Genomic DNA, 72,089 nt, shown 5'->3' with positions numbered 1-72,089 from the left:
AGTGGAACTCACACTTTTCGGCTTTGACAAAGAGGCGGTTCTCCAACAGCCGCTGGAGAACTAGGCGGACATGCTGGTGGTGTTCCTCCAAGGACCTGGAGAAGATGAGGATGTCGTCCAGGTACACCACCACAAAGACGTTTAGCATGTCTCTTAGCACGTCGTTCACGAGGGCTTGGAAGACAGCCGGGGCATTGGAAAGGCCAAAGGGCACCACGAGGTACTCGAAATGGCCGAGATGGGTGTTGAAGGCCGTCTTCCATTCGTCGCCCTCCCTGATCCGGACTAGGTGGTAGGCGTTGCGGAGATCCAGCTTAGTGAACACCCGGGCATGAGTAAGTGGCTCAAAAGTGGAACTAATCAGGGGAAGTGGATACCTATTCTTCACCGTGATGTCATTAAGACCACGATAGTCGATACAAGGCCTCAGGCCGCCATCCTTCTTAGCCACAAAAAAGAAGCCTGCCCCAAGGGGAGAAGACGATGGTCTTATTATGCCTGAGAGCAGGGACTCTGCAATATAATTGCGCATCGCCTCCTTCTCCGGAAGGGAGATGTTGTAGAGACGCCCCTTAGGATGGGACGCCCCAGGAAGGAGGTCGATGGCACAATCATAAGGCCGGTGAGGGGGAAGTGAAAGGGCTTTATCCTTACTAAACACCGGGGCCAGGTCAAGATAGACAGCGGGAACACCAGTGACATCAGGGGGAGAGGACATGGGCCTGGGACCACTGGGAGGAGACAGGGCGGAGCGCAGACAGGCCGCATGGCATGCTGTGCTCCAACCCAGGATCCGGCCAGAGGCCCAAGAGATGTGAGGTTCATGCCTCTCCAACCAAGGTCTACCTAACACCAGAGGCGCAGTGGGGGCGTGCAGAACAAAAAAGCGTATGGACTCAGAGTGATTACCCGAAAGAGTGAGCGTGAGAGGTTCAGTGGAAAAGGAAATAGTACCCAAGGAGTGCCCGTCGATAGCCCGGGGAGACAGAGTGCGATCTAAGGGAACTAAAGGGATGCCCGCCTGGCGAGCTAGGGAAATGTCCATAAGGCTCTCGTCCGCACCAGAGTCAATGAGGGCACTAACAGACAGTGTCTCTTTGTTCCAAGCCAGGGTAGCGGGGAAAAGACGATTGGGACTCTTGGGCTGAGGAAAGGTAGCTTTGCTCACCAGTATAGCCTCTACCGGCGAGTTGGGCATAGGGCGAAGAGAGGGGCTTTGTTGGGCTCGGTCCGCACGGCGTTCCTGAAGCCGAGTGTCCATCTTGAGGGACAAGGAAATGAGCTCATTAAGGGTCTTCGGACAGTCACGGACAATGAGGTCTTTAACAGCATCACTCAGGCCCCTGCGATAGACACCAAGGAGGGCGTGGTCGTTCCAATTACTCTCAGCAGCAAGGATCCGGAACTCCAGCGTATACTGAGCCACTGAACGCGACCCCTGGTGGATAATCAGCAAGCGGCTGGCAGTGTTCTGCCCGTCTGCAGGGTGACCAAACACAGCCCGAAACTCACTCTTGAACTGTGAGTAGTTGGTGGCAAAAGATGGGTTGTTCTCTACCACTGCTATAGCCCAGCTGAGGGCCATGTCGACTAGGAGGGACATAATGAGAGCAATCCTGGACCCATCTGAGGAATATCTGGAGGGCTGATGGGTAAAGAGTAATTCGCATTGTGCCAAGAAGCCCCTGCTTTGCTCGAAATTACCATTAAACGGCCTAGGGGTGACCAACCCAGGCTCAGACCGAGGCTGCTGTGGGGCGGGGAGGCCGAGGTTAGCAGGTACGTTGGAAGAACTGGAACCAGAGTCGAGAACGGGAGTTTGATTTTCTCTGACAGAGCCTTGAGCAGTAAGGGCATCCAGGGACTGTTGTATGCCAGTCAAGGCTCCTGTAATGGCATTCACTTGGCTAGAAAGCGTTGCAACATTTCCAACAGTGGTTTGAGACGTATTCTCAAGAATTGAAATTTGGGTTTGGACAGTGGGGAAAACCGTACTCAATTCCTGCGGCAAACTAAAAAAATCTTCCATCTGGTTCTCTGCCTCTGGGAACCCGGCTTGGCTCATTTTGGCTTGAATATTCTGTTAGGCTGGACCGGTGCTGAGAAGCCAAACGTGCCGGGGACCCAAAAGCAAAGACACAGAGACAGGAATAGGCGTAAAAGGAACTTTATTAAATAATAAACGTTACGGTGGGAGGTAAAGTCCTGGGGAGGTGAGAGGGTTTTTGGAATCCAGGGAGTGAGGAAGTGGAGCGCTGGTGGAGAGGGCGGAGGAGTGTGGATGGAGCTGGGAGACACTGGGTTTGAGGAGGAGGGAGCCTGGTACAAAAAGAGAACAAAGTTAGCATCAAACATACACAGTAGCTTTCTAGAGAACATTCAGGAACACTAGTAACAGCCAGCAGCACTAACCACAGTAGTTAATATTCAAGCATCGGGCGTCGGTTCTCAGCAGCTTATATTGGCCAGCTCCTGATGATGGTGATGTGGAGCAGCTGGGCTGATTGGGACCAGCCACACCTGAGCTGGCTGCTGGCTGAGGGAGACGCCCAGCCCTTGCCCTAATATGACGTGCAGGGGAGGGACCAGGAACGTGTGGCACAACAACAGGCTCTCTATGTCAGTGAGCCTGTGTTGTGGATTTCCATGGTCATTGTAGATGTTACAGTAGCCTACCATTACACAACTCATTAGGCATTACATTTATTTATTTCACATTTATAGGGAGCTAAATGCTTTAAGTAGATTGGAATGGAACAATATGTGCAATACCCTGTGCTCAATTTATGTTTGTTTTATTTTGTAGAATCCTGTATGAGGTCCATCATTTAGTGTTAATGTAAAAATATATGTTAGAGAACCTTATAAGCATAAAGGTGGACACTACAGTACTCAGGTGGACACTACAGTACTCATATTACAAGTACATTTCGCAGATCATTATACCCATCTGCTGCAGCCTATTTTTATGCTAATGCAGTGCCATTTTATGGTTTATTTTGGCTTTTTAAGTGAATAAATAAACATCATTTTGCATATAGCAAGCATATTTTTTCCACTCCCATGTTAATAGGGGTATACAATAATTGCAAAATATACCTCCAAGGTACGTTAGAACAGATACAAAATTGGAGACTGATAGGAGAGCTTGTGAGCAGAGATGACAGAGCCAAGTGATTTGGTCTAGAGATAGAAAAGGAGAGGGCCAGGTACAGACCCAAATTCCTTATGTCTTTTTTATGAATCTATAATTACTTTTGGTTGTTTAAAATAATCTTTTCAATTATAATTATTCTCTCTCTCATGATATAATGCACAAGATTGGACAGATTTAATAAATTAATATTCTTCCAAATAATTTCTCTCTCTCTCTCTCTTCAGAGTCTGTGAGGTTGGTGAATGGGACTGGTTTGTGCTCAGGCAGAGTGGAGGTGAAGTCTAATGAGTCGTGGGTCTCAGTGTGTGATGGTGACTTTGACCTGCAGGATGCAGAGGTGGTCTGTAGGGAGCTTGGCTGTGGGGCTACTTCAGTCCTCCAGGGGGCGCTATATGGGGAAGTGAGCACTTTTGGTCCAAACACAATGTGGACCAAAGAGTTCCAGTGTGAAGGCAATGAGTCTGTTCTCCTGGACTGTGGAACCTCAAACTCAACTAGAAACAGCTCTTCACCTAACAAGACCGTTGGACTCACCTGCTCGTGGTCAGGTAAGGAGAAGCTACTCTTGGAATCATTTTTATTATAATAAAAGTACTATTACTCTTTAAATTGAATGTTTACTCTTTTGACTCTTTACAGTGGTTGATGATGTCAGGTTGATAGGAGGAACCAGTAACTGTACTGGTATACTGGAGATGAAACACCAGGGAGAGTGGAGACCAGTGGATGGTGGGTTTCACTGGAACCTGAAGTCATCATCTGTAGTGTGTAGACAGTTGGACTGTGGCTCTGCTGTTTCAACAGAAAGGAGTTCTGGTTTTACACATGAACCTGTATGGAGGATTACACCTTACTGTGTTGGGTCTGAGTCTTCACTGAGTGACTGTGTCATAATGGAGACTTCTCATACCACACGGAAAGGTTTGATTACAGGCAAGCCCACAGTGATCTGTTCAGGTAACACAATGATAGCAGTCTTTACAGTCTCTCATTTCATCTGTTATTGGCTATTGGGGAAAATCTGATGATGATAATTATGTTGATGATGAATAGCTGTATGAATAGTTGTTTCTTTGTTCCTCTATTCTTCATTTATTTATGCTGTGTGTTTTGATTTATTGATTATATATTTCCATTGTGTATTTATTTTAGAAATGGTATATTGTTATTTTTCTTTCTATCTATGCGTTTAGGGTTTCAGTAAATGACTTTTGATTAATTGATTCAATACTTTATTAAGAGTTTGCAAAAAGTACAAAGGTAAAGTTATACAATAATCTTAAAAGGACAACACAAAAAACCCTGAGGGCTTGTTTCCATTGTGGTCCTAAAATTGCCTCTGATGTGTTAAGATTTAATTTGCATCCATTATGCATTTTCTCTTGTGGATTGATAAAATAATCTTATAATATCTCTCTCTCTCTCTCTCTCTCTCTCTCTCTCTCTCTCTCTCTCTCTCTCTCTCTCTCTCTCTCTCTCTCTCTCTCTCTCTCTCTCGCTTCAGCGTCTTTGTCTGTGAGGTTGCTGAATGGGACTAGTGTGTGTTCAGGCAGAGTGGAAGTGAAGTCTAATGAGTCGTGGGTCTCAGTGTGTGAAGGTGACTTTGACCACCAGGATGCAGAGGTGGTCTGTAGGGAGCTTGGTTGTGGGGCTCCTTCAGTCATCCAGAGGGCACTCTATGGAGAAGTGAAGGCTCCAATGTGGACCGAAGAGTTCAGGTGTGAAGGTAATGAGTCTGCTCTCCTGGACTGTGATACCTCAAACTCAACTAGAAACACCTGCTCACCTGACAAGACTGTTGGACTAACCTGCTCAGGTAAAAGACAAACTATACTTTTTTATTTGGATCATCATTTTATAATGACAGTAATAGTTTTTTTATTTACGTCTACTTTCTTGTCTCTACAGAGTCTGATTATGTCAGGTTGGTGGGAGGAACCAGTCACTGTACTGGTTTACTGGAGATGAAACACCAGGGAGAGTGGAGACCAGTGGATGGTTGGTCTGACTGGAACCTGCAGTCATCATCTGTAGTGTGTAGACAGCTGGACTGTGGCTCTGCTGTTTCAACAGAAAGGAGTTCTGGTGTTACACATAAACCTGTGTGGAGGATTATATCTGCCTGTGTTGGGTCTGAGTCTTCACTGAGGGACTGTGGAAGAAAGATGTCTGCTACTTCCTTGTACATACTGGAGGTGATCTGTTCAGGTAACAAACTACTACTTCAACTACAGTAATATTTACAGTGTCTGGCAAAACCACAGGAAACACTGGCCCTGATCAAATGAGCCATGGGAGCCATTACTTGCTGTGTGTCAAAAAAACACTTCTGGTTTATTATTAAGCTACATGTTATGTAGGGCACTATGCCCTACTATTATATTTAATGTGTAATACACTGTAACACTTGCCCACAACACATGATATCTCTGGTCTTGATTTAAATATTTTATGTCTTTGTCATCAGCCAAATTGTATGACTTAAAATGTATATCTCTCTCTCTCTCTCTCTCTCTCTCTCTCTCTCTCTCTCTCTCTCTCTCTCTCTCTCTCTCTCTCTCTCTCTCTCTCTCTCTCTCTCTCCCCCCAGAGTCTGTGAGGTTGGTGAATGGGACCAGTATGTGTTCAGGTAGAGTGGAGGTGAAGTCTAATGAGTCGTGGGTCTCAGTGTATGAAGGTGACTTTGACCAGCAGGATGCAGAGGTGGTCTGTAGGCAGCTTGGCTGTGGGAATACTTCAGTCCTCCAGGGGGTGCTCTATGGAGAAGTGAACACTTCAATGTGGACCGAAGAGTTCCAGTGTGAAGGCAATGAGTCTGTTGTCCTGGACTGTGGAACCTCAAACTCAACTAGAAACATTAGCTCATCTGGCAAGACTGTTGAACTCAATTGCTCAGGTAAAAGACAAGCTAAAACTTTGGTTTGGATAGTTTTTTTCATAATATATATATATATATATATATATATATATATATATATATATATATATATATATATATATATATTTTTTTTTTACTGTTTACTGTCTTCTCTCTGTACAGAGTCTGGTGATGTCAGGTTGGTGCGAGGAACCAGTAAGTGTATTGGTATACTGGAGATGAAACACCAGGGAGAGTGGAGACCAGTGGATGGTTGGTCTGACTGGAACCTGAAGTCATCATCTGTTGTGTGTAGACAGCTGGACTGTGGCTCTGCTGTTTCAAGAGAAAGGAGTTCTGGTTCTACACATGAATCTGTATGGTGGATTTCCTCTTCCTGTGTTGGGTCTGAGTCTTCACTGAGGGAGTGTGGAACAAAGATGTCTGGTAATTCCACTGCCAGACTGGAGGTTATCTGTTCAGGTAAAACAAGGACTTCAACAATGGCATGTTTACATTATCTGATCCGTCCGTCCGTGCAATGCAATCTGGTCGCCAGATAAATTGTTCGCACTGTACATTTCCGGAAATAGCAAAACACGTTTAAACTAGTTAAAACATAGCTCACTTCACATAAACTGTTTGAAGGTCTTAAGAATTACCAAGTACATGTCTGTGTTATTTGCAAATTCACTTCAGTTTTAGGATAAATTAGAAATTTGGAAGAACTTATTTCCTAAAGGTTCTGGGTTCGTTCCCTAGCACCACAACTCAGCATATGAGTAGCATGGCTTGGGAGATGATGGTAGTTGTTGCTGTAAATACTTGGAGCAAAAGGTAGATGTTGTTGTACGTGCTGATGGTAGGCATTGTGCTCCACCTCATCAATTCATCTCCCAGAGAATTTTTTTTCGCTTTTAAGTTCTCTGCTGATACATATTCTACAATTTGGCTGAAATTGGTAATACAATAGATTTTACTGTATTGCCTATTTCATTACAATTACCTCTGTCTTGTTACAGATCTGCTGTTTAAGCCAATCATCACCTCCATAAACTGGGCTTCTGAGAGCCAGCAGCAGGGGCTTCACGTGATGGAGGGTTCCAGCCTCAGCCTCAGCTGTTCCATCAAGCCACAGTACCAAGGAGGCTTCTTCCACCTCACCTTCACTGGATCCAACACAACACACACCTACACCCAGCCAGCTGTCAATGACTCTGCCGACTTCCTGTTTCCTGCAGTAGACATCACTGTATACAACATAACACACAATATCACTGTATACAACACAACACACAATCTCACTGTATACAACACAACACACAACCTTACTGTATACAACACAACACACAATCTCACTGTATACAACACAACACACAACCTTACTGTATACAACACAACACACAACCTTACTGTATACAACACAACACACAACCTTACTGTATACAACACAACACACAACCTTACTGTATACAACACAACACACAACCTTACTGTATCCAACACAACACACAACATCACTGGATCCGACACAACACACAACCTTACTGTATACAACACAACACACAACCTTACTGTATCCAACACAACACACAACATCACTGGATCCGGCACAACACAAAATCACACGCAGACAGCTGTCAATCAATCTGCCACCTTCCTGTTTCCTTCAGCAAACCACACCCACCATGGGAATTACAGCTGTGTTTATCACATCTACGTTTTTTCTCATCACTTCTCCTCTAAGAGCGAGGTCCTCTCCCTTACTGTCACAGGTAATCTGGATTGTGGTCTTTTCAAGTCACAATATGAAACTCAATCAAGCAAATTAATTATGACATAAATTCAGGAAACTCCATGAAATATAACTTTTTAATTAGAGATGTTCTTTAAAACATTCACTGCCACGTATTAATTAATTAATTCTTCTTTAAATAACGTAGATCTGCGTCAATGGCAGGGAATGTGTTAAGTGATGTTTGATGTTCTCACATATTTAACATATTTATCTCACAGCTTCTCATCTGACATCTAACATCCTCAAATGTTACAGATAAGCCAATCATCACCTTTGTACCCTCCATAAACGGGGGTTCTGAGAGCCAGCAGCAGGGGTTTCAGGTGATGGAGGGTTCCAGCTTCACCATCAGCTGCTCCATCCAGCCACAGTACCCAGGAGGCATCTTCCAACTCACCTTCACTGGATCCAACACAACACACAACATCACTGGATACAACACAACACAAAACCACACCCAGACAGCTGTCAATCACTCTGCCACCTTCCTGTTTACTACAGCAAACCACACCCACCAGGGAAATTACAGCTGTGTTTATCACATCTACGTTTTTTCTCATCACTTCTCCTCTAAGAGCGAGGTCCTCTCTCTCACTGTCACAGGTAACAATTATGGTCTTTTCAAGTCACAATATGACACTCAATCAAGCATACTTAAACATGACATGAATTCAGAAATATTAAGCAAATTCCATGTAATATACCTTTTTAATTAGAGCTGTTCTTTACATTATGTTTGATGTTCTCATATTAACATTTCTCTCACAGCTTCTCATCTGACATCTAACATCCTCAAATGTACAGCCACAGTGCTGCTGCTTTTGATCCTGATAACTGGTGGCCTCTATCGTCTCTGGAAGGTAATTATACTAATTAGGCTTGGTTGAATGCTCGATTCTGATTGGTCAATCATCGGTCATTATTTCTGGATAATGACCGATGAGCTCAATAACGGACCGCTGTGTAATCAGAGATTCAGAACACCTGCTCATATCAACCTCCGCTGCTTGGTTTTATGCTTTATCCAACATGACAGCAATGTAAACAAACAAACAATGTAATTTACAACTAAACGTTGCTCTCAAGAATGTTTTTGAAAACATTTGAAGTGAGAAATAGACGATGCAATGACCGAAAAGTCATTCTATTTGATCCTCTACACTTCCTTGTTTATCGTGGCGCAACAACGGGGGAATACCAAAACACTCGCCCCAAAACCCAGTCGCCCTGGGGCAAATACGACGGTATTACAGCCAAATCCAGCGGTATATAGAATGGGGGTGAGTGTGTTTTGGGGTGAGTCTTCCCGTTACCTTATGGAATACTGTCATTTGTTTTCCGAGGCGAACTTGTCCGCCCAGCCCAATACTTATGGAATGCTTTCATTACCGTAAGCAAGGAAATACTTCGTTTTGTTGTTACTAAGTAGCCGTGTAATAAGCGGGATAATTTATGGGGAGGTAGTCATTATTGAAATTTAAAGCCCTTCAGGGTGATAATGCAACTCGGCTCTGCCTCGGTGCATTATCACCCTGTCAGGCTTTAAATTTCAATAATGACTACCTCCCCATACATTATCCCTTGCTTATTCAACATAAGACTGCAATGTAATTTTGCTGTTTTTATTTATCAAAGAGAGCCACGTCTAATCCAGTTAATTAAAGCTGGTCACTGCTGTCATCCAGGTCATCAGAAGGCGTCGTGCAGGAGCGCAGAACATTGACCTGGTTTACTATAATGTAATACAGGAACACGTTGAGATAGTTTATTATAATGTTGCTCGTTCTGATGCTGAAGCTGGACCCAGTGAAGAGACAGAATACCACCAGTATGAGGAGGTGGATCAACAAGGAGGCGCTGAAGCTGGACCCAGTGAAGAGACAGAATACCACCTGTATGAGGAGGTGGATGTACAAGGAGGTGCTGAAGCGGCAGGACGAGGCAGGAGACCACCTGTTTATGAGGTGGATCTCTAAAGGACCTGCTCAGTGTGACAAGTGTCAAAAGACCCTTCGCACTACTTGTCTCTCAACGTTCTGAATTTTGAGCATTGATACTGTCTGCGTTGTCACAGAACGTGAACAAGTGGATGCAGTCTCACTGATCTTCCCAACCAATCAGAGAATGCAACATTTTATTAAGCATCTGAAACATTTTCCTTTTTTTCAGAGGTACGTGGCCAAGGTCATTTACGACACATTCTTTGTTGTTTGTTTGTTCATGTCACATCCATCACATAACTGTCCATCACCTCAGTCTAAAGGTCAATGTACTAGAAACATCAACAGAGGTTTGGAAGAGGCTGAAGAAGTCTTCAGTGAAAACATTCATGAGGATACAAGTCAGAACAATGACACCTACAGAGAACAAGAGACCACAGATCATCACTGATCTGTGTTTGAAGATCAGATCAGATTAGACCATGTCTGTGTCCAACATCATTATGTTTCATCAAGTTATTAGAACTATAAGTAATTAGTATTATTTAAGTTCATTTTTATTTGTATACAAATGAAAACTATTTTCTTCATTGATTTAAAGTTAATAAACACAGTGAATTGTTGTATTTACGTTACTTTTTATAGTAAAGCTGCACTATGTAACTTTCCTCTTCTACCCCGGATTTGAACACGGTTTCCTGCGCAAGTGCTGATATTTTTTACCATTGAGCTAATAGAGCCTGCCTGCTTGCTCAGGGGATAAATTGAATCTTGACCATCAGGTCAAAATCTGTGTCAATTATTTGGGGGCCCACTTGTAATATCCTCACGGCCCACCAGTGGGCCCAGGCCCACAGGTTGGGACTCACTGCAATAAATAGAGCTATTGATCCTAGTGTGTCCACCCTCATTACTGTGTATCAATTCATTATAACTATCAGTAATAAGTGATCAATAGATGGATGTATCAATCCTACTGTAAACAATCCAGGCCTATGCAGCACATGTGTCATATTTAATGAGTCATTCAGGTCATAGATTGTCACAGTGAATCATTAGAGTCTGAGATAGAGAACTATTGATCTCTGTATGGATCTGGTTGGGTTGTAATGCTTGTTTCTCTTATTGGCACAATAGAATTAGGAGTTTTGTTAAAATATATGGTTGAATATAGATGTTAAATATGTTGAATATAGAATGTTGCTATTCCCTTCTTACTTGTATATGCTTATGCTAATTCTGTTGAGCACCAAGTCTGAGGATCTGCTAATAATAAGGTAGCATTATCATTTTATTGTCAACTACAGTCATAATTTTGCCTGACTTTTTACAAATCAGTGGCATTTTTTGTTGTTGTTGTCCATATTATTTTAAACAAGCTTGTTATTAGCAGTAAACCTTAGTGTATATAGCAATATAGATGTGTTTTTTTAGATGATGTATTATCTCTTAGTTTAGTGTATATAACTTTTTCTTCTTATTTCCATGTTATTACTTATTATCTCTCTTGTTCTATGCACTATATACTATGGATGAGCCTATAGGATCACATGGACCTGAATGCCTCTTAACGACTGTAATGCTCACTTTTGATTTGACATTTAACAGCAGTGGTAACCACTCACATGCATACTTTAATTATGTTATGTTATGTTTGATTTTTAATCTTTGTTATCTTGTGAAAAAAATAACCTCAATTAAGAATAAACTATTGAGTAAAATGAAGTGTTTCCATCTCCTACATGTGTTGTGTGTAGTACAGGGAGATGTCATTGATTACCCTGAACTAGGGGTGTCACGATACGCCTAATCCACGATTCGATTCGGCTTTCGATTTTAAGCTCACGATTCAATTCGATACTCGAATTAAAATTTAAGGCTATCATCTCTTGATTTGTAAAGAAAAATACTTGCTTCTCAATAAATTCATTTCATTTTTTAATAAGAATTATACATTACAAATGAAAATCTAGAATAATACAATGTTTAACATATTAATAATATAAACTTTTTTTATCAACTGTCATGGACATTTTCAGATCCTTCTTTAAACACGCCAGAAGAGAGGAAGAAAAATAAAACAGAACACTTTGACCACAAATGGCAGAAATCAATCAAAATCCACCCCCCAAGATTTTAAATAATGCCAAAAATGGACCATACAAGAATAGATTCATTACAGCTCAGAATGAGTACACAACACAACTATAGAATATTTATTACAATACAACTGTTAATGTCACAGCATGTCTCATGAGAAGATCAGAACCCCACAAAATGTATTCTACCTTACAACTCAAACTCAGACCAAAATATGTTGTACAATTATATGACATCACCAAAAGGGGTGGGTTTGAGATAGGGTGGTGGGTGATATCATATCTACTGATGAGACATGCTGTGACACTAACACATCATTGTACAGCATATTTATAGTTTGAGTTGTAACATAGAATCATCCAATTGTGTGAGGGTGTGGGGGGGTGTTGAGTTATACCAAATTGTGTACTCATTCTGAGCTGTAATGAATCTATTCTAGAATTGTCCATTTTGGGCATTATTTGAAATTTGGGGGACGGGGAAGCATTTTGAGTATTTATGTATGAAAGCAGAATGTACCATGCGTAATGTTTAATTGTGCCAATCATTCAATTTGAAGTGGTGTGGGGGGGTCACTTTCTGTTTTCTCAGTTAATAATACAGTAGAAGCATAATGAAGAATATTTAATTCATTAGAGCGAGCGGCTGTGTGTGTGTGTGTGTGTGGGGGGGGGGGGGCACACTGACAGACAGATCACGCTGGCTCCACGCAGCCTGCAATACTCCTCCCTTTAGTTTTGCCCCATAAACTTAACGAAACTTAACTTAAAAAGTAAATAAAGGAACAGTGAAAAGTTAATTAAGGAAACATTGTTTACTCTGTCACTACAACATGGAACAGATGCTTCTTAAAAAGCCAGTCAAAGATGGGTAACAGCACACACACCTGTCACCCCACAAGTACTGTCGATTCGCCAACCTCGACCACAAGTGAGAAACTCAAGACGGTAAAACAGCCGTGTAGAAAACTCTGCTAATACCAGCAGCAGTTTTTACAATATGAATTCATTCACCTGCTGTTATGAACTGGATCAGCACCAATGTATACTGTGCTCTGAGATTCTCACACACAAAAGCTTAACACAAATTAAAATAAAGAGCTATTTCCAAACCAAACGTCCACATCACACTGATACACCAGTTGATGATTTATTATTTTTTCCTTTCTTATTTGTATGTAAAGAGGCAGAACTGCAGGGACAACATGGCTGGGCTACTCAACCCGGGAGAGGGGAGGTGCTTATTTTCCTCTTGGATGCACACGTTCCCCGCTTGCAGACGTTTTCTTCAATAACATAGCATAAAACAAACACACATCACAGCCAATCAGAGTGAAGGATGAACTCTGTGTTGCCATATCCACCGTCAAGACAAAGCATGTCCAAGCATCTGATTAGCATAACGTGTCATTTAAACAGAGTTCTATTGTACCTGAGCTGAAGACCAAGCTGAACATCAGGATCACTATTGGATCCATATCGGTCTGGAGCTGCCTGGACGTCTGCAGGGCTGTGCTGCTGTGATCCACACTTTAGTCTTCACTGAACAAGTCTTAATGTCTCCTAGTATTCACTGAACAAGTCTTAATGTCTCCTAGTATTCACTGAACAAGTCTTAATGTCTCCTAGTATTCACTGAACTAGTCTTAATGTCTCCTAGTCTTCACTGAATAAGCCTTAATGTCTCCTATATTTACTGAACAAGTCTTAATGTCTCCTAGTCTTCACTGAATAAGCCTTAATGTCTCTTATTCTTAAATGAACAAGTCTTAATCTTAATGTCTTCTAGTCTTCACTGAACAAGACTTAATGTCTCCTATATTTACTGAACAAGTCTTAATGTCTCCTATAGTCTTCACTGAACAAGTCTTAATGTCTCCTAATGTCTCCTATAGTCTTCACTGAACAAGTCTTAGGGCGGTTTCTCACTGGATCCGTTTTCATTGAAAACGTTTCCCAATTCGAATGCTGGCCTCAGTGGCCTGCATTCACATTGGGCATAGATCCTATCGCACCACAGAACACATGCATATACACCCCCGATCCTACAGGTGGCGGCATGCACATAGTGTTTCCCCTGTGGACACAGACGTCATCAATATGCGACAATGTTTGTGCTGGACTCGCACAAATATGCATTTAAATATGTTGAAAGCAAGGGGGCGGAGTTGCGGTGAGAACAAGAATAAGAATAACACTACTCATCATGAAAACATCATGTGCAATATAAAATATTAATATTATCCAGTGATATGAAAACATTAGCTAATGTTTTTATATCACTGGATAATATTAATATTTTATTTCAAGGTGCCTTGACAAAATTAAAACACCATTACATTATTATGAATAGTATTAACCACATGAACCCCAGCATGGGGGGAACATAAGCCAAAAATAGCCAATCTACAAGCTCACAACGCGCGACGCGTTGTGAGCTTGTAGATCTGCTATTTTTGACAGAGAGATTTGGTGTTGACAGATAAAAGCGTCCAAGAAAAGTAGGTCCGTTTTTACTGAGAATAGAGGGTTTAAGTAGGCTACATAATAATAAAACAATAACTTTATTTATATAGCACTTTTCAAAACATGAGTTACAAAGTGCTGCTGAACAACCTATTTTACCTTATTTTATGCTACAATTGGAGAAAAGGTCAAATAAAAGATACACGTTTTTTTTTAAGCATAAGGGAATAGCCTACCATAGTTAACAAGTAAGTTAATTCTGACAAGCAATAAAGAAAACACATTTAAACAAACTAAAATGAGACCAAAATAACTTTGGTCTCGTTGCCCACATCAACAAACAAACAAATACAGACATACATGTGAATTACATCAATAATTATGAATGACAGATTCATATGGTAGAAGAGTGCAATTTATGACAATAAAGCACGAGATGTTTCGTTTTTGTAGCCCACGTTAAGGTCCTTGCACACTGGTGCGTCTTTTCGTTGCGTTTTTTTTACAACAATGAAAAAAATTGAAAAAACAATGAAAAAAAAAAAAACGCAACGAAAAGACGCACCAGTGTGCAAGGACCTTTAGTGTGTGAAACTGTAGAATTAATAAAAAGAAACTTCTCATTTATTTTGGATAGTAATTATTCTGCTATTCTTCATTATGCTCATTATAATATTATATTATATCTTATCTTCATATAACTGGTCCTCATAATGCTCATTATAATGTATTTTGGATAGTAATTTAATGTATTATTCTGCTATTCTTTATTATGCTCACATAAGCTATTTAGAAGGGATAAACTAAACTGTGCATTCAGGAGAAATTGCATCATGAGTGAAACGGCTATAGTCCTTGGGAAACTATAAACCTACGTAGGCCTACATCTAAATGAGTTACCATATTTACTTACAAATTTCAAATTACAAAGCCTTATAAGCTATATATTTCTGGGATGCATAGTAGCTGAAACTCCACAAGATACCCACAAGATATACTATATGCGCTGCTCGCGCACCTGAAATGCGCGATGGAGACCCGCCAATGTTTCATGACTGATAGACATGAAAGAAGGCCCTTCACAGCTAATAGAGAATTTTTAATTTTAAGAATCGGTTCAGAATTGAATGAGTAAAATTGTTAGAAAGGCTCCCATAATATAAGTTGATTATTATTTCAATTGTTATGTTCCACCTTAAGAGTAATATGCACCAGCCCACCTTAACACACTCTAATGTGTGAGGGGGCCGTGATTTTGCCATAACTTCTTTCATTTTTTAAAAATATATATTTTTAATGTTTATTTTATTTGAAAGTGGAGTATCCCTTTAAGTGCGCAATGCATTCTGGGGCGTTTTCATTCATTCAGTAGCACCGGCTAGAAGAGCAGTGTTTTTGTTGGCTGTTTTTGTCGAGTTTATATACCGTCACCTATTCCAAATAGCGGGCCACTTCCGTCTAATGGTACGCTTGCTTTCACATTGCAGCTACCGTACCCGAAAACGCATGATTCGGATCCGAAACTGCCTCCGGAGGTGGTTTCGGGAACGGAACGGTGATCCGTTTCGCGGGTCGATTCGCTACATTCACACTAGCCAAGCAGTCTGGAATGCGCACCCGGGACCTGAGTGTGAAAGCGCCCTTAATGTCTCCTAGTATTCACTGAACAAGTCTTAATGTCTCCTAGTATTCACTGAACAAGCCTTAATATCTCCTAGTATTCACTGAACAAGTCTTAATGTCTCCTAGTATTCACTGAACAAGTCTTAATGTCTCCTAGTATTCACTGAACAAGCCTTAATGTCTCCTAGTATTCACTGAACAAGTCTTAATGTCTCCTAGTATTCACTGAACAAGTCTTAATGTCTCCTAGTATTCACTGAACAAGCCTTAATGTCTCCTAGTATTCACTGAACAAGTCTTAATGTCTCCTAGTATTCACTGAACAAGTCTTAATGTCTCCTAGTATTCACTGAACAAGCCTTAATGTCTCCTAGTATTCACTGAACAAGCCTTAATGTCTCCTAGTATTCACTGAACAAGTCTTAATGTCTCCTAGTATTCACTGAACAAGCCTTAATGTCTCCTAGTATTCACTGAACAAGCCTTAATGTCTCCTAGTATTCACTGAACAAGTCTTAATGTCTCTTATTCTTAAATGAACACGCCTTAATGTCTCCTATAGTCTTCACTGAACAAGCCTTATTGTCTCTTAGTCTTAAATGAACAAGCCTTAATGTCTCCTAGTCTTCACTGAACAAGCCTTATTGTCTCTTAGTCTTAAATGAACGAGCCTTAATGTCTCCCAGCTTCTTATATTTCACTCCTTATCTCTCCTCTCCATCAGTAGATTGTTGCTCTCAGGCAGAAACCTTGTATCTCCATATTTAAACTTATTACGTTCTGAGCTTGTATATCGGCTATTATTTAGCTTTTTTGTGAAAGTGGTTAAGTGTGTATGTGGGTTTTATAAATACTGAACCAATGAAAAATATTAACAAGAGCTTGTGGACTGAATAATAACTACTTAAGAACACAGCTACCTGAAAAGTAACCGTAATGGACATACTAGGTTTCAGCCCGACAGCAACAAAATGCTAATTTGGTACATGTTTTTTGGGGGGTTTCTTTGGTGACATGTTATCTCTCCTCTCCATCAGTGTCTGATCAGTAAGTACATTGTGTGGTTTCTCTGCAACGTCACTGTGGCTCTGAAATGGAAAACCTTACACACGACACAGAGAACCTTTAATCCAATTACTTTTAAGTTAATTTGAATTTGTATATATACTCGTCAAGTCACCTTTATGAAAACAACACAAGTTGACCCAAAAGTGCATCATCTATTACAGCAACCCGATCTCCAGAGATTACCGTAACATTGCACGGAACGAGTGCACTTCATTCCGTGGATAGCCGCCTCGGAACTCCCGAATTGCGTGCATATGGTACGGCGCTGCCTTTGTGACAAAACCATTTCGGAGGCGCGCAGTCACAGGCGAATTGTCACCCCGTGAAGGACCACTGAGGGAGCTAAGGCGACCGAGTTGCCGTCCTGAACGGTGTGACATTCGCCTGTGCCTACTCAGCGCCGTTTGAGTTATGTACCGATAGGCACAGAATCGTAAATTTTATTGTGCGGACTGCTCTGCTTCCGGGTTTTTCCGTGTTGCGACTGGTTACGCCCACCGTGGGACTCGCCGTACATATGCACGCAATTTGGGAGTTCCGAGGCGACTATCCACGGAATGAAGTGCACTCGTTCCGTGCAATGTTATGGTATTCTATGGAGATCAGGCTGATTACAGACCAGTGGTTCTCAAACATTAATTTAAAGAACCCCCATAAAGTGTACATGTAACCATATGGTTCCATTTGGACACTCAGAGTTACAGATCTAAAGTTACTCCGAGCGTCCGTGGCTGGACCACACTTTGAGATAAAGGAAAAGAAAAGAAAAAGAGAAGATATGGGTCAGGTTGGATTTAAATATTCAATGGTGGGGCTGGACTTTATGTATGATGGGAGATGATTCCAGAGTTTAGGAGCAGCAACAGGGAAGGCCCTTTAGATCACCTTTAGTTTTAAGACGTGTTTGTGGAACTGAAAGGAGTTGTTTAGTGGATGACCTACAGTAACCTGGGGGCAGGAAGAGGAGTTAATACATCAGAAATGTATTGTGGAGCTAGACCATTAAGGGCTTTAAAAACTAAAAGTTAAATGTTTAAATCAATTTGATATTTCACTGATAGCTACCAGTGAAGATTAAAACATTTAACTTTAAGCATTTTGGCCAAAACAGGGCTTTTGTATTCTGTTTTTAAGCCAACACATATGTCCACATCAGTGTCCCTATAGGACAGAATCAATGATAAGGGGTTCCATGAACCAATGAAAGTCCATTTTGGGGTCTGTGACAAAACATTTTTTGAAAACCCCTGACCTGTTTTCTCATCAACTTTCTCCCTCTCTGTAGAATCAGTGAATGAGAGCGTACAAGCCATGCAGCCCACAACCACATGCTGCAGACTCACCAACCCCTGGCACACTGCCAACCAGCTAGCTGCCTGCTACCATGCTAGCTGCACTACCCTGCTGTCTAACCCCTGGCACAGAGTAAGACCCACCACCTGCCATGAGCCCTTCAGCATGCTCCTACACCTAACCCCTTTACACCTAACCAATACATGGGCAACAAGCGGCCCCCACCTTCACTTAATATGGCCCACAGGTCAATATATACACATGCAAGTTTATATGACCTGTTTTAATTACTACACTCCATTGTATTTAATGTCCAGTCTGTTTGTACTCAAGTCAATGTTTTTTTTGTGACACGTTATCTCTCCTCTCCATCAGTGTCTTATAGGTACACCTGGTTTTTATTTTTAACACCTTATCTCTCCTCTCCATCAGTAGATGATCATTAGGTACTGTACATCATGTGGTTTCTCTGCAACGTCACAGTTTTATTGCTGACATGAAGTTGTTATTCACCACCTCTTCCTGTAGCTTCACTGTGGCTCTGAAATGGAACACACACACACACACACACACACACACACACACACACACACACACACACACACACACACACACACACACACACACACACACACACACACAGGTGCTTGATGCTCAGGGGCCCTTGGGGGGAACTGGGCCACGAGACCATTGACAATTTACTAAAATGAAATGTATAGATTAATCCAATATCAAGCCTGTGGTTCCCTCCTCTGTATTTACAACAGTGGTTAGAAGGATTTTTGTCACCCACTCATATGGTACAAGCAGTGCAATGTTGGTGAGGCATGGCAATAAGTTAAGTTAATTACATGCAAATGCATTCACATGCTGTACTATAGGTACTTTAGGTAAATCCTGTATGATAATAATGTCTACAGTTGCTTTCTTGACCCACACATGGCCTTAAAACCCGAGCAGTGTGTTTGCGTGCTGCACCCACCTGACTACCCGTTGTGGGTAGTGTGTGGGGGGAGGCGGGGCCCCTAAAAGATGTTTGGTCCAGGGGCGCGGGGGTTAATCCGTCCCTGCACACATGCACGTATATACTGCATGCACGCAAGCATGCACGCTCACACACACACACACACACACACAGAGTCTTAGCTGTCTGCTACCATGCTAGTTGCTAGCTAGCTGCTAGCTCACTACCCTGCTGTCTAACCCCTGGTACAGACTAAGATCCACCTCCTGCCCTGAGCCCTGAGCCACGCTCCTACACCTAACCCCTTTATACCTAACACTTTTCCCCTTTACACCTAACAAACACATTTATCCTTTTACACCTAAACCCTTTATACCTAACAAACCCATTTATCCTTTTACACCTAAACCCTTTACACCTAACCCCTTTACACATACGTAACCCCTTTACACATAACCCCTTTACACCTAACCCCTTTACACATACGTAACCCCTTTACACCTAACCCCTTTACACCTAACCCCTTTACACATACGTAACCCCTTTACACCTAACCCCTTTACACCTAACCCCTTTACACATACGTAACCCCTTTACACATAACCCCTTTACACCTAACCCCTTTACACATACGTAACCCCTTTACACCTAACCCCTTTACACCTAACCCCTTTACACATACGTAACCCCTTTACACATAACCCCTTTACACCTAACCCCTTTACACATACGTAACCCCTTTACACATAACCCCTTTATACCTAACCCCTTTATACGTAACCCCTTTACACGTAACCCCTTTACACATACGTAACCCCTTTACACCTAACCCCTTTACACATACGTAACCCCTTTACACATAACCCCTTTACACATACGTAACCCCTTTACACATAACCCCTTTACACCTAACCACTTTACACATACGTAACCCCTTTACACCTAACCCCTTTACACCTAACCCCTTTACACATACGTAACCCCTTTACACATAACCCCTTTATACCTAACCCCTTTATACGTAACCCCTTTACACCTAACCCCTTTACACATACGTAAACCCTTTACACCTAACCCCTTTACACCTAACCCCTTTACACATACGTAAACCCTTTACACCTAACCCCTTTACACCTAACCCCTTTACACATACGTAACCCCTTTACACCTAACCCCTTTACACCTAACCCCTTTACACATAACCCCTTTACACATAACCCCTTTACACATAACCCCTTTATACCTAACCACTTAATGTGGCCCGGGGGTCAATATATAAACATACTGTACACTAGAACGAAAAAGGGACTCCTGCACATCCAAAGGTGTGAGTCTAGTCAGCAGGCATATACATTGTATAAAAGGAATGGACCTTCAAGGAAGGGACTGCACACTCCAGGGAACAGAGATGGACAACTTACTACTGCATTAAGTTTCGCCGTGAGCTTCGTCAGGTGCTATACAAAAGTGTGTGTGTTCAATACAGTGACACATATATGAATGGCACTATATATGTGTCACTGTATTGAACACACACTTTTGTATAGCACCTGACGAAGCTCACGGCGAAACGCGTCGTGCTAATAAAATACTTAATGCAGTAGTAAGTTGTCCATCTCTGTTCCCTGGAGTGTGCAGTCCCTTCCTTGAAGGTCCATTCCTTTTTTACAATATAAACATACACGTTTACATGACCTGTTTTAATTACTGTACGCTCCATTGTATTCAATGTCCAGTCTGTTTGTACTCAATATATATATATATTTTTTGTGACATGTTATCTCTCCTCTCCATCAGTGTCTTATAGGTACATCTTTTTTATTTTTAACACCTCTTCTCTCCATCAGTAGATGATCATTAGGTACTGTACATTTGGTTTCTCTGCAACGTCACAGTTTTCTTAATGACATGAAGCTGTTATTCACCACATCTTCCTGTAGCTTCAGCGTGTCTCACCAGGGGCCAGAGAGCAGCAGTCTCATCAGCAGAGCTGGACTCCTGAACGGGCCTGTCAGGCCCACTAGGCCCAGGGGCCCAAAGGTCAGGAGGGCTCTCTATAAAATTTGGCTGACTTATAGCCACTGTTCCAGAGCCTGATCCGGAACTTTGGACGCTGAACAAAACATGGGTCCAGCCTATATGTATTTGTTAAGTATTAGGCTATTGCCATTTCAATGTGTCTTGTAAATCATTTAAGAGCTGTTATCTCCTACAGTACAGTGGATTGTGTGCACATTCGATGTGCATGCACTGTGTAGGTTGGCTCTGGCTGTGGTGCCAGAATGTGTGTGGGAGGTCAGGTCAAGTCACCCTATAAGACTGAATTATTTTATTCCATGGCATAAGTGAAGTGAATGTGGGGGTCTATGACATGAAAAAGTTTCAAAACATTGGCCTTAAGGAACCATATCCATCATTGCAGCAATTCCCAATCCCCCCCCCCCCCACCAGTGCCAGCTGCCAGTGACTGAGAGTGTACGAGCCAGCCCACAACAACATGCTGCAGACTCACCAACGCCTGGCACACTGCCAACCAGCTAGCTGTCTGCTACCATGCTAGCAGCTAGCTCACTACCCTGCTGTCTAACCCCTCGCTCAGAGCAGGACCCACCACCTGCCCTGACGCCTTCACTACGCTCCTACAAGTAACCCCTTTACACCTAACCCCTTTACACCTAACCCCTTTACACCTAACCCCTTCATTCTTTTTCATCTAACCCCTTTATTCCTTTACATCTAACCCTTTTATACAGCACCTAACCCCTTTACACCTAACCGACATTACATGGGCAACTAGCGGCCCCCACCTTCACTTAATGTGGCCTGCGGGTCAGTATATAAACATGCAAGTTTACATGACCTGATTTAATTACTACACTCCGTTTAACGTCCGGTCAGTTTGTACTAAAGTTTTTTTTAAATGTATTTAACACCTTATCTCTCCTCTCCATCAGTAGATGATCATTAGGTACTGTACATCATGTGGTTTCTCTGCAATGTCACAGTTTTCTTGCTGATGAAGTTGTTATTCACCAGGTTTTGTGCTTCTGTTCTTTAGTTAATTCAGTTTGTGTCATTGTTTGTACTATGTGCTAAATTGTTACAGTGTTGCTTTTTATGATTATGAACATGTGTGTTTGTGTTGTTTTAATTTTTATTTCAGAGCATACTGTCGTGTCATACTGTCATACTGTCATACTGTCATACTGTCAAATTGTCACAAGAGTCAGTAAAGTCCAAGTCAACTATACCAAGGTGGTCCTGTGAACATTTGTTTTGACCGACAATCTGGGGCGAGTGCCAAATATCCCCCATATACAGTCCTTTCAGTAACACCATTTCAATGCATTCACAATGTGTTCCAGGAGGGCTCGCACTATAAAGTGATTTTGTCATGTAACCTGGTGTAGGAACCGGGTCTCAGTCAAATGGAATGATCCAGAAAGACACTCACAACTCAGAGCATCTTATGTCATTAAATACCATGCAGTATTCAAGATATCAGTGTCACGGTGCGCTCCTCAGCCCTTGGACTTTATCTGTGTTTATTACTTTTGGACTTTTACTATGTATTCCTGTTCTGTTTTGGTCTTCTAGTTCTGTGTAGTTTGTTGCCTTGGTGTTCTGTTCTGTGTCTTATTTTGTAGTATCGTTCCTATTGTTTCCTGTCTGCTTAGTTATCCGTACCTGTCTTGTCTAACTAGTCCTGTGATTCCCAGTGTTTCCACTTGCGTCCCCTTAGTCCCCTAGCCTATCCCAATGTTGATTGTCTGTCGAGTTCACCTGTGTCTAGTTAGTCTTTGTCTATATGTATGCCCCTGTGTGTTTGGTCCTTTGTCAGTTTGTCGTTGTATTTGATGTGGTTGATTGTTGTAGTCTTTGATAATTCTATTGTATACCTAAGTCCATGAGTCCTTGTGATTTCCCAGTGTGGGGTTTTTGAGAAATCCTGAATATTCACTGCTCGGCCTGTATCTGTCGTTCTGCATTTGAGTCCTACTCCTCCTGTACCACACCTTGACAATCAGTTGGCTTGAAGAAATAGCCTACATGAAGTAATTCAACTAACTAAAAGCAGTCGCCTCTGGAGACACGAAAATCGATAGCTCTCCAATTAATGTGTAATACTGCACTCAATACAACATGTTTGAAGGGAGAGTATTATTTTTCATCCATGCTAAAGTACTTGTCTTTACATCCAAAGGTGTGTTCGGGGGTAAACTGATATATGAAGACCCATCTGTTGATGACCGCTAAAGCAGTGGTCTTCAAAGTGGGAACCATTGACCCCCAGGGGAAAATTTTTATTCACTTGAAATCATTAGAAAGAAAAGACTAATTATTATAATAATGTACAATTTAATTCAATCCAAAACATTCCCATAGCAGTGTCCCTGTAGGACTGAATGATTTGATTCCTTGGCCTAAGGAAAGTCAATATGGGAGTCTATGACACGTTTTAAAACACTGGCCTTTTGGAACAATACCCATTATTGCAACAATTCACATTTACACGTAACCCCTTTAAATCTAACCCCTTTACACCTAACCCTAACCCGTGTACGCCTATATCCTTAACCCCTTTACACCTAACCCCTCTACACCTAAACCCTTTACACCTAACCGATACATGGGCAACGCCTCCACCTTCATTTAATGCGGCCCGCGGGTCAATATATAAACATGCATGTTTACACGACCTGTTTTAATTACTACACTCAATTGTATTTAATGTCCAGTCTGTTTGTACTCAAGTTATTATTTTTTTGTGACACCTTATCTCTTCTCTCCATCAGTCGAAGATAATCAGGTGCATGTGTTTTTTTTTTTTTTAACACCTTATCTCTCCTCTCCATCAGTAGATGATCATTAGGTGCTGTACACCATGTGGTTTCTCTGCAACGTCACAGTTTTCTTGCTGACAAGAAGCTGTTATTCACCACGTCTTCCTGTAGCTTCATCGTGTCTCAGTGGATTGTGTGCACATTCTATGTGCATAAACTGCGTAGGTTGGCTCTGGCTGTGGGTTTAGAATGTGTGTGGGGGGGCCCTGAGGTGTTCTTAGACCCAGGGGGTCCACAGACCTGGGGCCCGGCCCTGCTCATCATGCAACTCAGCACAGCTGAGAAGAGGGAGGAAGAACCAACAGCCCTGAATAAAACACCTCTCTGTCCTTCACAGAGTCAAGTCACCTTTATTTGTATATAATAGCACATTTAAAAACAACACAAGTTGACCCAAAGTGCATCATCTATTTTAGACCAGTGCAGTGGTTCTCTAACATATTAATTTGAAGAACCTATGCACCAACCTGTAAGAGTCCATTTAGACCCCCCTCAAGTTACTCCGAGGGTCCCTGGCTGGACCCCACTTTGAGGGGGGAAAAGAAAAGCAATGGAGAATATAGGTCTTTAGGTTGTATTTAAGTATGCCATGGTGGGGCTGGACTTAACGTATGATGGGAGATTATTCCAGAGTTTAGGAGCAGCAACAGAGAAGGTCCTTTAGATCACCATTAGTTTTAAGACGTGTTTGTGGAACTGAAAGGAGTTGTTTAGTGGATGACCTACAGTAACCTGGGGGCAGGAAGAGGAGTTAGCACATCAGAAATGTATTGTGGAGCTAGACCATTAAGGGCTTTAAAAACTAAAAGTTAAATGTTTAAATCAATGTGATAATTTGCTTGTAGCCAATGCAGTTGGGCCAACATCATTGATATGTTGTTCCATGGCCAAATGAAAGTCCACTTTGGATCTGAATCTTTTTTTTTAAACCTTGGCCTGTTTTCTCATCAACTTTCTCCCTGTATCTAACCGATACATGGGCAACTAGCGGCCCCCACCTTCACTTAATGTGGCCTACGGGTCAATAAACATGCAAGTTTACATGACCTGTTTTAATTACTACACTGCATTGTATTTTATGTCCAGTCTGTGTTTACTCAAGTTCATTCAGGGTTTTTTTTGTGACACCTTATCTCTGCACTCCATCAGTATCTTACCATTAGGTACATGCTATTTATATTTTTAACACCTTATCTCTCCTCTCCATCAGTAGATGATCATTAGGTACTGTACATCATGTGGTTTCTCTGCAACGTCAGTTTTCTTGCTGACATGAAGCTGTTATTCACCACGTCTTCCTGTAGCTTCACCGTTGCCCTGAGATGGAAAACCTTACACGCGACACTTTAATGCAATTACTTATAGGTTCCTTCAAAACCGCTTCAAAACCGCTCTAAAGAGTTTAGATAGCAGGTTGCCCTGCCATCTAACCCCTGGCACACTGCCAACCATCTAGCTGTCTGCTACCATGCTAGCTGCTAGCTCACTACCCTGCTGTCTAACCCCTGGCACAGAACTATACCCACTACCTGGCACTGCCCTGAGTCCTCCTACACTTAAACCCTTTACACCTAGCATATGTGTGTGTGTGTGTGTGTGTGTGTGTGTGTGTGTGTGTGTGTGTGTGTGTGTGTGTGTGTGTGTGTGTGTGTGTGTGTGTGTGTGTGTGTGTGTGTGTGTGTGTGTGTGTGGGGTGTGTGTGTGTTGTGTGTGGGTGGGTGGGTGGGTGTTGACAGGAACCATGACACACACACACGCTCGCACACACACACACACACACACACACACACACACACACACACACACACACACACACACACACACACACACACACACACACCTGATCTGGTCATCGTCATCAGAAGAGCGTTGTGATGGTATGTGGAAATACAAGATGAGAACATTTGGGCCTATAAATATTTCAAGATTTTTCACAATTTTACATTTTCCCCAAAACACACTTTTTGCTACTCATCCTAAGTATTTTTTTGGGGGGTCTTTTTCTGCCTTTATGCAAAGGAACAGTAGACGGACAGGAAATGGGGACAGAGGGGGGGGGTGACATGCAGGAAATGGCGTCGGGATCGGGAGTCGAACCGGACTATGTGGTGCCCAGACGGTTACGCCAACCGCCCGGGCCTCCTCCTACAGATGTTGTGCCAAACTCACACGCATTGCTACACAGTATCACTGCACTCATGTGATTAAGATGTAACTGACCCCATTATAACTAACCCTATCCCTATAACCCTTAACCCTACAACCTCACTAACCACTACATTGGAATCACATGTTGAGGATCCTCTAAAGCAGGGGTTCCCAACCATTCTGTTCCCACGGACCGGCTGACGGTTCATAAGATGTTCACGGACCGGCATGGTAAACTTCAAACGTTTCTTTAAAAACTGGCCTGAAAAAGCACCTGTAAGAAGACGTGTTTGTGGAACTGAAAGGAGTTGTTTAGTGGATGACCTTCAGTAACCTGGGGGCAGGAAAAGGAGTTATTATATCAGACATGTATTGTGGAGCTAGACCATTAAGGGCTTTAAAAACTAAAAGTTAAATGTTTGAATTAATTTGATAATTCGCTTGTATGCAGTTGGGCCAAAATCATTGCTAAGGGGTTCCATGGCCTAATGAAAGTCCATTTTGGAGTGTGTGACATATCTTTTTTTTTTTTAAACCTGCCTGTTTTCTCATCAACTTTCTCCCTGTATCTAACCAATACATGGGCAACTAGCGGCTCCCACCTTCACTTAATGTGGCCTGCGGGTCAATATTTAGACACGCAAGTTTACATGACCTGTTTTAATTACTACACTGCATTGTATTTAATGTCCAGTCTGTGTTTACTCAAGTTCAATGGGGTATTTTTGTGTGACACCTTATCTCTGCACTCCATCAGTGTCTTACCATTAGGTACATGTTATTTATATTTTGAACACCTTATCTCTCCTCTCCATCAGTAGATGATCATTAGGTAGGCTGCTGCACATCATGTGGTTTCTCTGCAACGTCACAGTTTTCTTGCTGACATGAAGCTGTATATTCACCACGTCTTCCTGTAGCTTCACCGTGTGTAAATATAAAATAAAAAAATTACAATAACATTCTAAAATCTATAAAACAATTTAAGGATTTAGTTAAACAGAAAGAAAAAAAGTAACAATTACATCATGCTCAATGAGAAAACAGACAATGGATCATCCTCAGACTGAGCTAAAAGCAATAGAGAAAATTATAGAACAATTACGATAATTATCGTATATCTGGAGTTGGACAAGTGTTGTAATGTTGAGAAGTATAAGAGTATATAGTGCTGGAATTTTGGCTGGCTCTTTGGAAAATGAACTTTCGGCTGACGTTATAATGACTAAAAACGATGTTGCCATGCAGGACAACTGTTGATCTTTTGTGTAAAATTAAAGGAGGAATTGTAGTATTTAAATGAGAATATTAGAAGTTGTTTGGAAGTGTGGGAAATGAAAAAAAGATGGCTGTTTGGAAAGTGAACTTTCTGTTGACGTTATAATGATTATGTTGCCATGCTGGACAAGTCTTGATCTTTTTTGTAAAATTAAATGAGGAATGTTAATATTTAAATAAGAATAGTAGAAGTTGTTGTGAAAGTTAATTCTAATTTTATAAAAAATATCTGTGATAAACAGGCATGGTGTTGAAAAGTGGAGCAGTGGCCGTTTTGACGTTAAAATAAAACGCTTGCTTGGATTGCTTGGAAAATTCAGCACTTGTGAAAATATATTAGAATACATATTGTTGTAATTATTTGAGGAATTTACAAATTAAACTGAAGGTTGGAAATATGTCTAAAAATAATTATTTTTAATTTTATTTATTTTTTGTAAAGGGAGTGGCGGTTTGAATCACAGAACAGTTATGGGTTGAGGAACGTTAAAGTACTGTTTGATGGTGTTTGAAAATCTAGATCTCAGATAAGAAAAATAGAACAAATGCTGCGGAAATAAAGTTAGAAAGTTAGAAGCAAGTAGATATCAGAAAAGGCTGCCTTTGAAAGGGCAGTTTCGTCACACACCAACACACACACACACACACGCACACACAGGTCCGCGTCATTATGCCAACGGCGCATTAACCCTAACCATAACCCTAACCGCACGTGGAAGCCACGTAGTCGGTAATGGGTTGTCAGACTTATGGGCAGTCCCCCGCACAAACACACGCGCACGCAAACCCACACGCACACACAGTGTTGATTAAAGAGTGGGGACAGAGACAGAGACACACACACACACACACACACACACACACACACACACACACACACACACACACACACACACACACACACACACATATAGTAATGACAGTGATAGAGACCACACACAGCAATGAGTTGTTTAGTGGATGACATACAACAGTAACCTGGGGGCAGGAAAAGATGTAAGTCCATTTTGCGATCTGTGATATAAAAAAGATTGAAAACCCCTGGCCTATATCTGTCATGCTCAACAATGAATGAGATGAAGACTTTTTGACAATATTGATTCGGACCTAGGTCAAGTATTTTGACCGATAATGCATGCACTTGGATCTAGCCAAGCTCTGCCCTTGACATAACCAAATGTGAATGTTCTATGGTGATCAACAACTGTGTTGCTCAATCATGAGATGAGGCCTTAACAAACATTAGACAATCACCTGAACAAAGTAAGAGATTTAACTTCACAGGGATATTGTTTTCACAATATGGCTTTGGACCTTAAAGGTATATGCACATTAGATCAGAATTTCTGATCGAAAATGACGGACACAGATTATTTGTTTTAACTCCTGTTGAGTCAATCACGTTTGCACACCAACTCAGACACTTTAGACTGTAAAAATAGAAAATTCCTTGTGCAGTGTTACACGTCTGTGCAGAATGTGTGGGAGAATGACTGAAGAGTGCAAACTGACTGTGAAGAGCGAACTGGCTAAGTAAATAAATGGCAGGTGTGGGGAATTCGACAGGTGTGGGGAATTTTCCAAATCAAGCTTAAGCTGGTGTTGCCATGGCAATAAATTGGCTCATTTGGGCCACGGCCAGAGCCTTTTTTACACTCAAAATCACTGAAAATCTCTCAGCAGACATGGTGCACTTTTGAATTAAATTGCTATTTGATTTTGTGTTATGATTTTATTTCACTTTTATTCCTACATAGTCTTATTTGCTCATTTAAACACCCGATTAAAATAAAATGTGAAGGGGGATGTTTGTAATTGTTATATTTCTCATGTACAAACCTTTATGAAAAGAAAAATACATTAAAAGTGATAGTAAAGAACAAAATCAATAAACAATCAATAAATTGAGTTATTGAAAAATTACGTTGACTTTGATATTTCAATGACAAGATGATCCTTAATGGTCAAAACAATATCAGAAATGAATTATACATGTCAGAATTAGTTGAATTAGACTTATTGCACCTGTTTTTAGTCCTAACAGTGGCCAAGTTATGGCAAGGTCTTCGGAATAGCAAAATGACCTTGACCAGGACCCTCCAAGGTCAAAATCACCCAAAATGATCATAATAATATCAGAAATGAATTCCCCACCCCACAATTAGTCAAGATGGAGGTATTGCATGTATATGTTACAGGTAAATTGGCATTCCAGGTCAATTGGAAAAGAAGCGCTTGTTTTCACCCACACACACACACACACACACACACACACACACACACACACCCGCGAACAGCCTTATTCCATGCAGTTGAAGCACAAGGGGGCGAGCCTGAGGAGGCGGGGCTGGCGGGCTATGTTAGTGCAGTGAGTGGCAGTTGGGGCAAACCATAGACGGGCAAACGCAGTCCCCACAACATAATTTACGATTCTGTGCCTATCGGTACATAACTCGGACGGCGCTTAGTCGACTAGCAGACCATCGGCCGGTCGACGCGGGCACTCGTGCCTGGAGGCGCTCGGGCGCGCCTCCTTGGCCTCAAGGTCTGCTGAGTCGGCGCGACTCCGTCATGGTCCAAAACTATACTTTATCGGCAAAAAAAAAGTAGTCCGCGGTTGTTTGAAAAAGTTATGTCCCAAGCGGGAGTCAAACCCAGACTTCTAGTGATAGTGGATGGGGAGTGCAATGATTATCGAAGTGCGCCACTGAGGCCGATATGTCTGTATATTCATGTTGTCGTCGTCGTCATCGCATCGCAGCCCCGCCCCGAGCCTAAAAACAAGCGCTCCACTTCCAATTTCCCTGGAATGCCAATTTACCTGTGACATATATATACACTCAGAAACAAAAAAGTTGGATTTTCATCATAGCCGATGGCGGCTATCGGCTATGCGCCATTCGTGGCACTATGGCGGACGAGCACCTCTATGATTTTTCATGTCTAGGTACCCATAGACCATATTCACACGGCGGCCATGTTTCTATGAAGTCAATAAAAGTAGCTACCCCGGGTGGCGGCACTTTCAATATCTTGGTAATACCTGGTCGCGTTTTAGTTCCTGGCAACAATTACATTTGTAGATATGCTTGTACGAAATAGCCAAAGTGCCTTTAAATTGCAGATTAATACACTTCCCTCCAAAAAAACGGGCTTGCACATGCATCTTACCCTACGAATTAGCCTAGAGTAATGAGTGTCAATGTGTACCAATATTGTGTAATTTTAATGTCATAATGATATCTGAGGTTAGTTGTAATACAATGGAGGTTGTTTGGTCAAAGGGATGATTCCACTTAATATTTTCCTTGTGTAAAATCTAGGGGAATTGGTTCAGATTGTAGAGCGCTCGCTTTGCCTGCGAGAGGTGGCGGGACCGATGCCTGCATTCTCTAAACCAGAATATGCTAAGCAGAAGTCTGGTTTCGGTTTAGTCAGTCAAGCACTGGGTCACTCTGCAAAGGTGTTGGCATTACGCATTATGCAGCTTACCTCAAAGGCACAGCAAATCTTAAACGGATATAATCTCACTTTCAAGCAGGCACTCTGCCAGACAACTTACTTCTTAAAAACATTGGTAAAAGTTCAGATTATTGACTGCCTTGCCTGCTATCTCTCATCTAACGTGGTGTCACGGCAGCCCGTGATTGCTTTATTTTAGTGTAACTAGAACGCGCACCGCACACACTGCTCATAATGGCTTAAATTAATATACAAACGTATGGTATGATTTATGACGATGAGTTTGGTGTCATTCATGTAGGCTACTTGACAAAGATTGTACCATCACGGAATACATGAAAGACTGCTGTTTCCACAAAGTGCCAATGCTACATTTGTCTTGGGCTTGCAAGTGTGTGTGTGTGTGTGTGTGTGTGTGTGTGTGTGTGTGTGTGTGTGTGTGTGTGTGTGTGTGTGTGTGTGTGTGTGTGTGTGTGTGTGTGTGTGTGTGTGTGTGTGTGTGTGTACGTCAGTGTGTAAGTCCACTTTGTGGTATTACCACCTATAATAAGGCCTTATATAAAAGGCTGCTGATTCACAATAGAACCAAATATTGGCATCCTGATTGCTTTGTTATGTAGGGCCACTACCTGTAGACCATCATTGCAAGTATGATGTAAAAACAACGAGCAGGTAGAAAATGAGAAAGGCTTGACTCGGAACTCAGTTTTTCAGGGTAGGCGTTTTTTTGCAGTGGTGAGTCACTTCATGGATTCATTTTATGACCTTTGCAGTAAAAGTAAAACTTCTGACCACCCATTTCATGAAGAAGACACCTTAAAGAAATGAAAAAACAATGTCACTTTTAGTTCTACCCCTGATAGAAGTGTAGGACCAGTATTACATATGAATATTCCTCAGAAAAGTTTTTTTTTGTTGCTATTTTCGCCTTATATAGGCCTTATATAAATGGCTGCACAATAGAACCAAATATTGTCTTTCTTTCTCTGCTTTGTTGAGAATGTGTATGATGTAATATTTTGTTATCAAAATGTATATAAATTAATGCTTTTTCAATCCCTCTACCTCATTTAGACACTTTATTTGTGTCATGTTTGGTGTTGGCTGGTGTTGGCGAAAAGCAGAGGTTTAGCAGTCAATTCACAAAATTTAAAGTCTACTACCGAGATATATTTTTTAATTAAAGAGAAAATTACAAAGATTTCTTTGAATAATATTGAGGCTTTATATAATATTACATTTTTACTAAAGCCCTTACAATGGTACTGTGAATTCAGAACGTTCGAACAAATGTTTTTGGTTAATGCCTTACACATAATAAAAAAGAGCACTTACATTTACAGTGATTGTACAGTATGTTTTATTGAACAGAATTCATGTTATATAAATGTATATAATTAATTTTCAAGATATTCATATCAATAATCCGGAAAGAAAATCCTACATAGAGTTCACAGGCTAAATTGGTCTTCAGTGGTATTTCTTTAAAAAAGCTGGTGGCATATTAATTGTGCATTTAGAGGAAAACTCCAGATGAGTAGAACGGAGGCTTACAGTGTGGTTTGCATTCTCTTCTGCACAGCACTCAGCCTAGTCTTCATTCCCTGGAAAGAACACGGGGAGACAATGGATCACTATTACTCATTGACAGCAATGGTGGAAAGTAAACACGGGCTTTTCCGATACTGGTATTATTGGTATGGGAACAACTCTAGTTTTAATGAATTGTATTCTGTGTGTGTGTCCCCAGTTATGCCATAGACTGGCGTCCTGCCGAGCGGCAGAAGTCAGCCTCAGTGATCTGTATTCTGGAGGTGTAGATGGGATACCCCACTGCAGGACTGTCTGTCTGTACGCAAAGACACACAACTTCTAACACGGCACTGCTACAGGTAACAACTTTTTCCGTAAATTAGCGCCTTACTTGATCATACTACAGTGCTCATACTACAGCGCTCATACTACAGCGCTTGGCGCGCCACATTTTAAGCTTGTAGATCTGCTACTTCTGAATTTGAATCCTGAAAAGTAACAGTTTTGCACATAATGAGGTCTTCACCCGACAGAGACGATATATATACTGTAGTTAAAATCAAGAATGACACAGATGCTTTCCCGGTTTTAATGGGTTAAATGTAACTGAACGTATTGAAGGATGCTGCAAGACAAAGTGACTTGATTTTAGTACGTTTAGTCATGATATAGAGAACCTGTTAAGTTGTGGACTGCTTTGATTTCTGCCTCCTAAGGACAACCTGAGTCTGACAGAGTGGTTGCTCTTCCTCAGTTCCTGTGCCCTCATCTAACCTGTATGTTAAATAGTCCTCTCTGTCACTCTTTTCTTTACATTTATGTTCTGCTTTACTCTATTTATCTCTTTTTGTGTCCTCTCCTCAGCACCGATTCCCTCAATCTTGCTCTCTAACATTTTAATGTTGTTTTTTATTTGCTCCACAAGGTGGCAGTCTGTGACCTGTATTGTAATTAATAAACCTTTACATTGAGATTGTCTTTGGTTGTATGTAAATATTAGTTTTTTTTGGGGGAAACAACCTTTTATCATTCAGTTTAACTAAAATGCGCAGAATTCAGGCTTTGAAATGGTTATTTGACAGACTTATTTAATTTTGTCAAAGTTTTATATGATCTCACGATGTAAGGTGATAAATTACGTTAAGATTTGTCTCAATATTGTCACCCTTCAAAATTGAAATTAATTTCCATAATGTATTTATTTAAGGTTAAAGGGAGATAACGTTATAAGATAACTTTACACACTCTACTTTTACTTACAAATTTGACAGATGCATCGAAGATTACTTTTGTCTTTCAGTGTCTTAATGTCTAATTTGTCATTGTAGGGACATCTATCATATTGAAGAAGTCGATATACTGCCCAGCACTAAATATTCTCCAAAGTGGTAATCTGTGCATGAGAGGTAATGGTCCGAAATGGTCCTTCCGGTGATGTGACCTAGGTAACTCTATAGGCCCCTATGTGCCACACAGACAAAGGCACCTGCATTGTTTTGGTCTCATCCACACTCCGGTATCTGTACCATACGCAGAAAATTGGGTGTCTGTAAAGACAGAGAAATTGAGCATGATGTTGTCTTGTACAAAACTCAAAGGGGAATTGTATTATGTGGCCCGCAGGTGCAAAAAACAACCTTGTGCCCTGATAGTTAGTGGCTCAAATCCCCGTGCTGTAAAGGGGATGTGAGTGAATCACCTCCTTTGAGCAAGGCACTGGACCCTGACTCTGGTTTGCGTGTCTAGTAGAATTTCACACTGCTTGCTACCACCCTAAACCCACCCCCACCCATATGTCTTCTGAATGCAGTCTTTGCCAACTCGCAGGGTCAGAAATGATAGGCTATCTCCTACGAATACATTGTTCTCAATTCTCATGGTCCATTTGTACCACTTTCCCACTGTTACCTGTAAAGCTACATCATTTTGTGTGTAGAGGACATAAAGTTATATAAGTTACTTAAAAAGTTATGATAATTCTTTCCCCGAAAGAGATGACTCAGTCACTCCTTTCTCCTTTCTCTGGCCCCGCCCAGCCACACTGCATAATGTTGTGTGATTGGTCCTTTGTGGGATGCTGGGGCCAGAGCCGTATGAGAGAGTTACGTCACTATAGACTCCCATAGGAAGAATGGAATGCGGAAATGCTCTGTCTATCTCAATGAGGAAGTTCCAATGTTAGGAACTACAGCCCATAGCAGCCCGCTTTGCAGCGAGATAAACCGTGACGCACGACTCTCTCTTATACGGCTCTGGCTGGGGCTTTGTGAGTGCAGGCCAATGGAGAGCAGAGAGGGAATATGGTTATGCTGGCTCATCACACCTCATCTCTTCATCTTATCCATTATAGCTCTCACTTCTCTTCCTCCTCCTCCTCTATGGCCCTCATCTGTTCATCTTTCCATTGTAGCTCTGGTTCTTTTCCCTCCTCCTCCCTTCTCTGTATTTAACTTTTCTGCGCTATTGTCCCCTCGCTCACTCCGAGGGTGGAGCTGGTCGTCTCCCGTTGCTCTCACAGTATAAAGCCAACTCTATGGAAACTTGACAGAATGAATGTATGAGTTCTTACTGGCAGTGATGGAAGAAGTAGGCTACTCAGACTATTGACTTTACTTAAGTAAAAGTATAGCAATACCAGAATATACCAAAATACTCAAGTAAGTCCTGTATTCAAAATGTTGTTTCAGTAAAAGTATAAAAGTATTGGCATCAAAATGTACTTACAGGACCGAAGTAAAAGTATGCATTATGCCGAATGCCCCATTTCACAATCATATTAATAATAATAATAATAATAATAACGCCGTGACCCAAGGGCAGTGGTGTAAAGTAACTAAGTACATTTACTCAAGTACTGTACTTAAGTACAATTTTGAGGTACTTTTACTTTACTGGAGTATTTCCAATTTTCAATACTTCTACTTCTATTCCACTACATCTCAGAGGCGAATATTGTACTTTTACTCCACTACAATTATTTGAAAACTTTAGTTACTAGTTGCTTTGCAAGTTTGCAGATATAAATTATTATATTATAAAACACACATTAACCACTTTAACCTATTTGCTAGATCTACAAGCTCACAACGCGTCGCATCGCGATGCGTTGTGAGCTTGTAGATCTGCTATTTTCAAACATTTTAGTACTTTAACTTTTGGTACTTTAAGTATATTTTGATGCCAATACTTTTGTACTTTTACTCAAGTAACATTTTGAACACAGGCCTTGTAACAGAGTATTTTTATATTGAGGTATTGCTACTTTTACTTAACTCATTGACTGCCAACAAAGTCTTTTGACACCTGATGGGTGTTTTTAGTTTTTTTACACTAGATGGCGCTCTTCGCTAAGATATGAGTGACCATTTCATTCTCAGTCACATACAGAACCAGGAGATCACGTGATCGCAAGATCTCCTCCACCATTCACTTCATGGTTAGCGTATTTGGAAAAATGCCTTTTTCCCACCTCCCTGGATTTCCTCTGCATTTTTGACGAGACATGCTATATTCAACGGCCAATAACTAGCGATGACTTTGTTTATTTTTCCCGTGGAAGCATATAGAAAGCCTCCATGTTTAGCAACGATCGGGGGATCGATCATACTGGATATAAATATTCTGTGACTATTTGAAAAGGTAAGGAAAAACGCTGGCAGTGGCCGATTTATTTATTCATTTACTATTCATATTCATTTAGCTACTTTTGAATTTGAATCCTGACAGCTTTGGACGTATGAGGTTCCCACCCGACAGAGACGATATACAAGATGCCCATATAAGGATCAGGGTCGAAGAGGCTGAGGGTATCATGCTTTGTGAATTGGCCAAGCATTGCCTGACATTTGTGCCACTGACGCAATATAAGCGTTAAACGAGCACATTAGGACTCCAGTGTGTGGTTCAGGAGCGAGTCTTAACAGGTTTACAGATTTACAGAGTGAGAAATGTTCCGCTGGACGGTACTTGTGAACAGAGGACCAGAAGTATCCTATGTGGACTAGATCACAGTGCTGCTACCGCAGTGAAGAACGAGGTGTACGCCTTTGAAAATGAGGCATTTTAAACCCGGGCTACAGTGCTGAGATTACTATCCACGTTTTCAACACAGTGTCTTTTACGCTGGAGGACGTTAACCACGGTGGAAACTGGTGGTAAACGTTACAGTCACATGTTTGAAAGCAAGTATTGCAGGTATGAGGGCCACACAGCTGTGCTGATAGAATTTATCATCTACATCTGGTGTCCTCCTGACTGCAATGTGCTTTGTGCATTTGATGTCGACACCCACAGATGGTTCAAACCCCCGGTGTCAGGGACTGTTCCAGGGGAGAGGAGGAACCACTCCGCCTGTGTCTTGGGGAACGTCATGTTTATCCATGGAGGATACCACCGGGAAGACTGGATACACTAATTGACACCTACAGGTTGGACACCGCCACAATGGTCTGGTCTTTAATTAGCACCAGAGGATCTCCACCACCTGCTTCATCATGTCACTCTGCCACCATCGTCGGGACAGAGATGTTTGTATTTGGGGGGCAACAGAACCTGGGGGGTCAGCACTACAGCTACATCAGAGTGTTTGACACAGAGACCAACTGCTGGCTGAACACACCTTCAACACAGCTTTTTGCAGGACGCTTCAGAGGAGGGTTGCATTCAGCCCTTGCCTACAATGGAGAGCTGTACATAATTTGGGGTGGAAAACGGGGAAGCTACCCCAAGGTACCTGTGGAAATTAAATCGAGAGACCTTTTCCCTGGACAAAGGTTGAGCCCAAGGGGAGAGGACCGGATCCAGTCTATTGGAAGCACTGTTGCGTGGTGGGAGAACGCATCATCCTCTTTGGGGGACAGCACCAACCCAATGACCTGCAAATCCTAGACTTGAGTCCTAGTCTGAAGATGTTATGTAAGCTAGCCAGTTATTCAGTACGGTGTGGAGCAGTCTGAACTCCCACACGACATCAGGTGGGAACTGAGAGCCATGACTACCAACAGAAGCAGAACACTCCCTGAACAGGAGTGGTATCACTTTTGCGCAGTCTTTTTTCACTACCTCTTAACTCTTTGCCACCGACGAGATTTCTCGTTGGATTCTGCCACTAACGAGATTTGTGTTTTCAGTGGTTTTCCACCAGATGGCACTGTTTGCTAACCTATGAATTATGCTTTCACTGCCAGATGACGACAGACCCGGATCGGATGATAAAAAAAAAAAAAACACCTCTCCTTTATTTCCAGTGGGAAAATGGCTTTATCTCCGATTCTGTTGCTTTGCGGAAAAAAAACAAGCCACATTCAAACTGGGCCACAACTAAGGCAAACGGATTACCAGATTACCGGATTAACAGATTTTTTTTTTCCCCGAGGCTCCCGAGACCCCCGTGGGTGTAATGGTTGGTAAAATCGCTCGTTTTCCTCTGGCAGTGGCGTCCCACTATTGCACTATTACTCTGGCAGTTAAAGAGTTAAGTAAAATATCGGAGTACTTTTTTCCACCACTGCCCAGGGGTAGTGGGAGTGACGTCAGGACTTCGGTAGCCTGGGGACCAGACGAATCTGCCAGTGAAAAAAACAAAAACTGCCCTCGCCGATTTGGGTCTGGCACCGCTCCACTGTGAATCAATTTCCTGCTCCAGAAGTCTGGGGTGACGACCAATCAGGGCCCAGTATTCAAATATGGGAGACTGTGATTGGTAGTTGGTTGTAGGTCTAACCAATTGTGTCCAGAGCCATTGTTTTGATCCCGCCCCCTTGGAAAAAAAAACTTCCTTATAGAGGCACCAGACCAGTGGTGTAAAGTAACTAAGTACATTTACTTAAGTACTGTACTTAAGTACAGTTTTGAGGTATTTGTACTTTACTTGAGTATTTCCAATTTCCAATACTTTTACTTCTACTCCACTACATCTCAGAGGCAAATATTGTACTTTTACTCCACTACAATTATTTGAAAACTTTAGTTACTAGTTACTTTTCAGATATAAACTATGATATAATGAAACATACATTAACCACTTAAACCTATTTTATTCATAGGCTATTTGAAAATAGCAGATCTACAAGGTCACAACGCGTCGCATCGCGACGCGTTGTGACCTTGTAGATCTGCTATTTTCAAATATTTAGTACTTTTACTTTTGGTACTTTAAGTACATTTTGATGCCAATACTTTTGTACTTTTACTCAAGTAATTTTTTAATTCTGGACTTTTACTTATAACAGAGTATTTTTATATTGCAGTATTGGTACTTTTACTTAAGTAAAAAAATTTAGTACTTTTTCCACCACTGCACCAGACTCATATCCACGCAGTGATATAGTCTGGCTACGCGAGGCTAGGACTTCGGTACTCTACTTTCAATGAGCGTGAAGGAGTGTCACCTGTGGTCCTGTCCTCTCTCCATGCGTCCAGGTCGATTGATGGAATGTGATGACAGGGCACCAGGTCAGCGGGGTAGCGGCCCAACCTGAAGGCGTCCCGTGGGACCTCCCCCACGTCACTGTTGTCACAGATGAGGCGAGACAGTGACCATTTGGACAATTCGGCTCTCTGATGCTCGGTGAACACGTCTTCAGCCTCCCACCAGAATCTGACACATATATAAGAAGCCAAGGGAAGAATAAAGCAATAAGCGACAAAGACGCCATGGTTTGGCCTGAACAACGTTGAAGACCCCTGATCTAAGATGTACCTGTCTCCATCACGCAGCGCTTTCATCTGCTTCCCGATCAGGCAGGCAAACAGTGGTCCGGTTCTTGAGCCAGGCAGCAGGTCTTCAACCAGTCCTCCGAGCCATACGTCTATGTTGTCTGGGTGTTTGTACAACTTCATGATCTCCTCCACAACTCTGTTGTCTTTTACAACATCTCGGAAGTCCTCTTGTGTGTCTATCCTCTTCAGTCCACAGAATGCTCTCCAGGCATTGTATCCTGAAACAAGGTTGTCATAGTTTCACATTTTGTATTTTTGGGCGGTGTAGCTATAAGTGGGGTTGGGACACCTCATTAGTATTAGTTTCCTGCACTGTGATTGGCACACCTGGCCCACTTTCCTGTACTGTGATTGGCTGACTCTATTGGCTGACTCTATTCAGCACTGTGATTGGCTAGCGAGACACATGATGACATTAATAACCTATAAATGCACTTCCAAAAATCTTTTTTTTTTGGAAGTGAGCTTCCATCACTATGATGACCACTGTGATGACCACACCGCCCACTTCACACTGGGTGTGATTTTTTTAATTTCTTATTTAATTTCAACTTTTTGGTTTCAGTTTAGTTTTGATTAGTTTTTCAAGAGGGTTTGCTAGTTTTGTTTGTTTTTATTTTTTGGAAAGGCTTAGCTTCATTTGAGATTTTATCAGTTTGTAGTGTTAGATGGAAATGGTACAGTAACAACGTTTCCAAAAATAGTCGATCTTGTGCTCACAATGCGGCGCAAATTAATGTGTCGTGAGCTTGTATATCAGCTACTTTTGAATTTTGAATTGATTTAGCACTTTCTAACTCAAAATTTTAACTCAAATCTTTGCCTCTGGGGGGTCTCTGGAACAAAATATTTTGAAATGGGGGTCCGCGGCCAAATACATATTATTTTGGGGCTCCTTGACATGAAAAAAAGTTTGAGCAGCACTGATATAGCAACACAAGTTTTTCAGAAGTTATTATCAGGATTTAAAAGACATTTTTATGAATCGGCCTCACTTGGTTCTCAAAATGGGGTCTGGGGACCCCCAGTGGGTCTTTTTTTTTTATTACTTAATAAAGCGTCACAATCTTTTTGACTACATTTTTAAAACAAAACTTTGCCTCTGGGGGTCCCTGGAACAACATATTTTCAGGTGGTGGGGGGGGGGGTGGTCCGCGGCCAAATACATATCAATTTGGGGGTGCCTTGGCAAGAAAAAGGTTTGAGAACCACTGTCTTATAATGCACCACAAGTACCACAGTGGAGGTTGAGCGTGAAGTCTGACCTGGGAGAGCGTGATCTCGTCCCCGCTGCAGATTGAGCGAGGCAAGGTCCATCCTGTGTGGGACGTCCAGAACCAGCAGCCTCTCCGTCACCTCCTCAGACACGAGCTGCTCCGGGCTCATGGCGGCCGCTGCCGTCCCCATCACACCCCTGAGGACCGGTTCGATTCCACCTGGACACCAAACAGCAGCACGACGACCAGATGAAAATGCAATACGCTTGCGTGCCTCATTATGCATTGGTGGAAAGTAACTAAGTACATTTACTCAAGTAGGCCTACTGTACTTAAGTACAATTATGAGGTATTTTTACTGGGGTACTTCCAATTTCAAATAATTTCACTTCTACTCCACTACATCTCAAAGGAAAATATATTTCGTTACCAGTTACTTTGTAGATTTTGATTATTATTACAAAACCACTTCATACCTATATACTTTGGCGATTTGAAATTAGCCGATCTACATTGCGACGCATCGTGAGCTTGTCGATCTATTGAGCTATTTTCAACACGTTTGTGTGACACTGTAATATGACAAAGTAGGGCATTCATTTATGAAAAAAACACAAAAAGTTGAAATATGGAGATGATGAAAAAATTTGAATATGATATGCAGTGTTCTGGTACAGTGTGTGCCAAATCTGTACATTGGCTTGTTTAGAATGTATGCACATGAGTGGTGTAAAGTAACTAAGTACATTTACTCAAGTACTGTACTTAAGTAAAACATTTTGTACTTCTACTCCACTACATCTCAGAGGCAAATATTGTACTCTACTCACTACAATGATTTGAAAACTTTAGTTAGCAAGCTCACAACGCGTCGCGATAGATTGGCTGTTTTCCTTGTAGATTGGCTGTTTTCAAGCATTTTATTACTTTTACTTTTGGTACTTTAAGCATATTTTGATGCCGATACTTTTGTACTTTTACTCAAGTAACATTTTGAACACAGGCCTTTTACTAGTAGAGTATTTCTACATTGCAGTATTGACACTCTTAATTAAGTAAAACATTTGAGTACTTTTTCCACCACGGACAGAAAGAAATGCTTCCCACAGAACTGCGCTGACCTTCTAGAACTATCCTCCACGGACTGAAGAAGGCGTGCTCCAGGTTCAAGGAGGGGAAGCGCCGGTCTTCCTGGAAGCTCTCGTTCAGTCTCCTGAGGACCGGGTTGATGGTGGCGTGGCCGAAGCGGAACGCCGCCGTGGCAAAGACGTTGGAGGCCGAGGGGTCCGCGGTGGGGTCGTATCCCCCGTAGGGTCCCACGTACTCATCCAAAGACTTCAGACCCAGTATCTTTGGAGCATAATCTCTCATGGTAACGAGCTGGAAAGCAGTGGTGTAAAGTAATTAAGGACATTTACTCAAGTACTGTACTTGAGGATTTTTTACTTTACTGGAGTATTTCCCATTTTCAATAAATTAACTTCTACTCCATTACATCTCAGAAGCAAATATTGTACTTCTACTCCACTGCTATTATTACTCCACTACTACTAATCACAGCGCGTCTTTTCCGGGACTTGAGATAATCTAGTTTCTATAAAAATATAACGGGATATTTTTATACAACTAGATATATTTTTTATACAACTAGATTCTGCCAAGTCGCGGAAAAGACGCGCCGTGATTGGCCAGTAGTCAGGAAGCTTGCCTTCTCCAAAACGGCGGCCACGATACAGGTCGCTCCAATGAACTGCAGAGGCTAATGAGGTATCTAGCAGTGGTGGAAAGTAACTAAGTACATTTACTTAAGTACTGTACTTAAGTACAATTTTGAGGTATTTGTACTTTACTTGAGTATTTCCAATTTCCAATACTTTTACTTCTACTCCACTACATCTCAGAGGCAAATATTGTACTTTAACTCCACTACAATTATTTGAGAACATTAGTTACTAGTTACTTTTCAGATATCAATTATGATATTATGAAACATACATTAACCACTTTAGCCCTGTTTTATACATAGGCTATTTGAAAATAGCCGATCTACATGCTCACAACGCGTCGCGAAGCGACACGTTGTGAGCATGTAGATCTGCTATTTTCAAACATTTTAGTACTTTTACTTTTGGTACTTTAAGTACATTTTGATGCCAATACTTTTGTACTTTTACTCAAGTAAATTTTGTATTCTGGACTTTTACTTGTAACAGAGTATTTTTATTTTGCAGTATTGGTACTTTTACTTAAGTAAAGAATTTGAGTACTTTTTCCACCACTGGTATCTAGGTTTCTATATCTATATGGCTTCACTGTTCTACCGTGGTTCTGGGGGCTCTGGGTCCTACCTGATGCAGAGCTCCGATAATCTTGCGTGTCTCTTGGTACACAGTCTCCGCGCTCCAGTGTCCGTTGAGACGCCTCAAAGCCGCGGCCATGCGGTTGTGTTCCCTCAGCCACAGGGTGTGCAGAGTGATGAGGGCCAGAGCCTCGTTCACTCTGCTGTCCCCGGCACTGAAACACTCCACTCTGGGGGCTCCGCCCGGGGCCTGGTGGCACGCCGATGGGACGCCCCGCACGAAAGGCAGGTAGGGTCTGTCATCTGGGTCCTGGAATGAGGGGCGCAACAGTTAATCGAAGAGATTTGTTTAACCCATTGAGACCTGAAGCCGATTCTACATGTCTCCTAAATCTCAACAGTTTTCTGAAAAACGTATGTTTCTATATCAGTGGTGATCAATCTTTTTCATGTCAAGGACCCCCAAAATTATATATTTTTAGCCGCGGACCCCCATCAAAACATGTTGTTCCAGGGACCCCCCAGAAGCAAAGATTTGAGTTAAAAATGTTCGCTTTAAAAATATATATATTCAGAAGATTTGCACACATTTTCACGATTTTTCAAAAATAGCAGATCTACAAGCTCGTAGCGCGGCACTCGGTGCCGCGCTATGAGCTTGTAGATCTGCTATTTTTGAATAGCCCAAAGTGTAAAATAATGCTTTTTAGCTCAAATCTAAAAATGACACAGTTCCAGGTCTTAATGGGTTAATTGATCATGGAAAAATTATCCATTGTAATCAATTAACGGTAGGGTAAGTGAATTGCTTTGGTTAAAATAAGTGTTAAATAGCTCTATATTCTGATAGTACTCATTGCTATAGAGTGTTTGTTCAGTATTAGGAGTCTCCTTGTCTCTCCACCTCTTTATTAAACAGAAAAATGCATTTTCGTTTCAGTTTCAGTTTCATTTCCAATTGTATCCAACCAGGACAGAGAACACAATCAGGATACAGATTAAACAAGTGAAATTGGAAGTGATGACACTAAGAAATGAGCAGGCAAAATTGGAACTGGAACACTATACAAATTAAGCTTAAAAATGGGTACTTTCTCCTGATTGGCTGAGATTTTGACACCTACCGAAAAAAATATTTTCTGTTTATTAAAGAGCTGGAGAGACAGGGAGACTCTATAGCAATGATTACTATCAGAATATAGTATTTTAACCTTTTAACAAAATACTTTTTGTTTTAACCAAAAGATATCACTTACCCTACCTTTAACTCGGTGCCGCGCTACGAGCTTGTAGATCTGCTATTTTTGAATAGCCAAAGAAATCAAAAAAATGACACAGATTCTTTCCCGGTCTAAATGGGTTAATAGAAGAAGTCATTGATATAAATCAGTAATGAAATGACTGACAGTTGTAGCTCTATACCTTGAATTGGTGGTTGACAGCCAGACGTCCGTCGGTGGCAGAGAGCTCCCGCAGAGAGTGCTGTAATTTGGGGGTGTGGCCGTACACCACTGAGGCATCGATGAAGGACGTGATGGCGTTCATCTGTTGACGCTGCAGAGCTCCTTTAAAGGCAGCGAGGGATATTTTGTTGTTAACGTAAGTGTCAAAAATAGCTCTATATTGTGATAGTAATCATTGCTATAGAGTGTTTGTTCAGTAACAGGGGTCTCCCTGTCTCTCCCGCTCTTTAGTAAACAGAAAGTGCATTTTAAGGTCAGGATACCAATAAATGAGCAGACACAAAATGGAACTGGAGCACTATACAACTGAAGATGATAAATGGGTTCTCTCTCCTGATAGGATGAAATTGAAGACCCACCTGAAAATGTATTTTCTGTTTACTAAAGAGTTGGAGAGACAGGGAGACCTCTGTTACTGAGAAAACACTCTAAAGCTATGATTACTATCAGAATATAAAGCTTTAACCTTTTAACAAAACAAAACAAATAGTTTAGTTTTAACCAAAGCATAGCACTTACACTACCTTTAATGTCTGACACAACACTGGTAGGGCAGGCCGCTGACGAGCGGAAGAAAGGCATACATGTTTTGTCACCAGACGACTCGTCACACGTCTGTAACACAGAGGACATAAGGACATAGTCATCTGTAACACAGAGGACATGATGACATATAGTCATCTGTAACACAGAGGACATAAGGACATAGTCATCTGTAACACAGAGGACATAAGGACATAGTCATCTGTAACACAGAGGACATAAGGACATAGTCATCTGTAACACAGAGGACATAAGGACATAGTCATCTGTAACACAGAGAAGAAGTACTCAGATTTTTTACTTAAGGCGGCACTATGTAGCTTTTTTCTATGAATAAAATGTAATTTTGTCCAATCTTTATGGTGGAGTATGTTAAAACAATATAACTTATACAATTGGGGTGGTTGTATTTTGTCTCCCTGCTCTTCTATTGAGACATTTAGATCGTGTCAAAGGTCATGTCTCACCTAGACACAGGATCTGACAGGAATTTTGACCTGATGGTCAAGATTCAATGTATCCCCATAGCAAGCAGGCCGGCTCTATTAGCTCAACGGTAAGAATTTCAGCGCTCGCGCAGGAAACCGGGTTCAAATCCGGGGGTAAAAGAGGAAAGTTACATAGTGCAGCTTTAACTAAAAGTAGAAATATCACGATAACAATATGGATCTACAAGCTCAAAACATGCTTGCAAAAAAAAAAGGCAAACAACAACTATAGTACAACAGTCTCAATATAATTTACGTAAGGTGTGGGTTCCAAAAATACAAATAAAAAATAAATGCAGGGTAGCCTGCCTCAATCTGTTATGCAAGTATTAGCAAGTGTTAAAACTCACAAACTCGTAGATCGACTATTTTAGCCACATTCTTGTGCGACGAAGTAAGGGGGGGGGCATTAAAATAAATATGGACAGCAACCAGTGGTGACGGTAACTCATTTACTCAAGTGCTGTACTTAAGTACAATTTTGAGTTATTTTTTACTTTACTGAAGTATTTCCAATTTTCAATACTTTTACTTCTACCCCATTACATCTCAGAGGCAAATATTGTACTTTTACTCCACTACAATTATTTGAATACTTTAGTTACTAGTTACTTTGCAGATATAAATTATTAAATCATAAAACATACTTTAACCACTTAAGCCCTATTTTATACTTAGGCTATTTGAAAATAGCCGATCTACAAGCTCACAACGCGTCGCGATGCATTGTGAGCTTGTAGATCTGCTCTTTTCAAACATTTTAGTACTTTTACTTTTGGTATTTAAGTATATTTTGATGCCAATACTTTTATACTTTTACTCAAGTAACATTTTGAACACAGGCTTTTTACCTGTAACAGAGTATTTCTACATTGTGGTATTGCTACTTTCACTTAAGTAATATATCCGAGGCTACTTGTAGGCTACTTGTTGCTGTCAGACAACAGTATGGAGTGTTAGTTGTTACCTGGATAGGAAAGCACGGATGCACATTTTCACATGTGCTCAAACAGTCAGCGCCTCCTTTAAAAGCAGCCTTACTGATGCTTTGAGGGGTGAAGGTCATGTCATGGTCCATGTACTGACCCCACTCCACCAGCATCTGAGAGTACATGCTGTCTTTGTGCTTGTGAGAGCTCCTCACTATGTTCCTGCTCACCTCCCGTACCTGTTTAATGGACAAACTAAGGCTGTCAAAATATTAAACGTTTTAGTCAGATTAATCAGGCTGGAGTTCTCCAGAGAAGGCTGGAGTTGGAGAACAAGGGATTGTCATGAGAAAACACAGCTGAAAAGATTGAGAGGAACCAGGACATGGGTAGAGGAAGCCAAGACGTGTCAGAGGACCAAAGCCAGACAGACAGTGACAGAAAGGGAAAAGCCAAATGGATGGAGAGCATGCCTGAGGGAGATTGATTGATTGATTGAAAATGTTATTAGGCAAAAGAATGTAAAACAACACAGTTACATTTATTATACTTTTGTCTAAAAGGTCCGACCAAAAAAGTCCTTGCGGACTTGTTTCCGTTGGGGTCCTTGAATTAATTTCATAGACATATATAGTAGCAACCAAACCAAAATCAACATAAAAATACAGAGAAAAAATACCACTATGTACAAAAAAATCACACCCAGTGTGAAGTGGGCGGTGTCTTGCTAGCTAATCACAATACTGAATGGAGTCAACCAATCATGTACAAAAAATAAATACATTTATTGAAACACTCTTTATGATGGAAGAAACCATAACTTAAAAAAAACAAATTTATGGGTTTTTTTAAGTTATGGTTTCTTATATAGGGCTATGCACATGTGTCATGTGACACTGGCCAATCACAGTCCTGAATAGACTGTGATTGGCCAATCACGGTGCAGGGTTAGGCGGGGTACATTTTTGGCCAATCACAGCGCAGGATTTGTTGTACAAATATCCAAACCTCACTTATAGGGGCGGTTTCACCGCCCAAAAATTATGAAAAATAAAATATATATACAAAAAAAGGGGAGGGGGGGGGGTCGTCTGTCTACAGGGAAACTGGTACTAGCTCCTCTTTTGGCCTCCAGAAAGATGAGTTTTTAGGGCTGTTTTGAATGGGCCCAGCGAACTGCATTTTTTTGGGGTGGAGGGACGAGGACATAGACATGGACAGGCACGACAAAGGTGACGGTTCATTTGCGGATCACGAGGAAGAAGCGGACGAAGAACCATGTGAAGTGGATGCCAGAGAAAGCTGCTTTGGTGTTCACTCCACAGGTTAACGTATAGTGCATCGGTCCAGCAAAGAGATTCCCCAGGAGAGCAGTCAATATATTGACCGGGACATTGAGAATGAGCTGCAGACCGTTTAGTCAGCCTTCTCGTTTAGCTGTGATTCATTCTGATTAATCATCATTCATATCATAAAGATGCCAAAAAAAATAGACCAATTTTCTCTGTATATTGTTGTGGAAACGGAAAGATAAATGACAGCAGATTTATAGGCTACGTATTTCTTTATTATGACGAAAAGTGTGCAAAGTGTGGTTGTGCTACTGAAAATAAATAAATACAATTAAATAGATAAATAAAACACGGCCCCCTCGTGCAGTAGAAGGACAATTACCAGAATCAGGGACGTGTGTCTTCAATAAGTCTAAGGGAGTGTCTGCGCAAATTAATATAAAATCTAAATATTGAATCAAGCAACTTAAAATCCAGAGTAGATGTTAAAATGACCCCAGAAGTGCCTTAAAATGAAATACCCCTTTCAGTTACCGGGGGCAGTTGGAAGCCGTTATGTAAGCGTCCATGGTTCCATCCTTTGGGCTGTGTCTCTCCATCCTCATATTCAGCAGGAAGCCATCTGCTCAACGCAGTGTTGCTGGCTCCCCACAGGGGATTTTGCCTGTAAAAAAAATAAAAATTTGCATTGCAACCAGTGGTGTAAAGTAACTAAGTACATTTACTTAAGTACTGTATTAAGTACATTTTTTAGGTATTTGTACTTAACTTGAGTATTTCCAATTTCCAATACTTTCACTTCTACTCCAGTACATCTCAGTGGCAAATATTGTACTACAATTATTTGAAAACTTTAGTTACAAGTTACTTTTGCAGATTTAAATAATTATATTATAAAACATACATTAACCACTTTAGCCCTATCTTATACATAGGCTATTTGAAAATAGCAGATCTACAAGCTCACAACGCGTCGCATCGCGGCACGTTGTGAGCTTGTAGATCTGCTACTTTCAAACATTTTAGTACTTTCACTTTTGGAACTTCAAGTATATGTTGATGCCAATACTTGAGTACTTTTACTCAAGTAACATTTTGAGCACAGGCCTTTTACGTGTAACAGTGCATTTTTATATTGTGGTACTGCTACTTTTACTTAAGTAAAATATCTGAGTACTTCATCCACCACTGATTGCAACACAATGCAATGCAATTTCTTTCTTCCTCAAAGTCTAATAATCATTGCAGCTCTTTCTGCTTTATTCGAGAGAAATTAGGGTCAGAGAAAAAGGAGGCATGATGCTGGGAGTCGGATTTGAACACGTGAGCATGTGGTCTTGTACACTATAATAGGCTGAACCTCAAAAGGGTATACATTTGGACCCCTTGGCGGTCCCGGGACCCGACGTTGAGAACCAGTAGGCGTAATGGAGGAATATTAATAAGAGTCAGAACCTACCTGTTGTTGCAGAGGCCTGATATGGAGCGGTACTTGTCGACGTGGTTCTGTTGGAGACACATAGCATGGTGTGTGTCTGGTGGGCATCCTGACAGCTCTGCAATGACCTCCACTTCCTCCCAGGACAACAACTCTGGGAGTGGAAATACATGACATTGCTTTCGGGTGGAAACCTTGTATATATGTCCAAAACTGTTACTTTATAGCAGTGGTTCTCAAACTTTTTCGTGTCAAGGACCCCCAAAATAATATGTATTTGGCAGCGGACACCACCTCTTTTTTATAGATACATTAATGTCCGGCCCATTGGGAATCGCCGTTCCATAATATTTAACTGGTTCTTTGATGCTGTCAACACAATCTGAAGATGATGTAATGACCCCCCCCCCCCCCCCCCCCCCCCAAAAGAATCAGAACCCTCCATTTGGTTTGACTCCGTTCCACAGATAAATATTGTGAAAATAGCCGATCTACAAGCTCACCTACAGGCTCGTTGTGAGCCTGTAGATCGGCTATTTTCAAAATTGTTGCCTCTTTCTTATATTATTTGACTTTTTCTTAATAGAATAGTTTATTGATTACTTTTGATGTAGTAATGGTCTTTTTCTTCTTTTGTTTGTATTAAAAAGGTCTTAAAAGTCCTTAAATTGTCACTTTGCTGTCATCCAGGGACCCCCCCAAAATCATGTGGGGACCCCCCTGGGGGTCCCGACCCACAGGTTGAGAACCACTGTGCTTGATGAAAGTGTGTATTCATTCAGAACCTGATGCAGTGGTGTCTCTTTTATATCTGAGTGAGGTTCTGTCCTTCAGGACTTGCAGAGTTGTTGCAAAGACTTCTGCCGCTCTGGAAATCTCCTGGGTCTCTGGTTGGGCTTGCCGGGGGAACGTGGACATCGTATGGACCACGGACCTGGCTGTGTTGTGTCTACGGAGCAAAAAAAAGGAAAGAGGTGTTTATAGTGGTGGAAATGTTGGAAATGATCGTAATAAATGGAGATGATAACTGCAGCATGAGAGGTTGTATTACCTCTGACTGCTGTGGAACAAGGCTTTATCTACCATTTGAAGACTTTCTTGATATGAAGATAAAAGCAATTCCTTGGTGATACATGAAACTGTATATTGATAGTTTTGGAAAACAAAATGTAGACCAGACAATCAAAAACAATCTCATGATTAAGCAATGCCATTTGTATATATGTCACAGGGTGAATGGAGATCCAGGGTGATTGAAGACAGAGCGCTCGTTTTTAGGCACGGGGCTTCGGGGCGAGGCGGGGCTTTTCGAGATAGGGTTTATTAGCGAGGCTCGCGAGGAGGAGGAGGAGAAGGAGGACGCGGCACTGCGAGGCGGGGGTTTATTACGTGAGGCGAGGAGGAGCTCCTCCTCGCGAAATAAACCGTCCTCCTTCTGAGAAGGGGGACGGTTTATTTCGCGAGGAGGAGCTCCTCCTCGCGAAATAAACCGTCCTCCTTGGGAGGGACGAGGAAGGGGAGGAGAGCACGGAAGGAGAGAGAGAGAGAGAGAGACACGGACGAGGAAGGGGAGGAGAGCACGGGAGGAGAGAGAGAGACACGGACGAGGAAGGGGAGGAGAGCACGGGAGGAGAGAGAGAGAGAGAGAGAGAGACACGGACGAGGAAGGGGAGGAGAGCACGGGAGGAGAGAGAAAAGACGAGGAAGGGGAGGAGAGCACGGGAGGAGAGAGAAAAGACGAGGAAGGGGAGGAGAGCACGGGAGGAGAGAGAAAAGACACACGCACACGCACACGCTTGTCCACGACGGAGGCGCGCCGACAAGTGGAGCTTGAGGCCGAGGAAGCGCGCCCTCGCGCCTCTAGGCGCGAGTGCCCGCGCTGACCGGCCGATGCTCCACTTGTCGACTCAGCGCCGTTTGAGTTGTAAACCGATAGGGACAGAATAGTTCTTTTCATGGATCACTGTGTGCGTGTGTGTGTGTGTGTGTGTGTGTGTGTGTGTGTGTGTGTGTGTGTGTGTGTGTGTGTGTCAGGGAGAAACTAAAACAAAAGCCAGCAGAACACAATAAAAGTATCTTAACAGTCCATTGAAAGCATGAGCGCGTGTGCGTGCGCGCGCATGTGTGTGTGTGTGTGTGTGACTGTGTGTGTGTGTGGGTGGTCGCGGCCATATGTGCTTGTGCACAAGCCTGGCTTGTGGCTCCCTCTAGTGTTTCTTCTACAGAATTGCTGGGTGGGTAAAAACGAGCGAGCCTTCTTCAATCACCCTGGTTCTCCATTCACCCTGTAACATATACATGAATACAACATAATACTGTTCAAACTGCTATTGAAAGCAAGTCACAAAGTGAGCGGAGCAGTGCCTGTCTGAGTGTAATGTATGCATCCTCGCACAATGTAACTATTCAAATAAATATATGTTACTTTGCATATTTTTGCATATTGCTTAAGTTACTTTATATATTTACTATATAAGTTGCTTTGCATGTTGTGTAAGTTACTCCCCTGGCCACAACAGGGACACCAGGTTGAACGTGATTAAGATAATAATGTCAAGTATAATCAACTACTTTTCTTTTTCTATCAAATGTTGTTTAAACCTCAGCATCTGTCTATGAATTCTGTGCATACAGGTATATCTCAGATTAAGTTTATATCAATTAGCCTTACATTACGGCAACAATGTGCATGTTTGGATCCTATAGCAAGAAAGATAACAAAATGTATTAACTTAATATATAAGTGAGCCAAAACATATTCCAAGCTCTACTGATCAATGATGAGCAGGCTGTCCCTTGACAAACTGTTATCACACACATGAATATTAGTCTCTTATTATATCTTTATAACAACATTTATATTTTTACATTTTGATTGGAGTAACAATAAAGTTGTACTTACAGTTTAAATGCCTGTCTTCAACAGAAGAAAACATTGTGAGAATAATACAGCACACAATTCCTTGATGTATGCAGTTAAAGTAACCAGCCATTGTGTGTTTATATGATACTAAGGTATTAAACTAAAACACTAGATGCAGCACTTGCACATCTGCTATTTTGACATCACTGAACTATCTTTTCCGCATGTTAAGTATTCACAGTTAAATCCCACACACTGCATTGCTCCCACCCAGTGTTGCCATGTCTGCTTATTATAAGCAACTTGTTTTTAAAAGAGCCGATGCATATAGGTTTAAAAGTGCACATGTGGCCTATAGTTGCTGCTTTTGGGCTTGTTTTCCTAGACAGACCTGGTTGCTTATTTCTTGCACAAAATGTGGCAACACTGCTCCCACCCATCTCCGTGTGGCCCATGAATACTGTCGAGATGTTCAAGTGGGCCCTGATCCAGGAAAGCTTGGGAACTACTGGTTCAGAGCAATGCGTCACACACTTAGCTTATTATTGTTCTACTTCAGTGCTTTTCAAACTTGTGTCCAAGTCTCACTAGAGCAGTGGTTCTCAACATGTGGGTCGGTCGGGACCCCCAGGGTGGGGTCTCCACATGATTTTGTGGGGGATCTCCAGATGACAGTAAAGTGACCATCACTACATCAAAAGTAATCAACAAACTATAGCCTACTATACAAACATGGTCAAATATTGGCTAAATTGTCAAATAATATTAGAAAGAGGCAAAAAAAATTGATCTACGTTGCGAGGCGTTGTGAGCTTGTAGATCTGTTTTCACTATTTATCCCTGGAACCGAGTCAAACTAAATGTAATGCCTCAACTCCTACAATTCCAAGTGCTTGTCAGGGTGGGGGTCCCCAGTTCAAATATGATTATTTTGGGGGGTCACAGCCTGAAAAGGTTGAGAACCACTGCACTTAAGGACAAGTCAAAATCTCATGAAACACCTGTATTCATATCCGTGGAAGAAAATGCCTCTATAACGCATGTTATCACTCTTTTAACTATTTATTTGTATTTATTAATGCCAAATAAAAACTGAACAGTATATGATAAGTGATTTTCTTTGGTTAAAGTAAGTGTTAAATAGCTTTATATTCTGATAGTAATCATTGCTATACTGTGTTTGTTCAGTAACAGGTATCGCCATGTCTCTCCAGCTCTTTATTAAACAGAAAATGCATTTTCAGGTTGGAATATAAATGTTATCCAATCAGGATAGAGAACTCAGTCAGGAGGATACAGATACAACAAGTGAAATTGAAGTGATGACACAAAGAAATGATCAGACTTCTCATTGGAACTGGAACACAATAACAATTTAAGTTGATAAATGGGTACTCTCTCCTGATTGGCTGAACGTTCGCAACCCACCTGAAAATGTATTTTCTGTTTATTAAAGAGCTGGATAGACAGGGAGACCCCTGTTACTGAACAAACCCTCTATAGCATTTATCACTATCAGAAAATAGTGCTTTAACCTTCTAACAAAACTTTGTTTTAACCATAAAACAACATTTTATACAGTAATTTCATGTTTTTAAACATTTGACAAAATAGCTGATCTACAAGCTCACATCAAGTCTTCCTATAAGGCCTCTTATTTGTGTCAAGACTGTTGATTTTCATTCCGAAACTAACGGTACATACAAGTTATAACTTATACTGTTCGGGTTTAATCTTTAGATTTGTACTTTTTTAATTAACCGCAACATGCACTAGGTTGTCTTCCAGGCTTGTGACGCAGGTCCTCATGGTTGGCTAGCTGTAAGGAACAGCACTGCGGTGGGCTTTTGTTTTACCCTCATTGTAAACACTTCAGTTAGCGTTCAAGGTCCACTGGTGACACAGTGTCTTCAAGTGTCAGTGTGTCACAGCCACGTGACAGCTCCATCAGTCCACTTTGAATGACACTTGACTCTGGCTGATGATGTGTTTGCAATGCAAATATAAGTGGGGTAAAGTAACTAAGTACATTTACTCAAGTACTGTACTTTAAGTACAATTTTGAGGTATTTGTACTTTACTTGAGTATTTCCAATTTCCAATACTTTTACTTCTACTCCACTACATCTCGGATCCAAATATTGTACTTTTACTCCACTACAATTATTTGAAAACTTTTAGTTACTATTTACTTAGCAGATATAAGTTATTACATTGTAAAACATACATTAACCATTTTAGCCCTATTTTATACATAGGCTATTTCAAAATAGCCGATCTACAAGCTCACAACGCGTCGCATCGCAACACGTTGTGAGCTTGTATAGATCTGCTATTTTGAAACATTTTTGTACTTTTACTTTTGGTACTTTAAGTATATTTTGGCGCTAATACTTTTGTGCTTTTACTCGAGTAACATTTTGGACACAGGCCTTTCACTTAGTATTTTTGTATTGTGGTATTGGTACTTTTACTTAAAATATCTGGGTACTTCTTCCACCACTGGCAAATATGAGGCTCTCTGGACAAGAGTCCAATTACCTTTTATCACCAAATGAATCTATAACTCTAAATCAGCTTTTTTCAAAGTGGGGGTCCAGGGACCCTCAGGGTTCTTTGAGGGGTTTTCCAAATGGACCCTTACAGGTCTGTAACTCTGAGAGTTATGGGGGGGGGGGTCCTTGAAATGAAAAAAGATTGAGAACCACTGCTCTAGATGTAAAAACACAAACAAACGAACAAAAAAACAAACAAAATGTTTACATGCATAGGCCTGTGCGATAAAAGTCACACATTGCACCTTTAAACTGTCTAGCAAAGCATTTAAAGAGCTGGTGCCATGTTTTTGCACTTTTTCTGTTTTTCATGTGTCTATGAGGTTGATAGAATTTCATTAAGCCCCCCGGTGGTGTTTTTATGGTGTTTTATGTCTTCTCTGACTATTTGGAGTTTCTTCCTGGAGGCTGAAACCTTGAGGGTCAAACGTGCCAATAGAGAAACAGCGCTTTAGTGACATCACAAAGCCATACCCTCCCCCTCATTATCATAACACAACAGGTGTGGGCATGAGGAGGTGGAGGGACTAGGACAGGTGGGTGGTGCTAAGGTGGTGGAGGAGGTGCTAAGGTGAGAACCAGGTATACTTAATGAACTGGAGGCGTGTCCACATAAAAACAACATTTTAACACTTACTGTACACTTCCTTACATAATCCTAATACCTTATGATCAGGTTTTAGGGTTGAAAAATATCATGGCACCCCATCTTTAACTAGTGCAGAACACAGCTATGTTTGTCAGCCGTTTATTCACCTGCCATTTGATTGCACGTTCATTTTTACAACTCAACTGCAGAATTAGATTGCTCAAAGGATACATTTCTGCCCGCTCGTCTCCTCCATCCTCCAGACGTCATGTTATATTGGACGCTGTATTTCTCTTTAAATATGCTTAGGTATTGAGTTGTTTGACATGCATTCTCACGTTTTTAATGCTCCAAAAGTTAATTTCTTTAGAACGAACATACGACTTTTCGACCCTTTCGGTCTTTTTCAAGTATGCATATCAGATAAGATAAGGTCCTGTATAAATGTATAGGCTCATTTAAAAGTTGCTGCTGTAAAGTTTTACTAAAAACTAAAAATAAAATATCAACATTTTGTAACTGAATTATTTTTAAAGCAAGGACCTTATTGTACAGTAGTCTGGCATGTTTACAAAATTCATGCAGTTTTAACATAATTCAGCACTATGTGTTTCAAGTTTCAATTCAATGGTACTATGTGTGGCCCTTCACTCACTTTATCCAAGTCAGTATGGCCCTCTGGAAATAAATGCTGCCCATCCCTGTGTTAGAAACACGTCCGTTGTTCTGTCTGCGGAGAGGTAAATAAACTACGTGAAAAGGACATTCTTACTTGAAAAGGGTCGAAACGTCTTATACTATCTGCTGTTTGTTATAAAGAAATAAACCTTTGGAGCATTAAAAAAGTGAGTTGCGAGCCCCGCTTTGTTCTTATGTTACTGCTCCTACAGTTAAAGCTCAGCACCAAAGAACGGAGGAGGTGCGTTAGTTGTTTTTCTGAATATTTGACATGCATTCTCCCACACCAATGCACAACTAATCTCTCAAGACAGATTCAAGGCAGAAAAGGGCACTCTTTTTTTTTTTTTTTACTATGGGTTCCCTGATTGATGCACGACAAACAGATTGTGTAAATAAAGATCAACCCATTGTCTAAATGTTTGCTTCAGGAGCATGTCATGTCTTACCAGTCCTCTGTGTCATGTTGTTCGTCAGTCATTGTGTCTATTTAAACTACCCTGTGTTAATGTAATGTAATTCACTGTGCGTGTACAACAGTCATGGTTTCTTGTGTATTCATTTATTGATAATTTCTCGGAGAGCTTAATCTTCTAGTGTGTATTTCCCAGTGTTCTCCTCGTGCTTATTGTCTCCGCCAGGCCGAAAGGCATGGCGAGAGAGTATGTTTTACCCCCCGTCCGTCCGTCCGTCCGTCCGTCCGTGTGTGTGTGTCCGTGTGTCCATCTGTCTGTGAGCAGCTAATCTCCGCCACCGCTGGCCCGGTCGCTGCGAAACTGTGCACACACACTCCCTGGATGCCAATTCAGAACCTCTGCCCCAATTTTTTGACTAGTAAGTAGGAGTAATGGAGTAATTGCAGTGGAGTACTTGTAACAGATCTGTTACAAGTAAAAGTCCGGAATTCAAAATGTACTTGAGTAAAAGTACAAAAGTATTGGTATCAAAATGTACTCAAAGTACCAAAAGTAGAAAGAACTCACTATGCAGAATGTCCCATTTCACAAAGTTTTCAAAATGTATAAAATGCATACAAATATTTTGAAAATCTACAAGCTCACAATGCGTCGCATCGTGACACATTGTGAACTTGTGGATCGGCTATTTTCAAATGGCCGAAATGTATATATGGCTGAAGTGTTTTTTTAACTAGTAACTAGTAACTAAAGTTTTCAAATTGCAGTGGAGTAAAAGTACAATATTTGCCTCTGAGATGTAGTGGAGTAGAGGTAAAAGTAGGCTGAAAATTATAAATACTCCAGTAAAGTAAAAAATACCTCAAAATAGTACTTAAGTGCAGTACATGCGTGCATGTACTTACTTTACACCACTGCTTGCTTAAAGGGATATTTCACTTTTAAAAAAACGTTTTTTTAAAAACATTTATTTACATTTTGCTTTATTGTATTTAATTTGTTTTTCATTTTCCAAAACATTTTTTTTAAATAAATGAAAAAAGTAATCGAAAAAACACGGCCCCCTCGCGTATTAGGAGGGCAGGGTGAGTCACCAGAACCAAGGACGGGTGTTTTTGATGAATCTAACATGGTTAAAATGGAGTTTGAAGTTATAGTGGGTTTGTATAGGAAGGGGGCGTGTCTGATAAAATGAATATCAAATATTTAAATACTGAATCGAGCAACTTAAAACCGGTCTGGGGGCTGACAAAAGCCTGAGTAGAAGATAAAATGACCCAAAGATTTTTGGAAAGTGAAATATCCCTTTAAGGGTCCTGCCTCTGCTTTGCTGTCCTTCACGCTTTGGGTCCTTCACTCCTGTCTTCTACCGTTCTACCGTGACAACCGCCCAGTACAATGCGGACAGAGGAGCTCAACTAAGTTGAAAGAACTACCATAGTCACAGCTTCCACCCTCTTGTTTACAATCAAGATCATCTCTTCACAGGATGCACAACACCACATTTGTTTACATTCAAGAAGTTCCCAAAATCTATACGTGCAACCCTTGACCCCCAGAAATGGGGAACTCATAGTGCAGTTTATATAGAACTGCAGGCATATTTGCCAATGGGCTACACTAATGTGATTAATGAACCGAGCATATGACACCTTGTGGAATGTATATCAAGTCAACATAATATCAAAAGTCCACATTGAGTTTAACAATCAAGTGAGTGGGCTTTGAAATTTCAACTCAGTATGCTTCTCAATGGATGGTTTTTGATACACTGTACCAGCGACCCTAAACCCATATCCACTTTGATGAGTTTAAATGATAGAAGAAAAAAAGTCCCACTGTGTGCAGTGAGTCAGTATTGAAACAAATGCAGTCAGGTAGTCATCAATCATAGAACCGCAATTCCGTTTATTACCTCCAGGTTAGAGAGCAGAAGTTGTGTGCATATTAACTTGTGAACGAGAGAGAGAGAGAGAGAGAGAGAGAGAGAGAGAGAGAGAGAGAGAGAGAGGCGAGTGAGAGCATCATTGTATTATGCTTAGCTTGACTGCTCTTTGCACATTTGATTGAACACTAGTGCTATTGATTAGATATTGTATCTGCCCATTATAACTGCACACGATTCGTTACATTACATCCAATCTAAATCTTGTTTTTGCTTCCCTCTGGGCATCTTTCTTTGTCACGTGACGTCACAGGTTTACAGGTGTGAAGAGGTGGGTGAAATTATGTTATTTGTGTGCGGTCCATCATATTTTAGTATTCCGTGAGAAGAGAGAGGATAGCGCTAGAGTGAGAGCAGGTGAGAAAAGAGAAAAAGACAGGTGAAGGAGAAACAGTTTAAATAAACAAATAAAGATACTATTCGTACATATGCAGATAGCCTGTCCGTATGTGATAGCAGGTGTATGTACTGTCGGCTCCATGATGTTTAGAACATTACCATAATATGCAGGTGTGTATGTTCTCTTAGAAACATTAGAATCAGAATCAAGAAGGTTTATTTGTCACTAACGTATACAAGTACAAGCAGCGAAGTGTTGTTGGGACTTGAGAATTGTGCTTACATTCTAACCTAACGATATTAAAGCAAAAAAGAAAATGTTAATATAATACAATGAGAAAACAAATATAGGTTCTTGTCTTAGACAGGTAAAATAGCTTATAAATTAGCAGCAATTCCAAAAATGTGCAGGTACACATAATCAATAGCAGCAGCGTCTCAATCGAATATGCAAATGAGTCAAGCATGAGAGTGAGAAAATAGCCAGCACACAATAAATGTCCTTTTCACATTTATTTACCTCTCCACAGACAAAACAACGGACGCGTTTCAACCTAACACAGGGATGGGCAGCATTTATATCCAGAGGGCCATACTGACTTGGATAAAGTGAGTGAATTTGGTAGACATGCCAGACTACTTTACAATAAGGTCCTTGCTTTAAAAAATAATTCAGTTACAAAATGTTGACATTTTCTTTTTTCTTTTTTTTTACAGCTGTACTTACAGTACTGTATCACTCTGGTGCACTCTGGAATTATAATAAAAACATAAAACAATCCACGTCAATGCCGTATCAACTTTTAAATGAGCCTATACATTTATACAGGATCTTATCTTATCTGCACCACTCCGTAGGTCACTGATCAAACACATTGCATTATGTTATAAATATGGACTCAAGGTTGACTGTTTTACTGTTACATTATAAACATAAAACATCTGAGTACATACGGATGTAGGGATGCAGGTATAGTACTCAAATGGTAAATATTAATTACTATTAATTGGAGTCGGGTTAAATTAATTTGTCTCAAAACCATTGACATGGCAGCCTTTTAGAATGTAGATTTGTGGGGGGGGGGGGGGGGGGGTCATTTAGTTTTTCTTTCAGGACTTGGCGGATGGATTGAGATGGGCAACTCTCTGCCGGGATAAAGGCTTTTACTACGCCTAGAGCCCTTAGCTGTAAGGCATATCAGGCGTTTCCCATTTCACATCATTGTAAACAGTGAAGATGCGATCATGATGCTTGTCCTTCATAATGATGTTTGCCCTGCTCAAACACCTGTACACCTGTGTACATTAAAACATTTGCCACGAACATAGACATGTCTTGCCAACCCATTGAGAGCAAGCTCTCTTTTTCAAGGACGCCCTGATAACAAACATTTGAATCACATTACAATGTCACAACTTTGACAATAAAGCAAAAAAGAAAAGCAGAAGCATAAAACAACATTAAAATAATCGCAAAAGGCGGTGAATCAGACAATAATACAGTGATGGGTGAGATCATCATCACCAGTAATAAAACGCAAAGCACTGTGGTAGACTGCATCCAGAGGCTTCAGTGTGGAGAGTGAAGCATGCATATACAGTGTATCCCCATAATCAAATACAGACATTATTACAGATTGAACAATAGTCTTTCTGCTGATAAAAGAAAAACAGGACCTGTTTCTGTAAAGGAAGCCAATTTGACCTCTTAATTTTTTGATTAGGTTCTCCACAAGAACCTTAAATGAGAGTTTGGCATCTAGCCAAATGCCGAGGTATTTATAAGATGTGACCAGCTCAATTTGTTCGCCTTTAAGAGTGTAAATACCAGTAAAATCTTCCAAGGCCCCGTCCACCTCTACCTGGTAAAAGGATGTCTTTTCTCAAGCTGGAAAAATATTTGTTTTTCTGTTAAGGGCACCCCCGTTAAATGTTTCCATAAGTGGAACCTTTTTATTAACTATTTCAGTTCCTTACAAACATTACCTTCTGACTGAATCCCCCCCGCATCTCCTCTTCCCCGTCCTCCCCCCTCCCCCTCATATACCTCTTTGCATCTCTACACTTTTTTCTTCCACCACTTTTTGCAGTTCTGGCCCAACCGTGCTGTCACTTTTTACGAAACTCGGCAATATGGTAGAGGGTCATGGAAAACGGTGAAGACACGAAACTCACAACCATTGGCCAAAGGGTGGCGCTATAGCACTCAATTGAAAAATGCCAACTTTTAACAGGTACAACTCATGCCCTGTTTGACCTACAGCCATGAATCTTCAATACACACATGCAACTCCTCATGCCTAAAAACTTTGTCACTTTGACTTTTGACCTCTGACCTTTAGATCTCCCACCATTTCAAATTATATGAAAAGCAGTTAAAATCAAACTCCTCCTGGGATTTTTGAGCAATCTGCACGAAACTTTCTACACATGTACTTTGGACCTATGCCGACAAAAAGTCTAAGTGAGGCTTTTATGAGCCAATCCGTCAGCACTCTGCTCAGCTGTTGAGAATGCTCATTTGTTAGTTGCATGGGCTGCTTTGTCTCAAGTTCAATCTATTCTGTTTCTACATCTTATTGTGCTATTGTTGCATATTGCTTTTTGCCTTTCATGCCTTGGCCCTGTTTATCGCTGCTTGCACCTTTCATTTTTAAATTGTTATCCTTACCCATTTTGTTCTGTTTTTTTTTGTACTTCAATAGTTTTACTAACATTGTAAATTTAAATCCTCATACCATGCAAATGTTAGATTATTATTACCATTTCTCCATGTACACAGAGATAAAGGGGGGAAAAGCACAAAAAAAGGGAATACAAATGTACCTATATACCTCTGTAACTATGTAATTACAATTTTCCCTAATAAAAATATATTTAGAAAAAAAAGTAATTTCCTATAGTTTGTACAGTATAGTTTCAATGTACATATCATTACTTTTTTATATTGTACTGTTTAGACTGATGCTAGGTTCTTGGTTGACCTATGATCCTATTACTGAGGCACTACACTGTCTCTATGCATTTGATGTACGTGTTTACCTTGTTTATTGTAAATTGCTCTGGATTAAGAGCATCTGCTAAATGCCTAAATTATAAATTGTAGGTCTGTTTTGTAATTGCAGACCATACAGTGTGGTACCGCACAGGCCTATGAAACAGCTTTTTTCACTTCATGGGAGAAAACTGAAGACAAAGGATTAAAAAAAAGAGAAGTATGACTAAGTTACAGAAGTGGTCAATTTTATAACCAACTTCATGACATCGGTGGACAGGCAGAAGAGTGCATATTCACTTGTGAACGTAAGAGAGAGAGAGAGAGAGAGAGAGAGAGAGAGAGAGAGAGAGAGATTAGCATAATAAGTTAACAAATTCATATTAACATTTATTTGACCACATCTCATGGAAGTTGGAGACGGGTGTGGTGAGAGGAAGCTACACGCACCGGAGGGACCGGTCTTTTGCATCATCACAGGGGAGCAGCAGGTGTAGTGTTCGGCAGATGCAGTCTGTGTGATCAACAGAAAATAATGACTCTCAGGTGAAAGCACGGCAGGTAAATTCAGCAGGAGGAGGTGTTTGCTGTTCCTACATTTGCATATCTGCACCGACAGAGAGACACTCCTCTCAGACTCTGAAGTGGGTGGAACTGTAAGTCTCGCATCATTTCGGTACTCCTCAATCTACTACTGACTGCTGAAATGTCTGCCCAGGAAGCAAAGCCACTGCTGACTCTGGATTCCGAGGCCGTTCGCTCGCTCAAAGACGGAATCAATTTCAGGAAAAACCAAGAAGATGGGAAATGTTACATCATGTACAAGAAGGAGGGCAACGTCCTAAAGGCGTGCAAGAACCAGTGCAAACACCAAGGTGGGTTATTCATACAAGACATAGAGGAATGCGTTGTGAAGTGCACCAAACACACCTGGAAGCTGGATGTGTCGACCATGCAGTATGTCAATCCACCAGACAGTTTTGCACAAGACGAGCTTGAAATTGAAATGTTGAAGGACGGAGGGCTTCAGCTATTGGAGCTGAGTCCTCCAGACCCCTGGCTGGCGGACCCTCGCCCCGTTGTGGAACTGAAGGAGGGGGAGGTGACCGTCACCTACCTGACCCACGCATGCATGGAGCTGAAGCTCGGAGAGAGGAGGGTCATATTCGATCCCTGGCTCGAGGGTCCGGCCTTCGCCAGGGGCTGGTGGCTTCTCCATGAGCCACCTGCAGACTCCTTTGACAGACTGTGCAGGGCAGACTTCATCTATGTCAGCCATATGCACTCGGACCACCTCAGTTACCCCACGCTGAAGGTCCTGTCAGAGAGGAGGCCGGACGCGCCCATTTATGTGGGTGACACGTCAAGGCCGGTCTTTTGGTACTTGGAGCAAAGCCACGTCAAGCTGACAAACATCAACGTGGTTCCTTTTGGCATCTGGCAAAATGTCGACGAGCACCTGCGGTTCATGATCCTGATGGACGGCGTCCATCCGGAAATGGACACCTGCATCATTGTCGACTATAAAGGTCACATGATCGTGAACACGGTGGACTGCACCAGGCCTAACGGGGGGAGGCTGCCCCACAACGTGGATTTGATGATGGGCGACTTTGCCGGGGGGGGCCTCCGGGTTCCCCATGACCTTTCATGGGGGGAAATACACTGAGGAGTGGAAGGCAGAGTTCATAAGAAACGAGCGCAAGAAGCTCCTGGTCTACAAGTCTGGTCTGGTGAAATCCTTACAGCCTAAGATCTACTGCCCAATGGCGGGTTACTTTGTGGAGGCACATCCGTCAGACGGCTACATTAAGGACACAAATGTCAAGAACACTGCAGAAGAGCTCAACGGTCGAATCAATAACAATTCACCCGACATCAGGACGTGGACACCCAGGCCAGGTGCAGCGTTGGATCTGGCCCTCGCATTAAAAGACCCAGACCAGAGACTCAGTGGGTCCGTCACCAATCCACCTGACGGCACGAAGATCTACAAGGACAGCTGGGATTTTGACTCGTATCTGGATGAGCTGAACAGCGCCATCGGCTGTGAGATCTTCGGACGTCCCGGTTGGATCCAGTTCTATTACAACTGGGCAGGTTTCAAAGACTACAACCTAGTTGTACGGGTGATTGAGACAGACGACGACTTTAAGGCCGGGTTCGGCGGCTACGACTACACAGTGGACTTCCTCGATCTCTCCTTCCCTTCCAAGAGGCCTGACAGGAACCACGCCTATGTGGAGATCCGAAACAGGATGGGAGTCATGAGACACGTGGCGCTGAATGGACTCCTGTGGGACGACCTGTACATCGGCTTCCAGAACCGCATCAGCAGAGAGCCAGACGTCTACCACCACAAGTTCTGGAACCACTTCCAGACCCAGCTGCCTGTCACCAGGCCAGACTGGACACAGTTCCTCCTGCAGACACCAGTGCCAAGTGAAAAGGAGGAGAGTTACTGTGTATTGGCCTGATCCTATTGATGGTCGCTGTCAGGTGGAAACCTTGTATGTCCAAAAAAAAACGTTACTTTTCAGGAAATGGAACAAATATTTTCAGAAATAATGAAAATAGCAGATCTACAAGCTCACAACGCGTCGTGGATGCGACGTGTTGTGAGCTTGTAGATTGGCTATTTTTCACTACTTTAGCTTGACACTCTAGTATGATTAGGTAGGACATTAAGTGACTAAGAAATATAAAACTGTCACGGTCTGCCCCCCCCCACAGACCGTGTCTCCTATTTGGCCACTCCCTCTTTCCATTCCTTCTCTCAGTCCTGGTTACACACCTGTCCCCACTCCCTCATCAGCCCAGCAGTGCCATGCCCATTACAATCCTGTGAACACTTCTCCAATCAACCTGCTCCCTATAAAACTGGACTCATTGCACACACTCATTGTCAGTACATACATTGATGTTCATGTGATCTGCTGTGGAGTTTTCTTGTTCTTTGTGCTCCTGAAGAGTTTTCACCTTTGGACTCCCTGATACTGCTTGCAACTCCCAGCCCTGAGTTTCCTGGTTAGTTGTTTTGTGCTTCAGAGAAGTTAGCATTTTCAGCCTTGCTGTTTACTACTGCTACTGTTTTTGGTTGTAGACTTTTGCTTAATAAATATTCTAATTTGAAACTATTCTGCTTGTGGCTCTGCATTTGGGTTCAGTCCTTCTGCTAACCGTGACAGTATGTACTGACCATAAATATGAACCCAGCAGAGCTACAGCTTTTTAACAGAAGGGTGGTTGAGTTTGAACATGTGGTGGTTCGTTTCATGTCATCTCCCCCAAACCTGCGTGCTGAACTCCAGAAGGAGATTACAGTACAGCAGCAGTGGTTCAAAGACAGGCCATGGGTTAGCCATTTTGTCCCCCACCTGGATGTTGTCTGTGGGAGGCTTAATAACTTTGTTGAAACCAGCTCGCCCCATGCTTCTCAGCCAGCTCCTCGCTCTGTAAGGGTTGGAGTGATGAGTCTGCATCCTGCCAGCCCTGATGAGTACCAGCAGGAGACCCAGTATGTGGACTTGCTTTCCTATTTTTGCAGCCGTGTGAAGCTTCCCGTCAGCCCCTTTCCTCGACCCCGCCTGCCGTGACTCTGATCTTCCTGCATCCATCTCTCCTGGTCCGGCTCCAGTCCAGGACCCTTATGAGGGGTCTCGCTTGGCCCTTTGTGTGGGGAACCGTGGGCCTAACCGGAGAAGGCGCGGTCGCCATGCCCCCCTACGCCACCAGGAACCCATGCTGCCCAACGTCCAGGAGTCGCCGCAGCCCAGCTCGCCGCTGCCCAGCTCGCCGCCGCCCTGCTCGCCGCCGCCCTGCTCGCCGCCGCCCTGCTCGCCGCCGCCCTGCTCGCCACCGCCCTGCTCGCCGCAGCCCTGCTCGCCGCCGCCCTGCTCGCCGCCGCCCTGCTCGCCGCCGCCCTGCACGCCGCAGCCCTGCACGCCGCAGCCCTGCACGCCGCAGCCCTGCACGCCGCAGCCCTGCACGCCGCCGCCCTGCACGCCGCAGCCCTGCACGCCGCCGCCCTGCACGCCGCCGCCCGGCTCGCCGCCGCCCGGCTCGCCGCCGCCCGACACCCTGCCGCCCGGCACCGTGCCGCCCGGCACTCCGCCGCCCGGCACCCTGCTGCCCGGCATTCCGCCGCCCGGCACTCCGCCGCCCGGCACCCTGCTGCCCGGCATTCCGCCGCCCGGCACCCTGCTCCCCGGCACTCCGCCGCCCGGCACCCTGCTGCCTGGCATTTCGCCGCCCGGCACCCTGCTGCCCGGCATTCCGCCGCCCGGCATTCCGCCGCCCGGCACTCCGACGCCCGGCACCCTGCTGCCCGGCATTCCGCCGCCCGGCACCCTGCTCCCCGGCACTCCGCCGCCCGGCACCCTGCTGCCTGGCATTTCGCCGCCCGGCACCCTGCTGCCCGGCACCCTGCTACCCGGCACTCCGCTGCCCGGCACCCTGCTGCCCGGCACCCCGCCGATCGACACTCCGTTTCCCAGCATCCAGGAGCCTCCGCTGCCCAGAATTCCGCCTGCCCTGCCTGTTGCCTTGTTGGCAATCTCCGCCGACATTCCGTCTGCCCTGCCGGAGCCCTCGCCAGCTGCCTCCATTAGTGACCTGCCTGAGCCCTCTGCACCCTCGCCGGCTGTATCTGCTGCTGACCTGCCAGAGCCCTTGCAAGCCATCTCCCGAGATGACCTGCCTGCGCCCTCTGCACCCGCAACAGCCCTATCAGCCGATGACCTGCCAGAGCCCTTGTCAGTCGTCTCCACTGGTGACCTGTGTCTGCCCGAGGTCATGGAAGCTCTGGTCCTTGGCTTTCTGTTCAGCTGCTTCCTTCAGCTGACAGGTGCATCGGACGATGGCTCTCCAGCATCTGCAGCATCCACTGTGGCGTCGCCTCCAGCATCTGCAGCATCCCCTGTGGCGTCGCCTCCAGCATCTGCAGCATCCCCTGTGGCGTCGCCTCCAGTGTCTGCAGCATCCCCTGTGGCGTCGCCGGCAGCATCCCCTGTGGCGTCGCCTCCAGCGGTGGCAGCACCCCCTGTGGCGTCGTCGCCTGGGGTCCTATCGCCAGAGTCTGCAGCGCCGTCTGGGGTCCAGTCCGCAGCGTCGCCGGGGGTCCCGTCTCCAGGGTCTGCAGCGTCGCCGGTGGTCCCGTCTCCAGAGCCCGCAGTGCCGCCTGGGGTCCCGTCTCCAGAGCCTGCAGCGCCGCCTGGGGTCCCGTCTCCAGAGCCTGCAGCGCCGTCTGGGGTCCCGTCTCCAGAGCCTGCAGCGCCGTCTGGGGTCCCGTCTCCAGAGCCCGCAGCGCCGTCTGGGGTCCCGTCTCCAGAGCCTGCAGCGCCGCCTGGGGTCCCGTCTCCAGAGCCTGCAGCGCCGTCTGGGGTCCCGTCTCCAGAGCCTGCAGCGCCGTCTGGGGTCCCGTCTCCAGAGCCCGCAGCGCCGTCTGGGGTCCCGTCTCCAGATCCCGCAGCGCCGCCTGGGGTCCCGTCTCCAGAGCCTGCAGCGCCGTCTGGGGTTCCGTCTCCAGAGCCCGCAGCGCCGTCTGGGGCCCCGCCTCCAGAGCCCGCAGTGCCGTCTGGGGTCCCGTCTCCAGATCCCGCAGCGCCGCCTGGGGTCCCGTCTCCAGAGCCTGCAGCGCCGTCTGGGGTCCCGTCTCCAGAGCCCGCAGCGCCGTCTGGGGCCCCGCCTCCAGAGCCCGCAGTGCCGTCTGGGGTCCCGCCTCCAGAGCCGTCCGGGGTCCCGCCTGCAGTGCCATCTGGGGTCCCGTCTCCAGAGCCTGCAGTGCCGTCTGGGGTCCTGCCTCCAGAGCCTCCAGTACCTTCTGGGGTCCCGTCTGCAGCGTTCTGGGTGGCTCCGTCTGGTCATCCTCCAGATCTTTTTCCTAAGTGGTCATGGGGTTCTCCAGGCCGTCCACCCGATGTAGCTTGTTCGGCCATATCCCAGTCCTCAGGCACTCCGCCTGACGTTGCCTCGTCTCAGCCTCCAGGTCGTCCGCCAGACGACATCTCTGCTGCCTCGTCTCAGCCTCCAGGTCGTCTGCCAGACGACATCTCCGCTGCCTCGTCTCAGCCTCCAGGTCGTCTGCCAGACGACATCTCCGCTGCCTCGTCTCAGCCTCCAGGTCGTCCGCCAGACGACATCTCCGCTGCCTCGTCTCAGCCTCCAGGTCGTCCGCCAGACGACACCTCTTCGACCTCGTCTCAGCCTCCAGGTCGTCCGCCAGACGACACCTCTTCGACCTCGTCTCAGCCTCCAGGTCGTCCGCCAGACGACGCCTCTTCGACCTCGTCTCAGCCTCTAGGTCGTCCGCCAGACGACACCGCTTCGACCTCGTCTCAGCCTCCAGGTCGTCCACCAGACGACACCTCTTCGGCCTCGCCTCAGCCTGCAGGCCGTCCGCCTGACGTAGGCAGCTCAGCCCCGGTCCATCCTGGCCGTCTGCCTGATGTCACCAGCTCAGCCCCGGTCCATCCAGGCGTTCCACCTGATGTCCCCACTGCCGCTTCCCAGCATCCAGGCCGCCCACCTGAAGTCACCACTGTCTCTTCTCAGCATCCAGGCCGCCCACCTGAAGTCACCTGCTCAGTCCCGGTCCAGTCTCCAGGCCGTCCGCCTGGGGTTCAGGTTCCCAGACCCCTCCTCCAGACCGGGCCAGCGTGGTGGGACGTCTGGAAGCCGTCCCTTGAGAGGGGGGTACTGTCACGGTCTGCCCCCCCCACAGACCGTGTCTCCTATTTGGCCACTCCCTCTTTCCATTCCTTCTCTCAGTCCTGGTTACACACCTGTCCCCACTCCCTCATCAGCCCAGCAGTGCCATGCCCATTACAATCCTGTGAACACTTCTCCAATCAACCTGCTCCCTATAAAACTGGACTCATTGCACACACTCATTGTCAGTACATACATTGATGTTCATGTGATCTGCTGTGGAGTTTTCTTGTTCTTTGTGCTCCTGAAGAGTTTTCACCTTTGGACTCCCTGATACTGCTTGCAACTCCCAGCCCTGAGTTTCCTGGTTAGTTGTTTTGTGCTTCAGAGAAGTTAGCATTTTCAGCCTTGCTGTTTACTACTGCTACTGTTTTTGGTTGTAGACTTTTGCTTAATAAATATTCTAATTTGAAACTATTCTGCTTGTGGCTCTGCATTTGGGTTCAGTCCTTCTGCTAACCGTGACAAAAACATTGAAACATGGAGATATGAGGTTTCTACCCGACAGCTGCTTTATATTGTGTTACCATTTTATCATGAGATTGGAATATAGTTATTATAGGCCGCCCTGAATAACTGTGTGACTTATAATAACTGAATGCTGAATCTTTGATTGATTGATTGATTGAATACTTGAATAACAGTTTGCAAAAGGTACAGGGGTACAGCTATACAATATTGCTTAAAGGATAACACAAGGGCTTGTTTCCATTGTGGTCCTGTGTATTCAATTCATGTAGGCCTACTACAGTGAGCAGCTTTTCTTTCTTTTTTATGTATTAGTTTTTTTAGATTTTCTGTCTTTATTGATAGTTTTCAAGTGAAGACATACAGCCTAGGTGCCCGGACCGCTACTCCAGCGATCCGGGCCAGTGAGTAGCTTTTTATGGGGATAACCAGCATTGTTGTCAAAGCTTCATAATCTAAAGTGAAGTAGACCTGAAGACAAACCCACGACATGTACAGTATATTATTGCAGCTGTTCCAGTCACGTACCATACAATTCAGTTGACAAAAAGAAGTGCATATGACTGGAGAGTTTTCACTTGGTATCTGGATCGAGTCTGTAACAAAACTCTATACATACTGTACATACATGTACTGTATACATAACATAACATGCTCTTTGGGGATATTAATTTCAGGTGACTTGACTGGTGATGTGTATATTGTATGTTGTTCTTGGCTTGTTGTGTGATGTGTAACAAAAACTAAAAATGGGTGACATTATATGCGATGACCTTTGCCATATACTATTTAAATGTCCCCAACAAAAAAGTATGAACTAAAGGGGAAAAAAGAAAGCTATTTGGTGTCACAGTGTCAGGTTCAATAGCCTATTTTGTTTAAGCACTGGTGACATCCAAATGACAATCCTGGGGGCGCGCCCTTGTTTGTTATTCATCCTCAAAATCATTCAGTTCAGTGAACCATTCAGTTTAGCTAATTATTTAGTTTGATGGTTTCTTAATGTGATAAAAAAAAAAAGACAGACAGATCCTCTTCTATACGGCTCACTTCTGTGGAGCCATGCTATAAACATGTGGTGGTGAGTTCTAAGGTACTGTAGTTTGATGTCTGAGGGAAACACCTTGCCATAGCATAGATAGAGGGTCTTTTTTGTCACCTTGTAATGCAACCCACGAAATGCAACCTCTTGCGATGCCATTGGTTTACCCCTCTCTGTACACTCTCCTCTCTGAAATAAAAGCATAGAAATGTCACTATGTCATAATAAAATAATAATACCAACTGAAATGAAGCAGTAGTCGAGGAAGAACTCAGATTTACTAAAGTAAAAGTAGCAATACCACTTAGTTACAAGTACTGTACAGTTTTGAGGTACTTTTACTTTACCGGAGTATTTCCAATTGTCTACTCCACTACATCTCAGAGGCAAATATTGTACTTTTACTCCACTACAATTTTTTGAAAACTTTAGTTACTAGTTACTTTGCAGATATAAATTATTACATTATAAAACATACATTAACCACTTTAGCCCTTTTTTATACCTAGGATATTTGACAGTAGGCGATCTACAAGCTCACAATGTGTCACATCGCGACGCGTTGTGAGCTTGTAGATCTGCTATTTTCAAACATTGTTGTACTTTTACTTTTGGTACTTTAAGTACAATACTTTTGTACTTTTACTCAAGTAAATTTTGAATTCCGGACTTTTACTTGTAACAGAGTACTTCTACATTGCAGTATTGATACTTTTACTTAAGTAAAACACTTGACTACTTTTTCCACCACTGCTATCAACAGTGGCCTTCTGAGGTTAAAAATGCATTTTCATCAGCAGCCCTTAAAACATATTATCTGGCGCCGTCTGCTGGCAGAACTGAGAACAAGTGAAATCCTGATGAGGATTGGAAAATGGCACAGCCTCCATCTGTTTATTCTCCATCCTTCAAAGATAAGAAAGAAAGTAGGCTATCTATCACATTGTATAACACCCCGTGTTATACTGGCTGCCAGCAAGCAATCTGGCGACTACACTTTTTTTTATTTTAATTGTGCAATTTTTAATACATTTCAAGTTCAAATGAGCCCCATGGTTATTATACCATTTTGCCATTTGTAAACTAGATCAGAATGTTTGTAAATACACACGTAGAGTGGCATTTTTGGTAGAATGTATACACACAATATAATAATGTCCCCATGTCTAGTTTGTCAACCTGTGGATATTTAGAACAAATATTTGTAATTCTAATTTCTAATAATAATTCAATCATTATTCAACTCCAATCCCCTTTGGTGGACTTAGCTGGTTTAGCAGAAAGTTTGAGGATCCAATGGAGTTAGCTGGTTTTGTCAGAAGCACCAATATATATATATATATATGTGTGTGTATATATATATATATATATATATATATATATATATATATGTGTATATATATATATATATATATGTATATATATATATATATATATATATATATATATATATATATATATATATATATATATATATATATATATATATATATATATATATATATATATATATATATATATACACACAACCTCATTGAGAGCTTTGAGGTCCATTCAGCTGTTCTTATCAATGATGAACTAAACCTCCTAACTCCACTTTTTTTTCTCCTCCTGAAAAATGTACATTTTGGAGCTGGTTCCTGCCCGACAGCAGAGATATATATCATACAATAATAATATTCTGCCTCTCAGAAATCCTGATATGATATTTTGGCCATATTGCCCACCCCATATGAATAGTTATATCAGCATGCCCAATTGCCCATATATGGGCAATTTGGCATACTCATGACATACTCATGATATAATCATGACATCAGGGATCTCCATACGTGGGAATGAAAGGGACAAGGACTGACAAATACAGATATCTCCTGACAAATACAGATATCTCCTGACAAATACCGATATCTCCATATATGGCCATAATAGGAACAAGGACTGACAGACAAACACATCTCCATATAAAAAATGGCTTATCATCTCCATATCTGTCTCCATATATGTCACATCGCCAGTGGCACGTAGGTGTCGAACTCTAGAGTGGCCCAAACTTCTAGTTCCATACAACCTTCAATATCCAGAGCTGTTTCTCGTAAACCATGCAGTTATCGCATTTGGTATGTGGGTTCAGAATCACTACATGTTAGGTATAAAAAAATAGACTTAATGGTCCCATGGTGGCGCAATAAGAACCAACTTAGCATTTGCACTTGTAACAACTAGCACTAAATACTTGGTTGTACGACAAATAGTAAAGAATTGTAAATCTACAAGATCACACAGATCGACAGATGAGATTGCAAAACATTGTGAGTGTGTAGATCTGCAATTTTTCTGCAAGTAAAAGCTCCACACAGTTTTTATTTAGTTTAGTTTTTTATTCAAAATGAAAGCCCCTCACATATATATATATATATATTTGTTTAACAAAAGCACCCGTTTTTGCCACAAAAAGCCACAGACCTGACATGACACCAAAATCAAAAACAAAAATACATACATAAAAACCTATAAAGATGAGAGCAATGTCCACCACTCAGCCTACCCCTGGCCTAAAACTCCTGATTAA

The 72,089-nt window shown here is 42.5% G+C and overlaps 2 protein-coding genes and 1 pseudogene across 4 annotated transcripts in view; 2 read left to right on the top strand and 1 right to left on the bottom strand.

Moving 5' to 3' along the window:
- The window catches only part of LOC308094269 (antigen WC1.1-like), a gene marked incomplete at its 3' end in the record, with an annotated part of 11,027 nt that extends 6,662 nt beyond the window's left edge, over positions 1–4,365 (top strand). The window contains exons 5-7 of the mRNA XM_080440815.1: positions 3,382–3,705; positions 3,797–3,990; positions 4,351–4,365. Coding sequence (XP_080296941.1) covers positions 3,382–3,705; positions 3,797–3,990; positions 4,351–4,365 — 533 coding nt within the window. The remainder of the gene's footprint in view (positions 1–3,381; positions 3,706–3,796; positions 3,991–4,350) is intronic.
- A 27,989-nt stretch (positions 4,366–32,354) lies between these two features.
- tpo (thyroid peroxidase) lies at positions 32,355–51,972 on the bottom strand. 2 transcript variants are annotated; one of them, XM_080456073.1, is made up of 14 exons: positions 51,822–51,972; positions 49,971–50,058; positions 49,705–49,868; positions 48,941–49,073; positions 48,016–48,145; positions 46,228–46,428; positions 44,754–44,844; positions 44,189–44,331; positions 42,816–43,076; positions 41,589–41,847; positions 40,516–40,686; positions 39,231–39,468; positions 38,920–39,128; positions 32,355–32,601 (listed from the first exon to the last, which is right to left on the bottom strand). In XM_080456073.1, the coding sequence occupies exons 1-14, from the start codon at positions 51,910–51,912 to the stop codon at positions 32,588–32,590; spliced, it is 2,193 nt and encodes a 730-aa protein (XP_080312199.1). In that variant the 5' UTR covers positions 51,913–51,972; the 3' UTR covers positions 32,355–32,587. The 2 variants fall into 2 exon arrangements, with proteins under 2 accessions (XP_080312199.1, XP_080312200.1); XM_080456074.1 differs by lacking the exons at positions 38,920–39,128; positions 39,231–39,468.
- A 10,033-nt stretch (positions 51,973–62,005) lies between these two features.
- LOC308094262 (cytidine monophosphate-N-acetylneuraminic acid hydroxylase-like) lies at positions 62,006–63,776 on the top strand (annotated as a pseudogene). Its single transcript has one exon. The product of its transcript is annotated as a cytidine monophosphate-N-acetylneuraminic acid hydroxylase-like (transcript).
- The last annotated feature ends 8,313 nt before the right edge of the window (positions 63,777–72,089 follow it).

This window comes from Gymnoscopelus braueri (genome assembly GCF_963280865.1).
Source record: "Gymnoscopelus braueri genome assembly, chromosome: 2".
NCBI lineage: Eukaryota > Metazoa > Chordata > Actinopteri > Myctophiformes > Myctophidae > Gymnoscopelus > Gymnoscopelus braueri.
This window is presented reverse-complemented; position numbering and strand designations above follow the sequence as displayed.

Excerpts from the sequence above, each read along its gene's own strand:
- tpo (XM_080456073.1), bottom strand. The coding sequence starts at position 51,912 with ATGGCTGGTTACTTTAACTGCATACATCAAGGAATTGTGTGCTGTATT. Across the intron at positions 46,429-48,015 it reads ACGGCTTCCAACTGCCCCCG|GTACGGGAGGTGAGCAGGAA; the intron begins GTAACTGAAAGG and ends TCCATTAAACAG. Across the intron at positions 39,469-40,515 it reads ACGAGATCACGCTCTCCCAG|GATACAATGCCTGGAGAGCA; the intron begins GTCAGACTTCAC and ends ACCTTGTTTCAG.